The sequence below is a fragment of the Hevea brasiliensis genome, chromosome 18 (genome assembly GCF_030052815.1).
Source record: "Hevea brasiliensis isolate MT/VB/25A 57/8 chromosome 18, ASM3005281v1, whole genome shotgun sequence".
NCBI lineage: Eukaryota > Viridiplantae > Streptophyta > Magnoliopsida > Malpighiales > Euphorbiaceae > Hevea > Hevea brasiliensis.
The window spans coordinates 48,085,297-48,152,143 of NC_079510.1; the positions used below are offsets into that span (position 1 = coordinate 48,085,297).

General features: G+C 34.9%; 3 protein-coding genes, 3 non-coding genes and 1 pseudogene across 6 annotated transcripts; 3 read left to right on the plus strand and 4 right to left on the minus strand.

Annotated features, from left to right (window-relative positions):
* Positions 1 to 16,935: 16,935 nt before the first annotated feature.
* On the plus strand, positions 16,936 to 18,812 carry LOC110666094 (adenylate-forming reductase 03009-like). Its single transcript, XM_058141013.1, has one exon. The coding sequence runs from the start codon at positions 16,989 to 16,991 to the stop codon at positions 18,636 to 18,638; it is 1,650 nt and encodes a 549-aa protein (XP_057996996.1). The 5' UTR covers positions 16,936 to 16,988; the 3' UTR covers positions 18,639 to 18,812.
* A 6,257-nt stretch (positions 18,813 to 25,069) lies between these two features.
* On the plus strand, positions 25,070 to 26,714 carry LOC110666095 (adenylate-forming reductase 03009-like). Its single transcript, XM_058141014.1, has one exon. It carries the CDS (start codon positions 25,071 to 25,073, stop codon positions 26,712 to 26,714), a length of 1,644 nt encoding a protein of 547 aa, XP_057996997.1. The 5' UTR covers position 25,070.
* A 4,441-nt stretch (positions 26,715 to 31,155) lies between these two features.
* Positions 31,156 to 32,709, plus strand: LOC110666096 (adenylate-forming reductase 06235-like; annotated as a pseudogene).
* Positions 32,710 to 32,869: 160 nt separating this feature from the next.
* Positions 32,870 to 32,943, minus strand: TRNAT-AGU (transfer RNA threonine (anticodon AGU)). Its single transcript has one exon. It is a non-coding gene; the product is annotated as a tRNA-Thr (tRNA).
* Positions 32,944 to 35,678: 2,735 nt separating this feature from the next.
* Positions 35,679 to 37,576, minus strand: LOC110666101 (adenylate-forming reductase 03009). Its single transcript, XM_021826479.2, has one exon. The coding sequence runs from the start codon at positions 37,532 to 37,534 to the stop codon at positions 35,867 to 35,869; it is 1,668 nt and encodes a 555-aa protein (XP_021682171.1). The 5' UTR covers positions 37,535 to 37,576; the 3' UTR covers positions 35,679 to 35,866.
* A 4,771-nt stretch (positions 37,577 to 42,347) lies between these two features.
* Positions 42,348 to 42,455, minus strand: LOC131176190 (small nucleolar RNA R71). The gene has a single exon (XR_009146315.1). It is a non-coding gene; the product is annotated as a small nucleolar RNA R71 (small nucleolar RNA).
* An 8,076-nt stretch (positions 42,456 to 50,531) lies between these two features.
* On the minus strand, positions 50,532 to 50,638 carry LOC131176287 (small nucleolar RNA R71). The gene has a single exon (XR_009146410.1). It is a non-coding gene; the product is annotated as a small nucleolar RNA R71 (small nucleolar RNA).
* Positions 50,639 to 66,847: the final 16,209 nt, after the last annotated feature.

The following is a 66,847-nucleotide window of genomic DNA, read 5'->3' on the forward strand; positions in this document are numbered from 1 at the left end:
GATTGATTAAAGAACCTAATGGGTCTTGGTTAATTTTAACTCCACGAAAGTAGGATTAAGTTAATTAAGGCACTCTTTGTCTCACTCGAAAGAGTTTTCAAAGGATTTTAGAATTAATCTCCTTTAAACCCATAAATTTCATGGATTGGGCTAGCTAGGAAAAATCCCAAAATGACTTAAATATGAACCCTTAACTCCAGAATCGTCTTTCATCAATTATTGCTTGGAATTTTACTTTTGAGTGTTTAGTTTAATCTCATTTTATTAATTTTCATTATTATCAATTTCTTTATTTTGCGAATTATTAAATTAGTCATTGTTTGAATTTAGTTTTGCATTTTCATACCTTATGCTTCAAATTCCTAAATTTCTTTTATTAATTTGATTAAAATACAATTTTAACATATTTTATTTTACATCAAAAATTCGATCATTAACACAACTCCTCGTGGGAACGATATCTTTTTCTATACTACTTGAACGACCCGTGCACTTGCGGTTGGGACACATCAAGTTTTTGGCGCCGTTGCCGGGGAGTAAAAATTCAAAATTTTGTATCCTGAATCGGACCGGCCTAATCAAACCGGACCGGATCGGACCGGTCGAATCGGACCGGCCTTTTCTTTTTCTTCCTTCTTCCTCCGGCGCGCGTCTGACCCCTCTCCCTTCTCTCTCTCTTTTCTCTCTCCTCCCTCCTCTCCTTGCCGCGCCGCTGCCTCCCCTGCCTTCCCACCTCGCTGGCGCCCCACCTCGGTCCTCCCCCACGGCCGGCCACCGCCTGGAACGCCGGAAAATGGCCTCAGAAAGGACGCGCAGCGCGCACGCGACGCCTGGACTTTCCGGCCAAAATCCGGCCGATCCGGCTACCAATCGAACCGGGTATTGTGTCTAAACTCATCTACTCGTCGAGAGCTTTCCATAGACACCAAGAACACCGAAATCCATTGAGCGGTTTGTCCAATTTTTGCCTGGGAAGTTTTAGCCCATTTTGACTTTCGGGCTAGATTTCTCGCAAACCGTGAATCCCACGAGGAAACCGAGAGTACCAGAGCGCTCCATTCGTCGAGAGCTTCGCGGCGACATAAATTTCGAATTTTTCCGACACCGTTTTTCGGTGGGTCCTACGGAACTTCACAGTGTCTTTCCGAGCATTAAATGAGCTTAGAAAATTCTGAAAAATTTATGTACTAACCCCCGTGTTGTGGGCTTCATGTAGGTATCCTCAATTCGCGGAAATTCGACAGTTGACCGGGTCTGTGATTTTCCGGTTAGACAGACCCGTTACCGGAAACGTCTCCGAATTGGACCGAGGTTTTGGCTACCCCCCCATTGTTAAACGTCCCGAGCGCATCCCCGGAGTTGGAATCGGCAAAGGTAAACCCGAACCTTACTTTTTCATAATTTTCTAGTGCTTAAATAGGATTAAAAATTCATAAAATATTCGTGGTAGCTCAAAAAATTATGATTCTTTTTTGCAATAGACTAGTAATATTGCTAAGGACCGCGGGGCAAAGTTTTAGAATTTTTAGAGCTTGTTTGGGTAGTTTTTGCAAAAATGATCAATTATAAGGACTAAATTGAAATTTTACATATTGTGATGGATGATTGATTTGATGGGCCTAGGAGGGGCTGTGTGATGTGATTGAGTTGCGGATATATGGGTTGTGAATATAGAAGTGTGTTTTGAGCCCTTTTGCAGGTTGGGTAGGTCCTAGGTATAGGGGAGACTCTGCCGGATTTTCGGCACGACTTAGGACGTATTTGGTCTTTTCATGATTTGTATTGAGTCAATTGTATTAAATAATTGTAATGTAATTGTCAGGTGAGCCGGGACAGCCTTCTTCCTCCGCCCAGCCACCCCAGTGACCGTTGTCAAGTTTGTGAGTAAAATATTAATTTTAATTATAATTTCACTATTATTATATGTTCAAGCATGCCCATGCATCACTTATATGCATATATCTATGTAGATAAACTTTAGGCACGATTTATGTTGCATTCATAACTGTGAAAGTGCCATGTATGTTGTTGTGGTAATTTGGAGCAGTGTGCGTGCGTTGGCGTGCGTGTGATGTGGTGTGGACTATGGATAGGACGGGTAAACACGGCTTGAGATCTTCGCTGGGACCCAGTCTTTCGGGGTAGACACGGCTTGAGTTCTTCGCTGGGACCCCGATTTGGTTATTAAGTGGAAGTCCGAGCTGAGTTCTTCGCTGGCACTGTTGGAATTAAGAGAGCTGTATAGGGGATCAGCTCCCATATATATATGATTGATATTGCTGGGTGCGTGAGTGCTCCAAATTACCTTTTTGCTGTTATGATGTGAATTTATTGCTGATGCTGCATTTCACTCCACAGGGTGCATTAGTTTTAGATAGTTATAGAGATTATGGTTAAAATTGATATTTTACTCTCTGAGTCGAATGCTCACTCATGTTCAATATTTTTTCAAGCTACAGGAAGATTTTATTGTGGTTAACCTGCTTTTCTCCTTCGCAGGTTCTATCAATATTTATGTAATTTTATTTACTCCTAGAATTTCTACATGTGTTAGAAATATTTAATTGATTCGGGTCTGTAATATAAATTGTTATGTGGACCTGTAAAATTATTATATGCATGTTTGATAGACTGGATGAGGGAGCTGAGCTCCCATTTATTTTATGCTGATATGAGTATATGGAGGGTGAGCTGAGCTCCCCAATTGATGATATATTTTGTTTACAGGTCGGGTGAGTCAAGAACTCCCCGTTGAAAGGTCCACTTTATGGCCGGACTCTGTCCGGTTGATTTCTTGGAATTGGGCCCAAATGGGCCTTAGAGTTGGGTTAGTGAATAGTTAGGCTTACTACGAGCCTCGGGGGCTTTAGGTTGGCCCAGGTCCTAGTGCCGGTCCGACCCATAGGTTGGGTCGTGACAAATGTGGTATCAGAGCTTAGGTTCCAGATTCTTAGGGAATGTTCATCTAAAGTGTTGGGAAGAGTCTACTAGGAGTCACATGCGGAAAAATAGGGTCCATATTCGTCTTGCATTGTCATCTTTGCTTCTAGTTTCTGCTTCATATATTGTGTGTAAACATGAGTCTATAGAGCTATGTAATGTGCAGTTTTGAATTTTGTGGGCTAATGCTGCTGAATTTCAGGAAAATGCGTAGAAGCAGGAGAGCTGCCACTGCACCAGAACCAGATGTGCCTGACGAGGTGTCGGCACAGGATGAGGCGCCTGCCCCGAGGAGGCGGGGTAGGAGGCCTAGAGCTGCTCAAGTAGAAGAGCAGCTGCCACCAGTACAGGATCAGTCTTTTATGGCACAGGGTCCCATGGACCCAATGGCAGCTACTCTAGCTGGGTTGCAGAGAACCATCGATATGATGGCACAATATATGGTCCACCCACCACAGCAGCAGCAGTCCACCGCACCAAGAGGGGAACCTTATAAACAGATCATCAATTTCAAGAAGTTAGTGCCTGGTACTTATGATGTGTCAGACGATGCATATCGGTTTTTGGATTCTGTGACAGCAGAGCAATTACGATTGGTGATAGAAGACTAATAGAGTGTATGCAGCATGTCATGGGGCCTATGCCTAGACAGTGGATGAATGACTACATACTACCTCGGATAGAGGGTTTGTCGTGGACTCAGTTTGTGGAACTGTTCATCAATCGGTTTGTGCCAGAAAGCTTCAGAGATCAGAAGTAGTGGGCCTTTGAGGCCTTGAGACAGAATGGCAGGTCTGTAGATGAGTATGCTACAGAATTTCTAGAACTGAACAGGTATGCCCCTACAGCAGTAGCTACAAAAACTATGAAGGTGAAGAGATTCCTAAAGGGGCTGGACAGGAGGTATGCAAACCTGGCCATGATGTCTGATCAGTCTTTTGATGTGGTAGTTGATCGAGCCAGACAGATAGAGATTAGCTATGCTGTGGATGACAGCGGAAGGGCAAAGAAAAACAGAGTAGAGGGTTCTTCAGGTGTCCCACACATGGGTACTACGGATAGTGGTGGTCAAACTAATTATAGAGGAAGAAGCAGAAATAAGAGGAGTGGATTTAGACACAAATCCCGAGGGTTCGCACTGTGCGGATCAGCGGTGGTCACGATTCGAGTACAACGATTCTGGTGCAGTTCAGGATCCTCCTTGGCACCTTGTGCACAGTGTGGAAAAGGACATTCAGGACCTTGTATGATGGGTTCAGGAGTATGCTTCAGGTGTGGCCAACCAGGTCACTTTGCTAGGGAATGCCCCGTGTTCAGCGAGCCACAGATGGGGTCACAGGGTTCTGTTGGAAATGTTCCTCGTCAGCTGTATCCGGGTGCTTCTAGCATGGCAGGCAGTCAGTTCAGTGGCCAACAGGGCCGAGGACAAGGGGGACGTGTATTTGGAGGCAGATCAAGAGGTAGAAGTCAGTATCAGAGTTCTGCCACTCAGGGTAGGGGTCAAGCTCGGGTTTTCACCCTGACCCATCAGGATGCTCAAGCTTCAAATGCAGTTGTGGCAGGTATTCTTCTGGTCTGTTCCTATGAGGCTCGTGTTTTAATAGATCCGGGTGCTACGCACTCATTTGTCTCCCCTGTGTTTGCCATGAGGTTGGGTAGGAACCCTACAACTTTAGAATGCCCTTTGTCGGTAGCTACCCCACTTAGTGACAACATAGATGTAGATATGGTTTTTCCGGGTAGCCCAGTAGTAGTGGATGGAAAGATCCTCCCAGCAGACTTGGTTCCTCTACCAGTAATGGATTTTGATGTAATTTTGGGGATGGATTGGTTGGCAACTCATTATGCCACCTTAGACTGCAGGAACAAAAAGGTGTATTTCCACATACCTGGTGTGGAAGAGTTTAGCTTTGATGGTGATAGAAGCGTGGCTCCATATAACTTGGTGTCAGCAATTAGTGCTAGAAAAATGTTGAGGCGTGGATGTCAAGGGTATTTGGCATTGGTGAGAGATACCTTTGTAGAAGGTGTCAACATAGAAAATGTTCCTGTTGTCAGAGAATTCATGGATGTCTTCCCTGAAGAGCTTCCAGGGTTGCCACCAGAAAGGGGAATAGAGTTACGCATTGATCTTTGTGCAGGCACAAACCCCATATCAATGCCACCTTACAGGATGGCCCCAGCAGAATTGAAAGAGTTAAAGGAGCAACTACAGGAGCTGTTGGACAAAGGTTTCATACGTCCGAGCACTTCACCCTGGGGTGCTCCTGTTCTATTTGTGAGAAAGTAGGATGGGTCATTGAGGTTGTGCATTGACTATAGACAGCTGAACAAGGTGACTGTGAAGAACAAGTATCCACTTCCTCGGATCGACGATCTGTTTGATCAGCTTCAAGGGGCTAGATTCTTTTTCAAGATAGACCTGCGATCAGGCTACCATCAGTTGAGAATCAGGAATGAGGACATGTCCAAAACTGCATTCAGGACAAGATATGGTCATCATGAGTTCTTGGTAATGTCTTTTGGACTCACTAATGCACCAGCAGCCTTCATGGACTTGATGAACAGGGTGTTCAAGCCATTTTTGGACCGTTTTGTCATCGTATTCATAGATGACATTTTGGTATACTCTCAGACCGAGGAAGAACACGTGTGGCACTTGAGAATGGTGCTGCAGACTTTGAGGGAGCACCAGCTATATGCCAAATTTTTAAAATGTGAATTTTGGCTAGGAAGCATCTCATTCTTGGGACACGTGGTTTCTAGTGACGACATTCAAGTGGATCCCAAGAAAATTGAAGCTGTAAATGATTGGCTTAGGCCTACAACAGTCACTGAGGTGCGAAGTTTTCTAGGTCTAGCTGGCTACTATAGGCATTTTGTGCAGGACTTTTCCAGGATAGCAGCTCCCCTAACTAAGTTGACTCGGAAGAATGTTCCATTCATTTGGACAGATGACTGTGAGAAGAGCTTCCAGAAGCTTAAGGAGTGTCTTACCACTGCCCCTGTGTTGACACTACCTAAGAGTGGTGAAGGATACATCGTGTATTGTGACGCCTTCAGAGTTGGCCTAGGGTGTGTTTTGATGCAGAATGGAAAGGTAGTGGCTTATGCTTCAAGACAGCTGAAGAGGCATGAGCAGAACTACCCCACCCATGATTTGGAAATGGCGGCTGTAGTCTTTGCACTAAAAATCTGGAGACACTACCTGTATGGTGAAGTGTGCGAGATATACACCGACCACAAGAGTTTGAAGTACATCTTCCAACAGAGGAATTTAAACTTGAGACAGAGAAGATGGATGGAGCTTCTGAAAGACGATGATTGCACCATCCAGTACCACCCTGGGAAGGCCAATGTAGTAGCAGATGCTTTGAGCAGAAAATCTTCTGGCAGTTTGGCGCACATTTCAGCAGAGAAAAGACCGTTGATTCAGGAAATACATGAGTTGATGGATCAAGGTTTAATCCTAGATCTTTCAGATGAGGGGGTATTGTTGGCTCATTTTTCAGTGAGGCCAGACTTGCGAGACAGAGTTAGAGTTTCCCAGCACAGAGACCAACAATTAATGAAGATCATAGAAAGAGTACAGCAAGGTGAAGGTGGTGAGTTTGGATTTGCCAATGATAGCGCCCTTATGCAAGGTTCTAGGATATGTGTGCCCGATGTGGACAATCTCATAAATGAAATCATGCAAGAGGCACACTATACACTGTACAATGTCCACACAGGCTCCACCAAGATGTACCATGATGTGAAGGATAGCTATTGGTGGAGTGGCATGAAGAGAGACATAGCAGACTTTGTGTCCAAGTGCTTGACTTGTCAGAAGGTGAAGTTTGAACATCAGAGACCGTCAGGGAAGCTGCAAGAGCTCCCTATCCCAGAATGGAAGTGGGAAATGATTACTATTGATTTTGTGACTTGGTTGCCTCGTACCACGCGAGAATATGATTCGATATAGGTAATTGTAGACCGTCTAACCAAATCAGCTCACTTCTTGCCTGTGAAGACTACATATTCTGTGGCACAGTACGCTCGACTCTACATTCGAGAAATAGTCAGATTGCATGGAATTTCGGCTTCCATAATATCTGATAGAGGGCCCCAGTTCACTTCTCGGTTTTGGAGAAAGTTGCAGGAGGCATTGGGCACACAGTTGAACTTTAGTACTGCTTTCTACCCTCAGACAGACGGACAGTCTGAAAGGACAATCCAAACACTGGAAGACATGTTTCGCATGAGTGTTTTGGATTTTGGAGGTCAATGGGATGATCAGCTAGCTTTGGTGGAGTTTGCCTACAACAATAGTTACCATTCCAGCATAGGGATAACACCCTATGAGGCATTATATGGAAGAAAGTGTAGGTCTCCTCTGTGTTGGACGGAAATGGGAGAAGCGAAGGTGCATGATGTAGATCTAGTGCAGTACACTTCAGAAGTAGTTCCTTTAATCAGGGAATGATTGAAAACAGCTTTCAAGATGGCGTAAGAGTTATGCGGACCCAGACGGAGGATGTAGAGTTTGCGATGGCGACTATGTATTCCTGAAGGTTTCTCCAATGAAGGGAGTCATGAGATTTGGAAAGAAGGGCAAGTTGGCACCTCGGTATATCGGACCTTTTGAGGTTACGGATAGAGTTGGAGCAGTTGCCTACCAGTTGGAGCTACCACCCAACCTTTCTCACGTTCATCCCGTATTTCACATCTCCATGCTCAGGAAATACATTCCAGATCCTTCTCATGTACTACAGCCGGATGTAATAGAGCTAAAAGAGAACTTGACATTTGAGGAGCAACCTGTAGCCATAGTGGACTACCAAGTGAGACAGCTGAGATCAAAACAAATCCCTATGGTTAAGGTTTTGTGGAGGAGTCAGTCAGTGAAAGAGTGCACCTGGGAGTCAGAATGGGACATGCGTAGCAAGTACCCTTATCTGTTCAATGTGTAATCCTGTACTTTATTCTGCCTTGTGTAAAATTCGAGGACGAATTTTCTGTAAGGGGGGAAGAATGTAACACCCCAAAATTTTAAATTTTATTATTTTATGAGCATTTTTGGTATTTTTATTTTATTTAAATTTTAGAAATTTTTTTGAGATTTTTTCGATTTTAAAAATCGGGTTCGATTTTCCGAAAATATAAACTTTGATGATTTTTAAAAATTTATTTAAAGACCACGTGGCAAAACTAAAAATATATTTGGAGTCTACGTATTTTTCTGAGTTTTCTGGAATTTTTTTTTTAAATTTTTGGACCTCGTTTTCGGTCCCGAGGCAGAGTAAAAATTCAAAATTTTGTATCCTGAATGGGACCGGCCGAATCGAACCGGACCGGATCGAACCGATCGAATCGGACCGGCCATTTCTTTTTCTTCCTTCTTCCTCCCGCGCTCGTCTGACCCCTCTCCCTTCTCTCTCTCTTTTCTCTCTCCTCCCTCCTCCCCTTGCCGCGCCGCCGCCTCCCCTGCCTTCCCACCTCGCCGGTGCCCCACCTCGGTCCTCCCCCACGGCCGGTCGCCCCCTGGAACGCCGAAAAACGGCCTCAGAAAGGATGAACAGCACGTGCGCGACGCCTGGACTTCCAGGCCAAAATCCGGCCGATCCGGCCACCAATCGGACCGGGTCTTGTGTCTAAACTCATCTACTCGTCGAGAGCTTTTCATAGACACCAAGAACACCAAAATCCATCGAGCGGTTTGTCCAATTTTTGCCCGGGAAGTTTTAGCCCATTTTGACTTTCGGGCTAGATTTCTCGCAAACCGTGAATCCCACGAGGAAACCGAGAGTACCAGAGCCCTCCATTCGTCGAGAGCTTCGCGGCGACATAAATTTCGAATTTTTCCGACACCGTTTTTCGATGGGTCCTACGGAACTTCGCAGTGTCTTTCCGAGCATTAAATGAGCTTAGAAAATTCTGAAAAATTTATGTACTAACCCCCGTGTTGTGGGCTTCGTGTAGGTATCCTCAATTCGCGGAAATTCGGCGATTGGTAGTGCATGATTTTCCGGCGAATGGACCCATTCTGAAAAAGTCTCCGAATTGGACCGAGGTTTTGGCTACCCCCCCATTGTCAGACGTCCCGAGCGCGTCCTCGGAGTCGGAATCGGCAAAGGTAAACCCGAACCTTACTTTTTCATAATTTTCTAGTGCTTAAATAGGATTAAAAATTCATAAAATATTCGTGGTAGCTCAGAAAATTATGATTCTTTTTGCAATAGACTAGTAATATTGCTAAGGACCTCGGGGAAAAGTTTTAGAATTTTTAGAGCTTGTTTGGGTAGTTTTTGCAAAAATGATCAATTATAAAGACTAAATTGAAATTTTACATATTGTGATGGATGATTGATTTGATGGGCCTAGGAGGGGTTGTGTGATGTGATTGAGTTGCGGATATATGGGTTATGAATATAGAAGTGTGTTTTGAGCCCTTTTGCAGGTTGGGTAGGTCCTAGGTATAGGGGAGACTCTACCGGATTTTCGACACGACTTAGGATGTATTTGGTCTTTTCATGATTTGTATTGATTCAATTGTATTAAATAATTGTAATGTAATTGTCAGGTGAGCCGGGACAGCCTTCTTCCTCCGCCCAGCCGCCCCAGTGACCGTTGTCAAGTTTGTGAGTAAAATATTAATTTTAATTGTAATTTCACTATTATTATATGTTCAAGCATGCCCATGCATCACTTATATGCATATATCTATGTAGATAAACTTTAGGCACTATTTATGTTGCATTCATAACTATGAAAATGCCATGTATGTTGTTGTGGTAATTTGGAGCAGTGTGCGTGATTTGGCGTGCGTGTGATGTGGTGTGGACTATGGATAGGACGGGTAGACACGGCTTGAGATCTTCGCTGGGACCCGGTCCTTCGGGGTAGACACGGCTTGAGTTCTTCGCTGGGACCCCGATTTGGTTATTAAGTGGAAGTCCGAGCTGAGTTCTTCGCTGGCATTGTTGGAATTAAGAGAGCTGTATAGGGGATCAACTCCCATATATATATGATTGATATTGCTGGGTGCGTGAGTGCTCCAAATTACCTTTTTGCTGTTATGATGTGAATTTATTGCTGATGCTGCATTTCACTCCACAGGGTGCATTAGTTTTAGATAGTTATAGAGATTATGGTTAAAATTGATATTTTACTCTCTGAGTCGAACGCTCACTCCTGTTCAATATTTTTTCAGGCTACAGAAAGATTTTATTGTGGTTAACCTGCTTTTCTCCTTCGCAGGTTGTATCAATATTTATGTAATTTTATTTACTCCTAGAATTTTCGCATGTGTTAGAAATATTTAATTGATTCGGGTCTGTAATATAAATTGTTATGTAGACCTGTAAAATTATTATATGCATGTTTGATAAACTGGATGAGGGAGCTGAGCTCCCATTTATTTTATGCTGATATGAGTATGTGGAGGGTGAGCTGAGCTCCCCAATTGATGATATATTTTGTTTACAGGTCGGGTGAGTCAAGAACTCCCCGTTGAAAGGTCCACTTTATGGCCGGACTCTGTCCGGTTGATTTCTTGGAATTGGGCCCAAATGGGCCTTAGAGTTGGGTTAGTGAATAGTTAGGCTTACTACGGGTCTCGGGGACTTTAGGCTGGCCCAGGTCCTAGTGTCGGTCTGACCCATAGGTTGGGTCGTGACATCATCTCTTACGCTTGAAAAATAATAAGGATATTGTTCCTTATTTTCCAGTACATGTTCCGATATTATTTCCCTACGAAGATGTTGGTGTGGAGCTGTACATTGACACCACCAAATCACAATTCATAAAGCCTGAGAGTGTCGGAGCAGCACATGATTTGAACCTTTATCTTCATGGAGTTGCAGGTTACCAAGGAAAGGATACAGTTTTCAACGTGGTTATTACTGATCTTGATATTGCACTCTTGAATAAATATAACGATCTTTTAACGGATGATCATAAGGTGCCCCCGAAATGGTGGAGTAATGTGCTCAACAAAGGTATGATTCAAATTGACATAGGGTTCTGGAAGCTGAATGATTATATTCCAGATCCTCCGAGTGATGATGGTTGAGAACGGCACCAATTAAGTATGCCTAATCATGTGGGTTATAATAAATAGTGTGATAAAAAATAAACTCTTCCTCTGCTTTGTATGCAGTGGACCTGAACTTGCTTTCTCTGTCATTCCTTGGACTAGGTCTTTGGTGCAACCTCTATATATCTGTACCTCTATATATTGGTTTGCTAGCTTGTTGGCCTATAGTCCTATTTTCTTTTGGTATCGTGTATCTTATGTTTCGAATAAAGATGAGTTCATCTGGCTTGCCTTTAGCTTCCAATCCATCATGAAATATTTGATGAAGTTTATTTAATGTTTCAATTTATTGGATGTTTAGTGAAAAAGAAATTGAATTAGAAAATTGCAATATTGATATATCTAATTGTGACTGGAAATATGATGAGTTACATTCAATTAGCGCAGAAAAAAAAAATCTTTTCATGTGAGTAATTAAGGAAAAATTGTCAGAACATGGAGAAATTATACATTGTGGTGATTTCATGTAAGCATTTTATATCAAATAACCTGCAAATAAAAAATAAACATGTAAATAAATTGACTTAATTATGAAGAAAAAAAATTATTGTGGAATAAATAATGAGAAAAAGAGTGTGTTATTAGAAATAAAAGAAGTAATTTTAATTTCGTAGAACTTACTCTTAATTATGTATTTAGTATAATCTCTACAAGTATAATCTCTCCAAAGTAGCAACTGAAACTAAGGAAGGAGAAACAAAAGCCAATAGCGTACGCACATATTGCATATACACCTCTAATAAGGGAAAAAATAGTACTATGTGCTATTATGTTTTATACAAAAATGCTTCATAGCTTATCAATCGATCGACTATTGCAACTTTGATTAATTACTCTATCTAATTAATGCCTTACCTTTTCTTGATTAATTTATTGTTTTCTATCTTTCAGTTAATACAGTTTTTTTTTTTTCTCTCAATTAATGTCTCGTTTATTCTTTTAATACTTATAGGATCATACTATTTTTGGTTAATTTTTATGTATCCAGATTAAGTTTCCTTCTTGACCATATTAAGGGTTACATCCCTACATCAGCTCAATGCATGTAGAATAAATAATTTTAAAGTGCTTCTCAAGAAAATTAAACTCTGATTAATAAAAAAGGTAACTTTTATATTTACCAACTAAAAAAGAAAAGCTTTTATCCTTATCAACTATATTAACCTTTAGATATACCTGGTCTTACTAATAATTAATATATTATCTTCTCTCAAAAATAAAATTTGAATAAAGAATAAAGAAAGTTTCGATTAGGGAGAGGGGAATATATACATATATATATTTTTTCTATTTCCTTTTTTGTTTCTCTATCTAGAAATGAGAGAAGGGTAGAGGCAAACCTTTTTTACTCTCTCTTTAGAAATGATGATAATGTGTTAATTTCTATTTAGTTTTTTAATCAAATTATGTAGTTTCAAAACATTTTAAATTCTAATTAATTAAATATTTTATTTTTGATATTAGTAATAAAGACAATATAAAAACAAAATACTGAAATAATCAAATTAAAATTATTGTAAAGGTAAAAATAAATATGCATTATAAAATATAAAAGAGGTAACTAAAAATAATAGTACAAATTTCAATTTAGATAATAAAGTTTTCTAAATAATTAAATGAATTTTAAGGATAAAATATACACAAGTAAAACCTAAAATATGGAGAGAATATAGTCTAATTTAATAAAAAAATTATAAACAAAGTTATTTATAAAAGAAAGCAAAGATTCTTAAATAAAATGAATAAAATAAATTGTAATATTTACAAAATTTTAAATAATTAGACAGAGTTAGAAATTTATCACTTTATCAGAGAAATATTTATTAGAGAGATGAAGAGAAATTTATTAAAAAGAGATATATTTATCATGGAAAGAAGATATGTATCAAGAAGAGAAAAAAAAGATATTTAAGAAATAGAGAGATTCATAGAGTGTAAGAGAGACTTGTTGGGGGGAGATTTAAAAAGAGATTTATCCGAGAGAAATTTACGAGAAAGAGATTTTTTTTTTTTTTTTTCTCAAGGGCGTTTTCTACTGGGCTTAATTTGTAAAACAATTTAGGCCATCCTTCTTGTGTTTGTCAACAAAGGAAGTCTTTGCCCATCAATTTGGGCCCCACCCCTTGTGTCTATCAACAGAGAACCCTCCAAATTAAGCTAGCATTCCCACTTGGAGTCCCACCAGCCACCAGGACTTTATAGGTTTTTATTACATAATCAAAATAATCTGACACTAAATCAATATCGCTAGCGTATCAAATATTATGAATATTTTAAATTTTATTAATAAACAATTATCACATACTGTAATTATTTACAGTCATTCATATTTAATATTTATTTATTTATTAATTAATTTAATATATTTTTAACATATATAGAAAAGATTAATTAGTCGAATCTAAGTTCTCAAATTTAATATATATGTAATTCTTATTGGACTATATTAACCCTATTTAATATAATATTCACAAATTAAGTAATATTGTTTTGAATATTTAAAAGAATAGAAGGGGCTCTCGCCTGGGAGTTATAGCCTTGTGATTTTCAAATTGTCAAGTTGTTTTGGAATGTGTAATTTCCATTTTTATCATAAATATGAGATTTCCCTTGAAAGAATGAAAGTTTTGTTAATAACATTCGGAATCAAAATTCAGTCAATGATATATATATATATATATATGTAGTTCACCTCATTATTTATATTTTTGTATATATTCATATAATTAAATATATATTGATCAGTAATAAATTTCAAATTCAAAATCCAACTGAATATGGATTGAGAAGAGTTATAAAAAAGCAATGGCTTTTATTATATTTGCCTGTTGTTTGTGTCCTTAGTTATGGAAAGGAAACGGGGAGAAATTAAAAAGGAAAAATAAAAAAAAATAATAAATTAAAAAATTTTTATTATTTAAATATTTTATTAAAACAAAGAAGAAATATAATTTCTTTCTTAATAAAATTAATGGATTTGTGATTTTATTGTTATATGATGTTAATGGTATATAAATAATTTTAATATAAATAATATTTAATTCTTTCTATTTCGCTTTATTTCACTTCAAACTAAATAGAAATGTTTTAGGTTAACGAGAAAAAATTAGCATAAAAAAATATTTTTTTTTTCATTTTTTTTTCTTTTCATTTCTCTATTTGCTATCTAAATAATAAAAAAAATTTAAGAAAATATATTTTCTTAAATATTTTTTATTATTTAAATATTTTATTAAAATAGAGAAGAAATATTATTTCTTTTCTAATAAAATTACTTATTTTCATAAATTTGTGATTTTATTATTATATAATGTCAAGGGTATATAAGTAAGTTTAATATAAATAGTATTTAATTCTTTTTATTTCACTCCAACTAAATAGAAATAGAAATTTTTTGGGTTAATGAGAAAAAATTGGCATGAAAAATATAATTTTCCTTTTATTTTTCTTCTTTTCACTTCTCTGTTTGCTATCTAAATAAAGAAAATTTAAGAAAATACATTTTCTTTTTCCCTTTCTCCATTTTCCTCTATCCAAATAAATGATTAGTCTGTATTTCTTTTATGGCAGCTAAGTGCTTTGTAATTTAAAAGTTTAAAAAGAAAAACTGCACTAAATTAAATTTTCTTTCATGAGTTCATCATTACCGTGGTCTAGTTGAAATTAAGTGGAAGTGGACAGAGTCAACAAATCTAGCTAGGTCTGTACAATATGAAATGAAGCTAAGTTTTTGCAGGCTTCTGGTGAAGAACACGAATTAATTGGCCAAAATTGGCGATTTGAGATTATGCATGTGAGTTGATTCTGTTTCAAGTGCTTCAATTATATGGGTGGCTGCAACTTCGGCAACTAATTCTATCAACTTGCAGTCCCCTAGCTAGGGGAGAGCAGTTTTCGGTTTAAACCGAAAAATCGAACCTAATCGATTGAATTCAGTTCAATCGATTCGGTTTTAAAATTCAATCGGTTTGGTTCGATTTATAATTTTGATAATTTTGGTTAATCAGTTCGATTCAGTTATTTTTATAAAAAAATAAAAAAACCGAACCAAACCGAAATTATTAATATATACAGGAAATAAAAAAAATCGAATTGAATTGAATCGAACTGAATCGAATCGAACCAAAATCAAAGAAAACTGAACCGAACCTTAAGATTTTTGAGTTTTGATTTCTAATTTTTTTTTGTTTTTATGTTTTTATTATTTAGATTTAATATTAAAAATATGAAATTTTATAAATTTTGGTTTGATCGGTTTAAAACTAAACCGAACCGATATTTATCGGTTCGGTTCGATTCGATTCGATTTTCTCTTATCAATCGGTTTGGTTCGATTTTTAAAATTTTTTATTTTTGATTTTCGGTTTTATTGATTCAGTTTGGTTCGGAACTGAACCGACCGTTTGCACACCCCTACCCCTAGCTCATTGTTGTTCAATAACTGCATTTGCTTCCCAATTTATAAATAACATTGCCAAGTTTTTGTTCAATGCTTGAACAAGTCTCCACTTTCCATTTTTAAGAGTCTCCGATGCCGAAATATACAATTACTTTATTCCAATCATTTAGGGTGGTTGTTAATAAAATAGTATATCTTGTTCCAATCATTTAGGGTGGTTATTAATAAAATAGTATATCTTGTAAGCACAATATCTTTTATTTTTTTTTATAAGACAGATTATTTTATTTATAATAAAGATATCTTTGTATTTTATTCACTTTGTTTATATTTTATTAATTTTTATCATTATATGAACCATTACTAATCCATTTAATAGTGTTTATCTACAGGGCAATGAGAATTCCGAACAAGGGCTTGGTCTCTTTTTTCTTTTATAATAATTTGTTTTAGATAAATTTATTAGGCTTTAATATAATATGAACTCCTGATGTGAAAGAATAATATTTTTCAAACCCCACCTTCTTGACTCTGAACTATATATCATTGAAGCGTAACGCCACTGAATGCTGGCGCGATGCTTTTGTAAGTTGATAGAGGAAGACTACGAATGAAAGTCAATAGAAGAATACACTACAAAGAATAATTATATAGTGCTTCCGGTTAGCTTAGACATGGACACGCTCTAATTCTGCTTTGGAGAAAGGAGGGATCAGATCGGCCAGGTTGGTTTCTCATAATTCCAGTCAGTTGATCTGGTTTCGATTATAAATTTCAAGTGATTCCTATTTCGATTATTTTGAATAGTTTTTACTAAATAATTAAAATAGAAATTAATATAGTTTAAAAATTGAAAATGTAAAATCAATTGTCTTAAATTAAATTGAAAGTGAATTCTTTTAGGATGAAAATAAAAATTAATTTAATTGTGTGCAATTTTAAATTATATTCTTGCTCTGAGAATTCAATTCTAAATCATGATTAGCTCTAGCGCGAGTCATTTTATAACCGAAGACTCGTGTGCGCATGAATTAATTGTCCAAATCACTTCGCTTAATTGAATTAATTTCCTAGGCAAAAATAAATTAATTTGTTAAAAATTTTGAGGTGTGGAAATTAAGCATATGTTCTGTATTAGGTGGTCTTCCCCATCCAGCACTAACAAGGCCTCAGGTTGAACAATGTCTTCTTGAGGTTTATTCTTTCGCGTGAGCCCACGCCAACCACATGGTAAGGTCCTGATGATAATGGCTTTATCATTGTATTATTAGAAAAACCAATATTTCATATGGATTTTCTAGTTGTCTCAACTCTCTTGACTTGACATTCCAAAAAAAAAAAGAACTCTAATAAAAAAAAAGTTAAAAATAGTTATATGAATATATGACTTTTCTTTGCACCGCAAAGGAAGAACTGGAATTATATTTCCTTTTTTTTTTTTTTTTAATAAAAGAATTGCTTTAAAACGCCCATAAATAGCCGTTAAGAACTCAAATTAACGCAGAAGCATCTCTGAATATCTAAATCCTCTTTCCATACAAATCATTCTTGTTTATTCTACTTAGAGAAAATATGCAAAGCCCAGTGAGGTTTTCAAGCTGCCGAGGAGTGGCGTTTGAAATCAAACCTCATGCTGATCCATTTGCTCTTCCACCACTCACCCAAAATGAGTCAACAGGCAATAGCCCATTTTGGCATTCTTGGTTTCAAAGGAGCTCCTCCAAAGTGTTCTCTTCTTCTGTACAAAGGTCTGCGAGTCGGGCCAGTAGCCATTTCTGTGATCTTGACATCGATGAAGAAGAGGAACAAGAGGATGACATCAATTTGGAAAAATTAGAAGCAGGAAAAAAGGCGGAGAAAGAGCTTACAGCAAACCCACTTCCATCTGCTAGTAAGCGTGAGCAACCACCAAAGCCTGCTAGAAAGCAAGAATCAAGATTGTCAATTATACTGCTCGATCAAGGCCTGTTTACAGTGTACAAGCTGCTTTTTGTGGTTTGCTTGACCTTGAACATGATCGGTTTGGTTCTTGCAGCCACTCGGAATTTCCCATATGCAAGAAATAGAGCTGCCCTCTTTGCCATAGCCAACATTCTTGCTTTGACACTTTGCAGGAGCGAGGCCTTCCTGCGAGTTGTTTTCTGGCTTGCAGTCAAGGTCCTGGGTAGGTCTTGGGTTCCTCTCCTAATCAAGACAGCTTCCACCTCTCTTCTTCAAAGTCTTGGCGGAATACATAGCGGCTGTGGGGTTTCTTCCATTGCCTGGCTCATATATGCTTTAGTTCTCACTCTTAAGGACAGAAAAAACACTTCATCAGAGATCATAGGAGTGGCTTCCACCATTCTTTCACTTCTCTGCTTATCTGCCTTAGCAGCATTCCCACTCTTCCGCCATCTCCATCATAATGTATTCGAAAGGACTCACCGATTTGCTGGATGGGCAGCTCTAGCTCTCCTGTGGGCATTTGTAATGCTTACTATCTCTTATGACCCCAAAACCAAATCCTATAGCAACGAACTAGGCTCAAAGTTGATCAAACAGCAAGATTTCTGGTTCACTGTAGCCATCACGGTTCTAATTATCATCCCGTGGGTGACAGTGAGACGTGTACCTGTCAAAGTATACTCTCCTTCTGGTCATGCCTCCATAATAAAATTCCAGGGAGGAGTAAAAGCGGGTATATTGGGAAGGATTAGTCCATCCCCATTATCTGAATGGCATGCTTTTGGCATTATTTCTGATGGAAAAACAGAACACATGATGCTAGCTGGTGCAGTTGGTGACTTCACGAAGTCTTTAGTCTCAAACCCACCAAGTCACTTGTGGGTTAGGCAAGTGCACTTTGCAGGCTTGCCTTATCTAGTGAACATGTATGACAGGGTTCTGTTGGTGGCCACAGGTTCAGGTATTTGCGTGTTCTTGTCATTCCTTTTGCAGCCAAGTAGAGCTAGTGTGTGCTTGTTGTGGGTGGCCAAAGGGATAGAGCAAAACTTCGGTAAAGAAATAAAGGAGATGATGAGTGGTAATCCTAAAGACAAGGTAATTGTGCATGATACGGCTGTCTTAGGTCGGCCCAATGTGTCTGAAATGAGTGTTGATGCTGCTAGAAATTGGGACGCTGAAGTGGTCATCGTTACCAGCAATCCTGAAGGCAGCAGAGATGTTGTCAATGCCTGCAAAGCTTCAGGCTTTTCAGCCTTCGGACCTATCTGGGATTCCTGAACTCATATCGTTACAGATCAATTGTATGATATTTGTGTCCCAAGTTAATGTTCCATATTTCTTTTGTTTTCTTTTTTTCTCAAACTCAATTAGTCAACAAGAGCAAAAAAAATAAAAAAATAAAATAAAAAAATAAATTCTAACAGATATTTTGCAAGAAAAAATACAATTAAATTCTCACACAATTACACTTAATTTCTATTTATTTTAAAAATAAAATTTTTAAAGTTAAAAAAATAAAATTTTTTATTATAATTATAAAAATTAATAAAAATAAATGTATTGAATTAAAATCTTATAAAATTTTAGCTTTTAAGCACATGTACTTCATTATTCATTAAGTTTGAATTTTTCATGACGCTGCAAAATTAATAAAATGTTATCGATTGAATTGACATTGACGTTCACTTCATCACAGATTATATTAAATTGATAATGTTGATGTTTTACTGATTTTTTCCATTCCTATTTTCACTTTTTTTTTATTTAAATCAATTTGCAAAATATTAACAACAAAAACTTGATCATGTATTAAAAAAAAAAAAATCGTGCATGGAAAATTTGGTTTTCCTTGTTTTGTATATTCACATAGGGCTAGGAATGCCAAGTGCGGCGTTAATGGGCTGGGAGAGTACATATATATATATATATATATATATTAAAACGGAAAGAAATTATATAGTGAATAAGTTTTTGCAATTAGAATTTTTAATTGAAATGGCAAATCAGTAAAACATCAACATTAGAGAAATTAAAAAAAAAAAATGATAGTGGTAATGCTTTCTACGTGGGATGAATTATTTATTATTTTTATTATAAGCAAGATTTTAATAAATAATATGATATGAGAAGATTGGGAAAAAAAATCAACAAGATTTTAGCCTAAGATCAATGGGTCCAGTCCCATATACATTTATTGATGAAAAAACCATTTTTAGTGTACTACACATTCGCAAATTTATAATTACTCTAAATTTTTGAAAAATTTTTGAGATTATGAATCCCATCTCATTATAAAAGAGGAAGTATATACTTGGAGAGCATCTAATAATACCTCTTTATTTTCAATCTCTATATAATTTCTCCTCTCTTAATTTTCATGTATTGTTGTTTTACTGATTTATTATTTTAATTAAAAATCTTAATTAAAATAATCTATTCACCCTATAAGAAGCCCGTAAGTCATTGTCCCCATCCCGGCCACGAGTTTAAAGGGACAATTGAGCCTTGAAAATTTGATTTGGTCAACAAAAATATGCCTCTCTCCATATTCTATCTCAATTAGCATTTGTTAACTTTCATGATTTGGCCATGGGTTTTTATGATTTTTTTTTTTTTTTTGCTAACTCTACATTTTTTATGTTCATCTCGTCTTCTGTGTTCTGCCATTGCTTTTTGTTTTATTGCCCTACAAAATTATTGTAAATTTGGAATTAAAGGTGTTGTAGTGATAATTTTACAATTTATGGTTCATGCAATTTCTTTGGTTTTGATGTTTGTGCAAAATGATTTTCGAGGATTTGTGAAAATTTTTGTAATTTGTTGGATTTGAGGAGTTTGGTTTCTAGAGATACAAAGGAGAGAGGAAGAAAAGAAATTATATAAATTTCATTTTCAAAATTATAAAGTCTTAATTCATATTTAAATTTTAATTAAAATTAATTATATTAAAAAATTAAATTTTTATTAAGGATGATTTATGTCTAATTTAAAGGAAAAATGGTTTTATTGACATAATAAAATAAAATGACATAAAGATTATATTATTTTAATTTAAAAGTAAACGGTTTTTTTTTTAAATAAATAAATTTAGAGGGGCCAGTAATATTCATTAAATAATAATGCATTTCATTCTAGAAGTCTTCTTTTCCAAATTTACCACTACAGTAGTATAGAAATAAAACTGATTGCTGCGCGCGATGCAATCAAAATTAAGTAGACTTGGACAAAGTTTCTGAGACTTTTATGCCAATATAACGGCCATATTAAAATTTGATTATATCTTTCCTTTATATATTAATTATTGTTTTGGAAAAAATACAAAAAAAAAATAATCTTGTAGCTCTGTGTTTTAACACATAAGGGATCGTAGTTTAATTTTTATCAATTTGATGTCTTATATTTTCGTTTGTTAACAAATATTATCCAAATCATTAGTTATCGTTAAATGGTACTAATATGATAGCAATACATGTACGATGAGTCAGTGTCATGTATTCGTCACATAAGTATCATTGAGCACAAAGTAAGCATTATATCTATTATGTGTCGTCATATTAGTGCTGTATGATTGCCACTTCAGAGTTATTTAACCGTAACTAATGATTTAAACTAAATTTATTAATGGAGGAAAACACATGATATTGAATGGATAAAAATTAAATTTCAATCCCTTATATGTCAAAGCGTAAAACTATATGGTATTTTTTTTTTGTATTTTTTCCTATTATTTTTGTTTGGATCAGATGATTTTAAATTATAAGTTGATTTAAATTATTTATTAAATCATTATATAAAAAATTTGTAATTAATTTGTGGATTGTAAATTTGTAAGTCATTTCAAATTAAAAGTTCTTTTAAAATAAAATTTTATTTAATTTTCAAATTGCCCGAATTAAAATTCGAGTTATTGATTGATTAATTTAAACAGATAATAATATAGATAGTTAGATTAATTTTATGAATTATTTAAATTACTTTAAATTTTATATGAATTGAAGTGAATTGTAAATAATTCAATTAAGTGAGACTAGTCAACCAAAGTTGGCGTTTTGGCCATTTGGGATAGAAATTAATGTCAGCTGATTCTCTTTCAACTTCAACTGTAATGCAAATGGATGACAAGTTAATTAATTAAAGCTAATTGGTTTTCAATTCAATGTCATAATAAGACCTAAACTTATTACTGGCTTGAAGCAGAATCAGTCAAATTCAATGTGACAACACGTAATCAAGCTTTTGAACGATTCGGTGTATATATATAAATTAAAAACTGGAAAAGATACAAAGTCTAGAATCTCTTTTGTTTCAGACTCATTAATTTATTAAATCTTTTGCCAGCCTAGTTTGGCATATTATAGGATAAAATTTAATTCATTTGGAGTTACCTATAAAGATTTTATGTAGGCAAAGAAACAAAAAAAAAAAAACAAAACTTTTGCCTAACGTTACCCCTAGCCTGCAAAAAGGTAGGGCTTGAAATTTTCTCTAAAGAATTTGAATGATTGACGTATTTGGAAGAAGGGAAAGATAACCATTACGCAACTCATTTAATTAACATTTCAATCCCTTTTTGCTTCTATCTGTAAATGTTTATATGAATTCCAGATATGGAATGAATAATATTTTAGAAGCCTAAACTCTTATTGACTAGGAGAAATCATTGACGGATCAGGAAGCCTGGAATTGTTTCGCTGAAGATGCTTTAATTTGGCAAGTTGTTGAAGGAAGACTTAGGAATGAAATTCAATAGAATAAAGGAGGGAGTAGACTTTAGACTTATACGTACCTTTGTGTCCTCTTGGTTGTCTAGCTGGTATAAGCCCTTCGCTAAGTCACTTCAGATGAAGTATTTTTTCAGAGGGATTGTGGAATCTTTTACTGATCCATATTTCTTTTTTAGGCACGTCTTGAAGCCCAGAAGGCATCTTCCATGCAAGTTTATATGTTTTTAAATGATTTTCCATAACAATTTGTACTTGGATGGCTGCCAACTTAGCATTACCATTTAATCTTTTTAATATTAAGGGAGTATTTGAGCATCTTAATCAATATTTTTTACTTTATTGGGAGGAAGGGTTTTGGGAAGCTAGGGGGAATGTCCTCTTGAAGTTCAAGAATTTTATTAAGGACTTTAAATATTACATATTGGATTTGAGGTTTACTTATCATTCTAGTCTAATTAAAAGCATATTGGAAAAATAAAAATTCAAGTTAAAAAAAAAAAGGGGAAATTTGTGCTCCAACCTCAAAGAAATTTAAGAATATAAAAAATTTATTGTTTACTATCTCCTCGCTAATTAAATTAACTTGATTATAATTAATAATACTTTTATTAATTTAATCTCAATAATTAATTTTTTCATTGTTCCATCTATTCTATGCACTTGAAAAAATTGTAATATTTTGACATATTGCTATCTTAAAAAAAAAATTAAATTTACAAAATATATTTGCAATTAGTTATTAATGTACATAAAAGACTTGAACAAAATTTCTCTTCTTAAATTAGTTTTTATGGTGAATTTAGACACGATTCATTTTATTTATATAATATTGAAGCCTATCCTCTTTAATGTTGCATTACTTGTAGATATATTTGCCTGTAAATTTCACGCTCTAAATTGTCATGCTTGGGCGTGAGGGAATATGTGAGGAAATGTATTATCCTACATTAATCTAAGATAAGGTGTTTATTCTATATATAAACTTTGAGCAACCTCCTCTTAAACTAACCTTTAAGATATGATTAAACTCGATTCATTTCTCAATATATATCTCCTTCTAATTAAATTAACTAGATTATCCTTAATTAAGGTTTTATTTGATCTCCACAATAAATTAATTTTTCTCATTTTTCTGTCCATTCTGTACACCTGAAAAATATAAGATTTGGACGTATTTCTATGTTAAAAAATAAATTTACAAAATTTATCTTTTAATTTTTAGCAATCCAGAGTTTGAGTTGATAATTGAATAATAAAAATGATCAATTTTAGAACAGGAAATTAACACATATATTTCTTATAAAAGAAAGGTCTAGAGTTTAGACTATTCAAAAGTCCTACTTTAATTTTCTTGTCTCCGATTCTTTGACACTATTTTTCAGACCAGTGACCTGAAAAAGCTTTCAATTCTTGGTACAAAATTCTTCTTTTCGATCATCATATTAACTTCAATCTGCCTTGTATTTTTCTGAAATTTTCAAAACTAAAAGGGTCCCTTTCCTCGTCTAGCATCCAAACAAGTAACAAGGCCACTTGAACAAATCACCATTAGTTTTTGTATTGGTTAGGTGAAGCAATCCGTTTGTATGGCGCTACTACACATCCCAGTTGCTAGTGATTAACTGATACGTAAACCAACCAGTCTCAAATGCTTGCGTGCCAACTTCACTTAATTTAGAAACTTGAAGGCTGAGCTGCCAATGATTTACCATTTATTATCCATAACAATTCAACTCTATTACAGTCTCCCCTCCAAAAATGCAATTTCTTCTTGTGGATATGACCTTGTTTGTATTGTATGATTATTATTAATTAGTTAGAATTCCTTGAAATTTAGATATTCCACAAGTATCCCAACCCAATGAATAAGATTAATCTTGTACAGTTGGTCTACTAGGGGATAAAGTACTCCCAATATATATCCTTATAATTGATGAAATATAATAATGAAATTGTTGTTTAACTACGGTTATTTATCTTTCCTTTTTTTCTAGGGATGGCATGCAAGGACTGATTCCAAACCAAATTTATAAATAAGAATTATATTTTTCGGTTCATAGAAAAATAATAAAATCATTAATTTGAAGAAAAATCATCCGATTTTTCATATTATTATTAGAACTTAATTTTAAAAAAAATTGTTTTGAAAGCATGAAAATTACCGTATTGAAAACAATATAATCAATTTTACATGAATTTAATTTATTTAATAAGGAAGTAAAAAAAATGCATTTATTTTACTTTGGATGATTTCAAATTGTGAAATCAAAAAAAAAATCTGTTATTTTAAAATTTATTTCATAAACATAATTTTTATCATAAATCATTCAATTTGTATTGAATATTATTAATTAAATTGAATTTAAGAGAAAATTTTATTTCAAATAGAGTGGTATAAAATTGTTTTTATTTTATTTTATTTTTTCTTTTTTTTAATGAATTTTGTATTAAAATTTTATGAGAAATTATTAAATGTACTCGATACATATGCACTATTTTTTTTAAAATATGAATCTCACATTTTTATAATTAAGTAAATACTGTTTTATTGTATTTAAGAAAATAATATTTTTTAGGACTCTAAATATATTCAATAATTAGTCAATTTTTGTTAATTTATTTTATTAGTGATTATTTTACTTCTAATTAAGAAGTTCATTTTCGACCGTCACAAAGTCATGGAATTCTTCCGATACAAGTCTTGTTAGTTTGTATTTTCTACAATTATTATGATTATTATTATTATTATTGCAATAGTCTTGCAAGTAAGGTCTTTGCAAATTTGCAATTTTTAGCTGAAATAGGTTTGACTTTTCTTTGCGCTGCAAAGAAAAGGAGGAGTAGTAATTCAAAAGGACAAAAAAAAAAAATGTATCATTTACAAGCCTCTATTAATAGCCAACGTTGCATCCATTAACAACACAACTACAAGCCACTTTGAATATACATCTTTATCATCTTGTCCTCTCCTCTTTCGGAGAAAAACATGCAGAGCCCAGTGAGGTTTTCAAGCTGCCGAGGAGTGTCCTTCGAAATCAAACCCCATGCTGATCCATTTGCTCTTTCACCAATCACCCAAGGTCAGCCAACAGGCGGTAGCCGATTTTGGCTTTCTTGGTTTCAAGGCAGCTCCTCCAAAGTGTTTCCTTCTACTGTACAAAGGTCTGCGAGTCGAGCCAGTAGCCATTTCTGTGATCTTGACATCGATGAAGAAGAAGAGGATGATATCAGTTTGGAAATATTAGAAGCAGGAAAACAAGCGGAGAAAGAGCTTACAGCAAACCCACTTCCATCTGCTAGTAAGCGTGAGCAACCGCCAAAGCCTGCAAAAAAGCAAGAATCAAGATTGTCAATTATACTGCTCGATCAAGGCCTGTTTACAGTGTACAAGCGGCTTTTTGTGGTATGCTTGACCTTGAACATGATCGGATTGGTTCTTGCAGCCACTGGGAATTTCCCATATGCAAGAAATAGAGCTGCCCTTTATGCCATAGCCAATATTCTTGCTTTGACACTGTGTAGGAGCGAGGCCTTCCTGCGAGTTGTTTTCTGGCTCGCAGTCAAGGTCCTGGGGAGGTCTTGGGTTCCTCTCCCAATCAAGACTGCCACCACTTCTCTTCTTCAAAGTCTTGGTGGAATACATAGCAGCTGTGGGGTTTCTTCCATTGCCTGGCTCATATATGCTTTAGTTCTCACTCTTAAGGACAGAGAAGACACTTCATCAGAGATCATAGGCGTGGCTTCCACCATTCTTTCACTTCTCTGCTTATCTGCCTTAGCAGCATTCCCACTCATCCGTCATCTCCATCATAATGTATTTGAAAGGACTCACCGATTTGCTGGATGGACAGCTCTAGCTCTCCTGTGGGCATTTGTGATGCTCACTATCTCTTATGATCCAAAAACCAAATTCTATAGCAACAGACTAGGCTCAAGGTTGATCAAACAGCAAGAGTTCTGGTTCACAGTAGCCATCACGGTTCTAATTATCATCCCATGGGTGACACTGAGACGCGTACCTGTCAAAGTATCCTCTCCTTCTGGCCATGCCTCCATAATAAAGTTCCAGGGAGGAGTAAAGGCTGGTATATTAGGAAGGATTAGCCCATCCCCATTATCTGAATGGCATGCCTTTGGCATTATTTCTGATGGAAAAACAGAACACATGATGCTAGCTGGTGCAGTTGGTGACTTCACAAAGTCTTTAGTCTCAAACCCACCAAGCCACTTGTGGGTTAGGCAAGTGCATTTTGCAGGTTTGCCTTACCTAGTGAACATGTATGACAGGGTTCTTTTGGTGGCCACAGGTTCAGGTATTTGCGTGTTCTTGTCATTCCTTTTGCAGCGAAGTAGAGCTAGTGTGTGCTTGCTATGGGTGGCCAAAGGGATAGAGCAAAACTTCGGTAAAGAAATAAAGGAGATGATGAGTGGGCATCCTAAAGACAAGGTAATAGTGCATGATACGGCTGTCTTAGGTCGGCCCAATGTGTCTGAAATGAGTGTTGAAGCTGCTAGAAATTGGGGCGCTGAAGTGGTCATCGTTACCAGCAATCCTGAAGGTAGCAGAGATGTAGTCAATGCCTGCAAAGCTTCAGGCTTTTCAGCCTTCGGTCCTATCTGGGATTCTTGAACCCATATCCTTGCTGATCAATTTAATATAACAAAATTGTTATCGATGGACTTGAGCTCACATTATTTTTCCTTTAATGCTGTTTTCATTTTTAATATGTACATTAATGGATATGGTTTGTGGTTGAATGATCAAATCCACGCACAAATAAGAAAATTTCTATTTGTGCTATTTAGTTTAAACAGCTACTAATACTCTAGTCTCAACATTTTTCTATAATAGAGTTGCAATTTCTAAATTTATCATATTGTTATTGGAAGCTCGTCCCTTTGTAACAAAAATAAATGAATAAATAGGATGTAATATTTTTTTATGGAATTTATAATATATTGTTCAATCCGTGCTGTTATTAAATAATTACACGCTTTTAGTATGATTTCGAATGGCAGACACAAAGATTATGTTTTCTAGGCTGTAATAAAAATTTTAATTATATTATTATGGCCTTTTGAATATAGCAAAACAAAAAAAAAAAAATCTTATTACCTATGAAAAATTCTGTCCATAATTATATGAATTCATCCGTGATTTTCATTAAAATTTATAATCTTGATTTCACCAATAAATCTTGATTTCACCAATAAAAGTTTTTCATAAATATAAAAGATAATGTATTATGTATAAATATAAAATTTTTATTTTTTTGTCGAGTATTTTTATATTATAAGAGTAAAAATATATGGAAGTTAAAAAAAGAAATTTTATAGTTTAGTTCACAAATTTTATTATTAATTATTATTTTATCTCTATAATTTAAAAATTAAATTATTTAGTTCGTTAATTTTATATCCTGCAAATATTCTCTCCCTACTATTTGCCTTATTTCGCCCTCTCAATCTCTCCTCTCTCTCATTTTTGCCCAATACAATGCCAAACCAGGAGGAAAAAAAAAAAAAAAACTTATAATCCTAGCAAATGAAATTCCAGTTAATTAGCAACAAGTACCAACAAATGAAATCCCATTTATTTTCATTTTGATGTATAAGACCCAACAAATTAAGAATAGGGAAAATATGCTATCACAATTCATATCAGAAAGTAAAAGTGTAAACAGGCAGCCCATAGCCTGGCATCAAAAGCTTTAAGGGACCCTTCTTTCTTATGTAACCCTTTAGCTCAACTTCTTTTTGTATCTTCAGCTTTACCCCCTTAGGGGCTTTAATATCATTTGCCTTTGATAAAAAATACAAACACACACGCCATAATATTGCTAAGCTAAGCAAAAGGGCATACTTAATATCACAAAATTGAAGTAAAATCCTAGAAAATCATGGGTAGAGCTAGAGGCGATATGCAGTAGTAGGGACTTGCAGGGGTTGTAGCAAGGCTGAGGGAGAGGAGCCAGAGGCAATACCTATGAGTTGTGTGTCACTGTTTGCGATAAGTTCCTCTTTCCTTCTGTTATTCCAAAACTCTTATGCGTCAATCTTCGAAATCCCTTTTGCGATTTCTTCTTCTAAAGGATTGTTATTAATCACAAAATCATCACGTGTTTTGGGTCTCAAAAAGGGACATGCAGGGGGTCGTCTCTTCAGTCCTTACAATCGACACAAAGCTTGCGATGGGGTTTTGGTCTCTGGGAAGACTGGGATGGATGGCGACAAGAAGGAGGAGGAGGAGGAGGAGGAGGAGGAGGAGGGATAGAGTAGGAAGATTGGGAGTAGGAAATGATGGCCTTGATGATGTGATTGGAAGAGGTTGATCAAAAGGAAGGATTTAGAGGGAAATGAGAAGGCCTAGACTTTGAAGCGGAGAAGAAAAGGAGAAAGAGGTTGAGAATTGGAAGTGATTTAGGTTCTGTTTGGATGGGGTGAGGGAAGGGTAATTAATGGAAAGATAATGGAGGGTAGGGAAGGGTAAGGGTAAAGAGGGTTACAATAAAAAAAAATCTCATATTTGGAAAGAGGTGAATTAATGGAAAGATAAGGAAATGTAATGTATATTTTTCATGTTTGGAAATAGGTGAAAGAAGGATAAATAATTATTAGAAGTACAAAAATACTCTTTTTTATTAGATAATTTATTAAATAGTAAACTCATTATGATAAATCTTAAATTTATAAATAATAATGGTCCACTATAAGTAAATCATAAAATTAATAAATCAAAACAATAATGCACAAATATAATAAAGATTGAATAAAAAATGGATTATTTAGAAAAAAATGATAATTGAAGCATAATAATTGAAGCAAACTATTGAAAGAATAAATAAAAAAATGATAATTGAAATATAATAATTATAGCAAATTATTTAAAAACAAATGATTGAAAGCAGAGAACTATGTATGGCTACTTGAGAGAGAAAACATTTATTTATAGTTGTACAGTAGGTTTATTTTTAATGGGTATAATTGGATTTTTAATAAAAAATTAAAGATACAATAGAAAAATAAAAAATAAAGTAATTTTCAGCCCTCACCTCCCCCTGCTTACACTCCAATTTGGGGTTAAAGAAAAATTGGGATTTGAGAGGTAAGGGGGTTAGAAAGTTTAAGTAGTAATATGTAAATTTCAGGGACTAAAGGGGATATTTTGTAATTATTTTCTATTCATGTAATTTTGGGGTGTGATGGCTCAAGCATAGTAATGTTTCCTCCTATCACATCTCATTGTGTTCCCAATGCTCTTTAGGGGAGAGTGACTAGTTGACTACCATGAAGCGATCGATATAGCTAGCCACTGGCATGGTGAGTACTTGTCCCGTTACTCCTTGTAAGTTCCCCCCTGCCTACAAGTGATGTATGGACAACCAACTTAATTGTATCGATTGTGACTAATGAATGAAAGAAGTAACCTGTTTTTGATATACTGGTGTCTTGTTCTTTATTATGCTTAAGATGCTTATTCAAATGTGATGCTTGTGACATTTTTCCCGATTGGCTTGCCAAGCCATGCTAATATATTTATCGTATTGAACAGATTCTCTTGGTTGACTTATCTTGAAAGAGTTCAAGCCAAGTGCCGCACGGTCCCAAGTAAGGGCTAAAACCTGGGCCCGTGACAGCTTACACCCCAATTTGGGATGCAAGAAAAATTGGGATTTGAGAGGTAAGGGAGGGTAAGCCTTACCCTTACTTACCCTTCTCCTTTACTAACACACATCTTCCCAAATAGGGGTATAATAGTTACTTACCTCTCCTTACCCTTATTTACCTTTCCCTCACCCCCACCAAAACAGAACGTTAAGGGAGGGAATAAAGCACCGTCCCAAGCACCCAAGTGGTGCTGGGCTTGGGCTAGGGCTAGGACATTACAGATACAAAACCAAAAGTCATCCATAAAATAAAGGCAAATTAAATTAAATTACTCATTTTCCCTATAAAAAAAAGATTTTAAATTAAATTAAAGTTAATTTATAAAATGTCATTTTTATATCAAAATATTAATTAAAAAAATTATTTATTTAATTTTTATGTCAAAATTCAATTTAATTAAAATAGCTCAGATGAATAAATTATAGATTAAGTTATATAAATTATCGTGTTGATTTGTTATTGAATTTTTAATTTAACAAATCATTTGAATTTTTTACTTTAAATTTTATGCAAATTAAAATAAATTATAAATTAACATAAACCTAAAATTTCAAATAAAATCAATAGATGAAATCAAAACTTATTACCATACCATCTACATTAATACATTAAAAGTGGAAATAAATTGCAAAATGCTCAAAATTGCAATGATGCCTCAACCTCAATTATGTTATATATGTGTCCTACATTGATTTGAGATAAGATATTTAAGTTATATATAAAATTTAAATAAATATTTTTCTTTTAAATTAACTTTTGAAATGGAGTTAGACCGGTCTATTTTCTCTACATAAACTTTATGTCCTAAATATTTATATATGAACAAGAAGAGGTGTATTGTCTCACATTGATTTGAAATTAGGTGTTTGAACTCTCTCTCTCTCTCTATATAAATATATAAAACTTGGATAAACCTCCTGCTTGAAGTTAGACCTTTTGGTGCATTCCTAATTAATCAATATATTCAGTTTAAACAAAGTAGCAAATTAGACACCTTATTGTGAAGATAGAGAGCAACCAAAGCCAACAAGTAGCAGAAATTCCATGGTTTTGAAAATGAATTGCAAAGGCTGAGCTTATTTTAAATTTAAATAATAGTATTTATTTACATATTAGTTGAATTCATTAAATATAAATAGTAAAGTGTTCATTAAAGATAAAATAATTTTCAAAATTATTAATTTTTTGCTTTGGAATTCCATAATTACACGTAATTAACTAATCACTTATCCTATTCATCAACCAGGACTGCAGCTGCTGATTCAGTGATGTAATTCAAATAATTCTTTTTATTTCCTTTCCTTTTTTAGATTTCTTCTCAAAAATTCAAAATATTAAGAAAGGAGGAATTTTATTTTCATTCCAACAAAATGTAAAACTGCACGTAGTATCGTGGACCAAGGATGACCAACAAGGAAGCAAGAGATTTTGGCTTTCCTCTAAATCCACGAAACTCTTCTTTGTTAGAAAGGTCTCTGTCTCTGAGTACTGGAGCCAGCAGCCATTACCGTGATCTTGATCTTGATCTCGAAGAAGATGAAGATGACATCGTTCTAAATATATTAGAAGAAGGCAAGGACTTAAATCAGAAAGAAGAGAAACCAGCTGTTGCACTTCTGTCGGAAACTAAGCTCGAGCAATCATCAAAAGCTGCTAAAAAGAGAAGATCAAGGATATATATTATGTTGCTTGATCAAGGGTTGTTTACCATGTACAAGCTGCTCTTCGTCATTTGCTTGGCTGTGAATATCACTGGGCCGGTTCTTGCGGCAACTGGGCATTTCCCACATTCAAGAAGGAACGCTGCCCTTTTCTCCATAGCAAACTTTTTCGCTTCCACCCTCAGCAGAAATGAGATCTTCTGGTGGGTTGTATTTTGGCTTGCGGTTAATGTCTTTGGGAGGTCCTGGAAACCTCTTCGATTTAAGACTTGTATCACATCTCTTCTTCAAAGTCCTGGTGGAATGCATAGTAACTGTGGGATTTCTTCAATTGTATGGCTCGTCTAGGCACTAGTTCTGACTCTTAAGAAGAGAGAGAACACTTCCCCTCAAATATTAGGCGTGGCCTTTGCTATTCTTTTTCTTATGTGTCTCACTTCTCTGGCAGCATTCCCTCTCGTCCGCCAACCCCATCACGACGGATTTGAAAGGACTCACAGGTTCGCTGGATGGACAGCTCTAGGTCTTATCTGGGCCTTTCTCATTCTCACGTTCTCTTATGACCCAGAAACAAAATCGTACAAAAGCAATCTTCTCCACAGGTTGATCAGGCAGCAAGAGTTTTGGTTCACAATTGCCATCACAATTCTGATTATTCTTCCATGGTTAACAGTGAGACGAGTAACCTGTTAAGGTCTCAGCTCCATCTAGCCATGCTTCCTTTATAAAATTTCAGGAAGGAGTGAAAGCTGGTGTTCTGGGAAGAATCAGTCCATCACCATTATCGGAATTGCATGGTTTTGGAATAATTTCTGATGGTAAAACGGAGCATATGATGCTTGTAGGTGCAGTTGGCGACTACACAAAGCACCTAATCACAAACCCACCGAACCACCTGTGGGTTAGACTAGTCCACTTCGTTGGCATGCCATATCTAGTGAATATGCATGAAAGGATTCTCTTGGTGGCAACTGGTTCTGGTATTGGAGTATATTTGTCGTATCTTTTGTAGCCTTGCAGAGCTAATTGGTGCTTCATCTGGGTAGCCAAGGGAATTGAGCAAAGTTTTGGTATAGAGATCAAGGAGATGGTGAGCAGCCATCCAAAAGACAAGGTGATTGTGCATGACAGTGCCCTGCTTGGTCGACCTGATGTGTCTCAAATGAGATTTGAAGCTGCTAAGGTATGGGAAGCTCAAGTAGTGTTTGTCTCTAGCAAACCTAAGGAAGCCGAGATGCCATCAGTGCATGCAAGGCCGTTGGAATTCCAGCCTTCGCTCCCATTTGGGATTCTTGATTGTCTATAGTTTTATTAATTTCCTTAGTTTGCTTACAAATTTACAGGTTATATGTGCCTATATCTAGAATAGATTCCAGATTTGTCAAATTGTACGATGCACTCTAGATCTGTGAATTTAAAGAAATGAATAAAATGTGGAAAAAAAAAAAGAGATGTTTGCTTTCGTTGAGAGTCGAACTCAAGACCTCCCGCTTACTAAACGGGTGCTCTAACCAACTGAGCTACGAAAGCACTCATTGCAAATTTCGAAACTCTATTTCATCAACGCAAATCCATGTCCAACGGTCATCCACGGATGCATTCATATTTTCTTAATGGTTTCTATGTTCTTAATAATTCAAAGGATATATTGACAAATTAAATTTTGCTGAGATTCTTTTATGAAAATTAAAATATAATATGGTTTGCATATCTATATAATAAATATTATAAAACTGAATTTTAAAGCAGGTTCACAAAATATTACTAAATGTTAATCCTAATTTCTTGTCAAGTGGCGTATGGAAAAAATAAGTTCACTTGTTATGCTCTCTTTTCCTTATTCCCTCACTGTTTTTAAAACAATAAATTCAGTTACAATAACTTTTTTTTTTTAACAGAAAGTTACAAATAGCTTTTACTTTTGGCTTCCATCCCATTCATATTCCATCTTATGTTACAATAATAAAATGTCACTTTATTGCATTTTATCCCGTCAATGGTGTAAAGTTTCCATTGTTGGAGCTGCAATCACTTAGCATGAACTCTATGGTATCCATTAAATTAGGAAGGCATAAAAGGCATTGCTCTTGAAGTAAATTTACCATAGCTTGTCAGATACAGTTTGGAAATTTTATTCTTATTTCTTTATGATTGTGATGTGATTCGTGCATGTAGTTGTATCAGCCTGCAGGCAATACTTAATTCCGCAAATGCAAGTTTGCTTGATTATGTCTTCATGATGACATTAAGTTTTAGGATATAGGTTTCCTTTTCAGGAAGCTGATTTTTGTGTCACTAATTGGGAAATATTGCCAGTGCTCTCCTCTCCTCTCTTTCACTTTATTAGTTGCTTTTTGTTGGTTGCAAGAATGGACTAATAGGGTTAACTAATTAACTAATCCTCATAATCAAAGGCCTCTTACTAAATAATTCATGAGTAGAGTCAAAGAGTGTGAACTGTACATGTTAACAATAGCATTGATTAAATGATTAAATGAAGGAGGGGGCTCGGGTGTATAGAGAATACCTCACCGTTTAAGAAGTAACCATAGGAACGATGGAATCCACAATTTATTTATCATTTTTATCTATTTCTATTTACTACTTATTTTTATTTATAATATTTTTATTCAATACCCAATATCAATATAGTTTCTTATTTCGAGGTGAAATGCCTCAAATAAAAAAATCGTGGTTGGGAAGGTTATAGTAGTAAAAGCAGTTGGAATTATTATTTTATACATTAAAAGAATCCATTTTGTTATTATAGAAAATGGTGCAACATGAGATAATAATTGAGATTGTATGATATTAGAAGTCCATTTGCACAATCACAGTAAACTTTTGATTGTTGGAAAAAAAAAAAAATCCTTCGTAAGACCAAAAACGCAGGGAATAACATGTATGACTTCAAACTAAATCTCTGGGCATTTTTTAGAAGTCACAATCGTGCATCAACTAAGAGATTGAAACACAACGACACTGACAGTCGATCATTGAGCTCAATTGGTAAATTTGGATTGCCCTCTGATATGGAAGAGAGTGCAAAGACTCAGCTATTTTATGGTATAGTGATTGCTTCAGTTTTTCTTTCTCTTTTTTTTTTTTTTTTATTTTTTGGAATTTTTTTATACGGGTATTTTTCTAGACATAACTAATGATCATAATAGTTCCACTAAATGCAACTCTTGAGATCATATTGAAGTTAGTTTTTGAAAGACAGTAATTGACGCTACCAAGGATATGAAAATTCCAAAAAAGACCCTAAAAGAAAGGATATGATCAACCAACAAATGATGGAACAGTTGTTCAAGGTAATAAAATTCGAATATTTTGTTTTCGAGTTAATTTAATACATTTTACCTTGGCGTGCCTATGGAGCCCAATGGTTTACAATCGTCTTTTTTCTGTTAGTTAAACTAATTGGGAAGCTCCATATTGAGACTTTTTTTTTTTTTTTTGAAGAAGGTCAAAGATGAGAATCCACCATTAGAATTCAAAATATAGATGAAGCTATTTATATTTTGGTCATCATTTGGATGCTTCTCATTCTTGTGTTTGTGTTTATTCATTATATTGGTGGATTTTCAACTTCTCATATACTGTATTCTGATTATATATTTTATTAACAATTAACACTATATAATTTTAAATATAGTTAAAGAATTTATGTGACGCTACTCTATCAACGAATTTCTTTGACACTATTCTACCACCGAATATCTTGATTTTATATTTATACATATATAGATTTACAGTAATTAAAAATTCTAAATGTAAATACATTTTTAAATTTGAAATTGATAAATGTAAATAATTAAAAATAAAGTGATATTTTTATAATTTTATATGATAATAATACTAATTTTAAAATAATGGCAAATGTCTAGTATATATATATTCTTCATATACAGTGGGCTAGCCTTGAATTAACATGCTTTGTATTCAACAAAATTGCATTCTTAGTCTTGGAGAGTTGAGAAAAGTTATGGCAGCTAATTTTTTTGATATGATCTGTTTACTTGTAAAGAAATAGCTTTTCATGTTTCCAGCATAAAATTTGGGAAGTTTGTCTCGTACTGGTAGTTTTTCTCCTTATAAAAGGGAGGCTGTTGTAACAAGAAAATTGAGAGAGAAAAGAGAGCTGGAGAGGAGAGCTTTGTAAAGAAACCAGTATTGAAAATGGAAAGGAAGAAGAAATTTTTTGTTTTGTGCTTCATATTTTAAGCATTTTATTCTTTCTTTAAAAAAAAAAAAAAAAAATCTCTCCCCAACTCCAGCACCCCCATTTATGCCTTAACTTTCTCTTTATTCGAGTTACATCATACCAAATATAAAGTTATGGTAAACTATTACTTTTTACTGATTATTTATAAAGGAGGGTACTGAGAGATGGACTTGTGTTCAAACTAAGGGTGCAGCTGCACTGGAATTATGCTATTTAATTCAATCTTTAAGAATCCCATATGGGGCCAAAAGCTGGAATTCCAGAAGCCTTGCATGCATTGACAACATCCCTGCTTCCTTCTGGATTGCTAGTAACAATGACTACTTCAGCTCCCCAATTTTTAGCAGCTTCCACACTCATCTTCGCCACATTTGGACGACCCAGTATAGCTGTGTCATGGACAATAACTTTATCCTTGGAATACCCACCTACCATATCCATAATTTCCTTTCCAAAGTTCTCCTTTATTCCCTTGGCCACCCACACTAAACACACTTCAGCTGCAGCTGGTTGCAATAGAAAGGATAGGAAGACGCAAATGCCTGACCCTGTTGCGACCACCACGACCTTTTTGTATAAATTTATGAGATAGGGTAGGCCTGCAAAGTGTAATTTTCGAACCCAAAGGTAGTTTGGAGGATTTGAGACCAAAGACTTTGTGAAGTCACCAACTGCACCGGCCAGCATCATATGCTCTTTTTCTCCATTTGATATAATCCCAAAGGCATGCCACTCTGATAGAGGCGAAGGGCTAATTCTACCTAACAAGCCTGCTTGAACGCCACCTTCAAATTTGATAATGGAAGCATGATTTGAAGTAGATGAAACCTTGACAGGAACCCGACTCACCGTTAGCCAAGGCAGAAGTATTACTGTGGTAATGATCAGAGTGAACCAGAATCCTTGCTTTTTATAAAAATTTGAACCCCAAAAGTTTCCATATGTTTTTGAATTGGGATTATAGCTAGTTGTAAGAACCACAAAGATCCAGAGGAGGCCTAGAGCAGCCCAGCCAGTGAAACGATGAGTTCTTTCAAAAACATTGTGATGCAAATGGCGGACGAGAGGGAAAGCTGCTAACGAAGAGATGCAGAGCAAGGACAGAATAGTGGAGGCAACCGCAATGATCTCTGGTGGATTGTTTTCCCTGTCTTTAAGCGACAACACAAGTGCATAAACTAGCCAAGCTATGGAAGAGACACCACAGCTACTGTGAATTCCTCCAACGCTCTGGAGAAAGGATGTGATCGCAGTTTTGAGAAAGAGAGGAACCCATGGCCTGCCAAATAGTTTCACTGCCAGCCCAAAGACCACCCGTAAAAAGGCTTCACTTCTACACAGGCTCAAAGCAAGAATGTTGCCAATGGCAAAGAGAGCTGCGTTGCGCTTGCCATATGGGAAATGTCCCGTGGATGAAAGGATCAAGGCAACTATATTTAATGTCAAGCAGACCATGAAAAGACGCTTGTAGACTGTGAAGAGACCTTGGTCTAATAGTATAATAGACAATCTTGATGCTTTTCTTGGCTTTGCTGGTTTAGGTGCTTGATCCTGCTTTTCAGTATCAGCAACTTTGTTCTGCTTCTCCAGGTGACAGGGCTCTCCTTTCTCTTCCAAGTCTTGCAATTGGTTCTCCTCGCCGGCACCTTCAGTTAAATCCAAGTCGCAGAAGTGACTGCTTGATCGACTCATTGTCCTCTCGAGATAATGGTTTAAAGGAGGAATGTTGAATAAATCTTTATTCTGGCTCCTCGGAATCCAGACCCATCTCCCACTTTGCCCGCTCTGAGACAGGGCTGGTGGGGCTGTTAGCCTGAGTTTGTCGCAGTTGCTCTCGAATGCCACCCCGCGACAGCTCGTGCTCTTGCCCACCGCACTCACTGGCAGCTCCATTTTTAGAAATTTCAATTGTTCTAACTTGAAGACACTCAATCTTGGTTTGCTTTGGGCTTCACAAACGAAGTCTTAAATAAAGAAGCAATTTCAAAGGGGGACAGTAATTTTGTGGAAATCTAATTACGCTTGTCAAAGTAAATTATTACCATTAGTACATACATGGATCAAGTTGCTAGATTGGAATGCTTACTTTTATTAATAAATTAATTCAGTGATATTTAGATTGTTTTTAAAATTATAGGATTTTAAGTTAGAACTCTAATTTAAATGTATTAAAAAATTTTATTTAATAATATTAAAAATATTGTAAATTTTAATTAGAAATATATACCTTACATAAAATATTCGCTGATCTTATTTAAAATAATATGACTTCCATAATTTCTTTTGGAAAATGTAAATTGACGAAATTTAATCATAATGTCGATCAATTTACATAATATAAGGCTCTCTCTCTCTATGTATATATCTTTTAATGTCAAGTTCTATTCTTATCGCTACAGGATGATAGCACTGTAGCCCAAAATTTAGTTTTCTTTCTCAATTTTCTTTCAAAGCTATGTCTTTAGTAGGGGTGGCAATTTTTGACACGACTCGCGAACACAACACGAACACAATACGAAAATATAGGGTTTGGGTTAGACTTTTTCGTGTTCGTGCCGAATTCATATCGACCCATTTATGACGTGGTTATAATCGTGTTGTGTCACTGGTTAACCTGCTAACCCGACTTGACACGTTTATGATACAATTTAATATTCGTATCACGTGTTGACCCGTGACCCATTTGACACATTATGATCCATGAACACACTTATGTAGTGTGTTAAATGGGTTAAGTCGTGTCAAACCGTGTTAAATGAGTTATTTTGTATTGAATGGGAATGTAATGACCCGGTCCACTAGTGATATTGTCCACTCTGGGCCGAAGCTCTCACGGTTTTAAAACGCGTCATTAGGGGTTACAAACCGTCAACTTATAAACCCAGCATCTCTCCCGTGTTTTGCCGATGTGGGTCCGTGTTTTGCCAATGTGGGATTTGCCTAGGGTGTTACAATCCACCCCCTTATGGGACTCAGCGTCTGATGCATACATTTTGCATAGTCATTTAGGTCTAATTTCATAGCCATTTTATTTTATTATTAGTTATTTTTAGCTAATTTCATTAGTTATTTAGTTAGTTTTTCATAATTGTCAATTTTGGATTAATTTGTAATTTTTACTTTGTTTTGTAGGAAAAATGGTGTTTGTGAAGGACTAAAAAGAAATTTTTCCATTAAGGAGTGACTTCCACAGCCAAAGATGTCAAAAACAAGTTTTCAAGTGGAAATATGCATTGACAAAATTGCGCATAACTTGTCGCATAAGCTATGCAGATCCGCATAAGGAGAAAAATCACTGTTCCAATACCTGCCGAAATGTGCATAAGGAGACTGCATAGCTTATGCACATTCACGCCTCCCTTATGCACTTTCACGGAATTGTGCATAACCTATGCACCAAGTCATGCAGTTTCGCATAAGTGAACCAGAAGCCAGCCGAAAAATGCATAAGGGACTGCATGACTTATGCAGTCCACTTATGCAGTCCCATAAAGAGTTCATTAATGAGCTGGCAGAAGATTCACTCAGAAAATCCCTCTTCAAACACACCATTTTAGGGCTCCATGTCAGAAAATGCTATAAATAGTCCCATTTCCCATTTTAGAAGGAGAAAAAGAAGGAGGAGAGCAGAAAAAGGAAGACGTGTAGGCAGCAGCTAAAGAGTCACTTTCACCTTCCACACTATTTTCAATCAAGATTTGTAGATTTCTTTCCTTTCTTACATTCTTCCTACATTTCTAGTGTTTAGTTTATTGTTTCCTAGCTTAGATTAAAGCTTTATTTCCATACAAACTAAGAATTTCTTGTAAACATTATAGGTAGTGAGTAGTTTTATTTTGATTCTGGAGTAAGGGTTGTAATATTTGAGATATTTTGTGGATTTTGATTGGGTAATCCATATTTTGTGGTCTTAATGAGTTTTATTCATTTCTTGTGTGCTTAATGACATGCTTAGTGTAGGATCCCATTAAGTGATGTTCTTAATCCATGGTCGAGGCACCGAAAGGAAAAGGCCTTGTGATAGATAATCAAGAAATTGGACTTAATTAACTTAGATCTAGAAATAGACTAAGGATTAAGAGGATTCACAGATTAATTAAAGAACCTAATGGGTCTTAATTAACTCTAACTCCACGAAAGTAGGATTAGATTGATTAAGGCACTCTTTGTCTCACTCGAGAGGGTATTCAAAGGATTTAAGAATTAATCTCCTTAAAACCCGTAAGTTCCACAAGATTGGATAACCAATTTAAAAATCCCAAAATAGCTCGAATATGAAATCCCGAACTCCGGAATCGCCTTTTTATAATTGTTAATTTATAATCAAATTTAATTGCTTGCCATTTTAAATACTTGATGCATACATTTTGCATAGTCATTTAGGTCTAATTTTATAACCATTTTTATTTGATTATTAGCCATTTTTAGCTAATTTCATTAGTTAATTAGTTAGTTTTTCATAGTTGTCAATTTTGCATTAATTTGTAATTTTTACTTTGTTTTGTAGGAAAAATGGTGTTTTTGAAGGACTGAAGAGAATTTTGCCATTGAGGAGTGTCTTTTACAGCCAAAGATGTCAAAAATAGGTTTTCAAGCTGAATTATGCATTGACCAAACTGTGCATAACTTGCCGCATAAGCTATGCAGATCTGCATAAGGAGAAAGACCACTGTTCCAGAACCAGCCGAAATGTGCATAAGGAGACTGCATAGCCTATGCACATTCTCGCCTCCCTTATGCACATTCACGAAATTGTGCATAACCTATGCACCAAGTCATGCAGCTTCGCATAAGTGACCCAGAACCAGAAAGCGCATAAGGGACGCATAACTTATGCGATCCACTTATGCGATCCATAAAGAGTTCATTAATGAGTGGCGTAAGATTCCCTCAATCAATTCCTCCTAGAACATACTATTTTAGGGCTCCATGTCAGAAAAATGCTATAAATAGTCACATTTTCTCATTTTAGAAGGGAGAGACAAGGAGCAGAAAAGGAAAGGAGAAGAGAGGCAGAATTTGAGGAGTCACTTTCACCTTCCACACCGTTCTCAACCAAGATTTGCAGATTTCTTTCTTCCCTTACATTTTTCTACATTTCTAGTGTTTAATTTCTTACTTCTTAGCTTAGATTAAAGCTTTATTTCCATTTAAACTCATCATATCTTGTAAGCATTATGGATAGTGAGTAGTTTACTTTTGATTCTGGAGTAAGGGATGTAATATTTTAGTTATTTTTGTGGATTTGAAGGTTAGTCCCAATTTAATGAATTTATGAGGTCTAATCCATTTCTTGTGTGCTTATTCACATGCTTAATGAAGGGCCCCATTAAGTTATGTTCTTAATCCTTGGTTGAAGCACCGAAAGGAGAAAACCAAGTGATAGTTAATCAAGAAATTGGACTTAATTAACTTAGATCTAGAAATAGACTAAGGGTTAAGAGGGTTTTAATAGATTGATTAAAGAACCTAATGGGTCTTGGTTAATTTTAACTCCACGAAAGTAGGATTAAGTTAATTAAGGCACTCTTTGTCTCACTCGAAAGAGTTTTCAAAGGATTTTAGAATTAATCTCCTTTAAACCCATAAATTTCATGGATTGGGCTAGCTAGGGAAAATCCCAAAATAGCTTGAATATGAAATCTCGAACTCCGGAATCGCCTTTTTATCATTGTTAATTTCTAATCGAATTTAATTACTTGCCATTTTAAATATTGCCATATTTGAATTTGCTTTATTTTAATTTGATGCAAATTTAGTTAAATCATTACATAGTTGAATAGATTATTAATTTTGCATATATAGATTTCATACTCCAATACCCATCAATTTATTACTTTAATTTCAAAAATAGTCCAAATTAGTTAGCATTTTTTTATATCAAAAATTCAATCATTAACACAACTCCTCGTGGGATCGATATCTTTTCTATACTACTTGTACGACCCGTGCACTTGCGGTTGGGACGCATCAAGTTTTTGGCGCCGTTGCCGGGGAGTTGTTTGTTTAAGATTGAATTCTTGATTATTTTAGTGTTTATAGTTTTATCTTTGTTATCTTTTCATTTTGTGTTTGTTTGTTCTTTTTTTAGGTACTCTTAATCTTTTATGAGAAGAGCTAGAAGCACAAGTGACACATCCTTATTATTTAATCCTGAAATTGAGAAGTTTTGTAGAGCCAACAAGAAAGAAACCAGAAGAAGAAAAGAAGCATTGAGAGCAGCTGAAATTTAACGAGAAATGGCTGAAGAAAGAGTTGGAATCGGTGGTGATAATGCTGAAAATGATCGAAACAATGAAAATGTAGCTCATGGTGAAGAAGTTGTAAATGCTAATGTGCCTAAGGGAAGTATGATGGATCACGCATTTCCACATTTTGATGATTTAAGAGAGAGTATAGCAAGACCAAGAATTGATGCAAATAGTTACAAGATGGATTTTGGAGTCCTTCAAATGATTCAGAATTCTCAATTTGGGGGTCATCCTTCTGAAAATCCACACACACATCTGAAGAAGTTTGCTATGATTTGTGACATGCAAAAACAACCTGGAGTATCTGATGATGCAGCAAGGCTAAAATTGTTTCCATTCTCTTTGAAAGATAGAGCATTGGATTGGCTTGATTCTTTACCTCACAACTCAATTACAAATTGGGAGCAGCTCACTGATGCATTTCTTGCCCAATACTTTCCACCTGGAAAAACTCAAGAGTTGAGGAATCAAATGATTGCTTTTAGACCAAGAGAAGATGAGACTCTTTATGAGTCATGGATGAGATGGAAGGAGTTGGAGAGACAATGTCCACATCATGCCATTCCTAAATGGATGATAAACCAGAATTTTTACACAAATGTCACTCCTGCTATCAGAGGAATCATTGATGCTCAAAGCGGAGGAATTCATCATTAAGCATGAAGATGAAGCTTATGAGTTATTAGAGAAAATAGCAAAGAAAGTCATCTATGGAGTAGTCCAAGAGGGTCAACTCCAACTCAAAAAGGCAAGTTCTTTGGAATGTATGAGCTTGATCCATTCAACATGATCAATGCCAAATTTGATGCACTCACTAATGTCCTTGCTAAGAAAATGGAGGATTTAAGTATGCTAGTCAGTTCATCATCATGCTCTGGAAGTTCTCAACAAGTTACTTATGCAGAAGGAACAATGAGCTGTGGAGTAGATTATCCTTCATATGCTTGGAGGAATCATCCCAATTTTTCATGGGAGAATCAGCAAAATCAAGCTTCAACTCAGAACTTTCCATCACAACAACAAGAGCATCAATACCAACAACCTAGGCAACCACCACCTAGTTTTCAGCAAAAGAATGCAAAATCGCACCTTTACCAAGACAGCAAGAACAAAGTTCCACCACAGAGGCTTTATTACATCAAATTCTTGCTAATCAACTTAATCGTGATTAAGAGTTGAGAGATATGAAAGCAAGGCTGGAACAAATGCAAACACACAATAGGATCTTTGGAAAATCAGATTGCACAACAAGCATGCTCATCAAGTACCAATTCTATGGGGAAACTTCCTAGTCAAACAGAAAATCCAAGGGAGCAATGTCATGCCATCACACTGAGGAGTGGTAAAATAGTGCATAATGAGAAGAGTGAAAAAGTTGAAAAGAGAGAAAATGAGGAAGATTTTGAGGGAGATGAAAAACAAAGAGTGAAAAAGGGAGTGCAAGAAAAGGTAAAGAGGAGGTTGGAGAGAAAGAAGAGAAATATATACCTCCAGAGCCTTACAAGCCACAGCTTCCCTTTCCACAGAGATTTCAAAAAGCCAAGCTTGATAAGCAATTTGGGAAGTTCTTAGAGGTTTTGAAGAAGCTATATATAAATGTGCCCTTTATCGATGCTATTTCCCAAATGCCTTCTTATGCTAAGTTTTTGAAAGAAATTCTCTCAAACAAAAGAAGACTTGAAGATTATGAGACTGTAGCCTTAACTGAGGAATGCAGTGCTATCCTCCAAAGGAAACTTCCTCCAAAGCTCAAGGATCCAGGGAGTTTTTCAATTCCATGCCACATTGGGGAATCATGTTCTATAAAAGCTTTATGTGATTTAGGGGCTAGTGTAAGCCTTATGCCTCTCTCCATCTATGAGAAGCTCAACATGGGAGATCTTAAGCCAACCCACATTTCTCTTCAGTTAGCTGATAGATCAATTAAGTATCCTGAAGGGATTTTAGAGAATGTGCCTCTGAAGGTTGGGAAATTCTACATACCTGTTGACTTTGTCATCTTGGACATGGAAGAGGATTCTAATATCCCAATCATTTTGGGGAGGCCTTTCCTAGCTACAGCTGGTGCTTTGATTGACGTGAAAGGTGAGAAGCTTACTCTCAGAGTCGGAGAGGATCATTTAGTCTTCAACATTGGCAATGATAAGAAGAAGCAACATGAAGATGTAAACTCTTGTTTGAGAATTGATATAGTTGATGAGTTAGTAAAAGAGCACTTTAGAAAGAGCTATCCAAAGGCTTCTCTTGAAAGTTGTCTTATCCATGAAGGGAGTATCAATGATGAAAATCCAAAAGAGGTTGCATTTGCACAACATTTAAAGGGTAATCCTCCTTGTCATATGGCATCAATCTTTCAACTTGAGCAAGTGGAGAAAAGTGAGGTCAAGCAACCATCTCTCAAAGAAAAAGATGCACCAAAGGTTGTCAAGAAAGAAATGGTTGGATTTTTAGACAAAGCAACAAGGATCTTCTCATTTGATGGAAAGAAAATGAAGTATAGATTCATTGAAGCACCTATTGGCAATAGAGGCAATAAATTCCAATTCCAGCCACCATGAAGCATGAAAAGGGTCAAGCTAAGGACCATAAATTAGCCCTCTTGGGAGGCAACCCAAGTTCTTTTATCTTGCTTTTATTGATTTACTTTTATCTACATTGCTTTTGTTTTTATTTTAAATTTCTCCAAATTCAATTTTTGACATTGTTGAATTTTGTCCCTTGTAGATGTATTTTAATGGAGGAAGGTTGGTGAACTGCTGGGGAGTAACCCTTAACTGATATTTTATCCTTCAACTCTCCCAAAATTGATTGGTTTTTGCTGCATAACCTGTGCAGGTCTGCTACCTGGTTTATGCAGAGAGGAAAAAGCAATTCTGCAGCAAGGAAGGATCTGCAGCACCTGTCTTATGTTCTTGGTGAGGTTGGATGTGTAAATTTTAAGTATTTGTGCTTATAATGTTAATATGGTGGTAAGTGGGTCATCTTTGTAGTTTTGAGCTTATTTGGGTTGTGGATTCAAGGTGGACATTTTGCATTTTCTTGGCATGACTTGGGGAGTTCATCATTTGTGAATAGATGCAACTTTATGCAGATTTTATTGAGTTTTAATGTGCTAAATGTTGATTTGCAGAATTTGAGTCAAAATGGCATGGGTCACAAATGCTTTTTATGCAGGATCCATCTTCTACAAGCTTGTGTGATGCATTTTTGATGAACTTTGTATATATTGATGTGTTTTTGGTGAAAATTTCTCATGGTTTATGCTTCATAGAATTATATTTCTTCATTTTAGGGTATTTTTCACTCTTGCAAATCATATTCTATTGCAATCCTAATCTTGTTGAATTGTGCATAAGCAACTGCATAGCTTATGCAATCCTGCATAACCACAATTCTTGCCATTTTTCACCTTCATTGCAAGTGCATAAGGAGAGTGCATAGCCTATGCAGTTCTGCATAACCTCATTTTGTCAAATTTCATATCTGTAAAAACTGCATAAGGTGAGTGCATGACTTATGCACAACTGCATGACTTCAAATCCTGCATTTTCTCTCTCTGCCGAAGTCTGCATAAGCAGAGTGCATAACTTATGCACTTCCGCATAACCAAAAACTCTGATTTTCTCTCTCTGCCGAAGTCTGCATAAGGAGGGTGCATAACTTATGCACTTCCGCATGACCAAAAACTCTGAATCTCCAAACCTGCCGAGGGGTGCATAAGCAGAGTGCATGACTTATGCACTTCTGCATAACCAGAAACCCAAAAATTCCAAACCTGCCGAGGGGTGCATAAGGAGAGTGCATAGCTTATGCACTTCCGCATGACCACCAACCCAAAATCCCAAAACCCACCGAGAGTTGCATAAGCAGGGTGCATAACTTATGCACTTCCGCATAACCACCAACTCTGAATTCCAAAACCTGCTGAGACTTGCATAAGGAGAGTGCATAACTTATGCACTTCCGCATGACCAAAAAAAAAAAAAAAAAAAAAAATTTTGCAAATATTCTACATAGCCTATGCAACCCTTATTGCTACTCATGCAGAACCGCACGGCTTATGCACCCTACTTATGCACAAGTTCTGGAAAAGTTAAAACCTGCTGAGACTTGCATAAGGAGAGTGCATAACTTATGCACTTCCGCATGACCAAAAAAAAAAAATCCAAAAAAAAAAAAAAAAAATTTTGGGAAATATTTTACATAGCCTATGCAACCCTTATTGCCACTCATGCAGAACCGCACGGCTTATGCACCCTACTTATGCACATGTTTTGGACAGCACTTTACTCTGCATAACCTGTACAGCCTCTTATGCATCACCATTATTCCTTGAATTCTCATCTGCTCTATACCAGGTAACTCTTTCCTTTTGCTCTTAAATTTCACAATTCCTGGTAATTTCTCTTTACTTTGAATTTTGATAATGCACTACTTGAGACATTGAGGACAATGTCTAATTTTGAGTTTGGGGGTGCACATTCATTTTGATTTTTGCTTCATTTTTTTTACATTTTGAGTATAGGAACATCTCATCCCATTTCATTTACATATATTGTAAATATTTTACATATACATCCATACATACATATACATAACACATTTACACACACATTATACATCACTTAGAAATTATACACTTTGCACACAAATAGACTTCTTCCATTTAGTTAATGCATTGCTCATTTTTAGGAATCATGCATCATGCATTAAAATCTTTTGCCAAATCCCTTGAGTATTGAAAAGTTGCCTATGAGAGTGATTTGACTTACCTTTAGTTGGGTTTGTGGATTGAAAGTTTCCTAAGAGGTGCAAAGTTTTGAAGTGTCTATCCCTTGCCTATATCTTCTTAGCCAAAAAGCCACCCAACTAGTCCTTTAGAGATTGGAGTGTTTAGAGGGAGTTATTGGATATAAGGTAGTCAAATGATGTCTCACCAATCCTAGAACAAATTTTCTAAACCTTTCAAGGCGAAATATCAGCTTATACTTGAAAAGAGAGATGATTAGGCATTCTTTGATTTAAACCTTCTCATTTTAAACCTTTGGCCCTTTTTCCTAATTAAAATTGACCTTTGAAAACCCCTTTGAGCCTTTTTATCCCTAATTTTTCTTGAAATCCTTATTGCTACCTAGCCAATGAACCAAACACTCCAACCCTTTTCATGAGAATAATATTGAATATTAGGTACACTCTATAAAAAAAAGAAAAAAATATACAATAAAAGGGAGAAGAAGTGCTTGTCATCTTTTAAAAGTGCTAGTATATGTGCTTTTCACTATTGTCATTCAAATTGAAAGAAATCCACCCAAAGTATTAAAAGAAATGAGTTTGGGGGTGGCAATTTTAGGGACAATCATCAAAAGAAAATGCAAAATACAAGTTAAAGTATCAAAATGTCCCTCCATTTTTATGTGTTTTGTAAACTATGCTAGCACTTGACAATCCTCATTGTGTATTTCTCTCTCCCATATAAAAAAAAAAGAGAAAAACAAAAAAATATATAATAAGAAGTGTACCTTATGTTTAAAAATTGAAAATATTCTCATGCTTTGAATACTTTTTACCCATCTTTCTTCTTAGCCTCATTTTGAACCCCATGGCCCCATTACATCCCTAAAAAGACCTTTGATCTCTTGATAGTACTTGCTACATTAGTGGAGATAGGAGTAGGGAATTTGCCTATGGGATTGGAAAATCATCCATTCATTCATTTAATTCCATCATTCTATATAGAGACACTTTGACTATTGATTGTTCTAGAATTCCTTTTGAGCATAACTCTCTCTTTTGATTGGTTGGTTTGGGGATTTTGAATGATAATTGACTTGATGGCTAAGCGGTGAAAGCTTGGATAAGCATTAGATTCTTTGCATTTTGAAGGATGGGTATATGGATTGTTGGTATGGCTAAAGGTGTGTTTAGTTACTTTAATAGGTAATTTTCATAGCTCTTTGGATAAGGCACCCCTAAAAACTTTGCATCACATTCTAAAGTTTGCTTGAGGACAAGCAAAAGCTTGAGTTTGGGGGTATTTGATGCATACATTTTGCATAGTCATTTAGGTCTAATTTTATAACCATTTTTATTTGATTATTAGCCATTTTTAGCTAATTTCATTAGTTAATTAGTTAGTTTTTCATAGTTGTCAATTTTGCATTAATTTGTAATTTTTACTTTGTTTTGTAGGAAAAATGGTGTTTTTGAAGGACTGAAGAGAATTTTGCCATTGAGGAGTGTCTTTTACAGCCAAAGATGTCAAAAATAGGTTTTCAAGCTGAATTATGCATTGACCAAACTGTGCATAACTTGCCGCATAAGCTATGCAGATCTGCATAAGGAGAAAGACCACTGTTCCAGAACCAGCCGAAATGTGCATAAGGAGACTGCATAGCCTATGCACATTCTCGCCTCCCTTATGCACATTCACGAAATTGTGCATAACCTATGCACCAAGTCATGCAAACGCATAAGTGACCTAATCGCATAAGGGACTGCATAACTTATGCAGTCCACTTATGCAGTCCCATAAAGAGTTCATTAATGAGCTGGCAGAAGATTCCCTCAATCAATTCCTCCTAGAACATACTATTTTAGGGCTCCATGTCAGAAAAATGCTATAAATAGTCCCATTTTCTCATTTTAGAAGGGAGAGACAAGGAGCAGAAAAGGAAAGGAGAAGAGAGGCAGAATTTGAGGAGTCACTTTCACCTTCCACACCATTCTCAACCAAGATTTGCAGATTTCTTTCTTCCCTTACATTTTTCTACATTTCTAGTGTTTAATTTCTTACTTCTTAGCTTAGATTAAAGCTTTATTTCCATTTAAACTCATCATATCTTGTAAGCATTATGGATAGTGAGTAGTTTACTTTTGATTCTGGAGTAAGGGATGTAATATTTTAGTTATTTTTGTGGATTTGAACTGGGTTAGTCCCAATTTAATGAATTTATGAGGTCTAATCCATTTCTTGTGTGCTTATTCACATGCTTAATGAAGGGCCCCATTAAGTTATGTTCTTAATCCTTGGTTGAAGCACCGAAAGGAGAAAACCAAGTGATAGTTAATCAAGAAATTGGACTTAATTAACTTAGATCTAGAAATAGACTAAGGGTTAAGAGGGTTTTAATAGATTGATTAAAGAACCTAATGGGTCTTGGTTAATTTTAACTCCACGAAAGTAGGATTAAGTTAATTAAGGCACTCTTTGTCTCACTCGAAAGAGTTTTCAAAGGATTTTAGAATTAATCTCCTTTAAACCCATAAATTTCATGGATTGGGCTAGCTAGGGAAAATCCCAAAATAGCTTGAATATGAAATCTCGAACTCCGGAATCGCCTTTTTATCATTGTTAATTTCTAATCGAATTTAATTACTTGCCATTTTAAATATTGCCATATTTGAATTTGCTTTATTTTAATTTGATGCAAATTTAGTTAAATCATTACATAGTTGAATAGATTATTAATTTTGCATATATAGATTTCATACTCCAATACCCATCAATTTATTACTTTAATTTCAAAAATAGTCCAAATTAGTTAGCATTTTTTTATATCAAAAATTCAATCATTAACACAACTCCTCGTGGGATCAATATCTTTTCTATACTACTTGTACGACCCGTGCACTTGCGGTTGGGACGCATCAATACTGCTATATTTGAGCTTGCTTATTTCAATTTGATGCAATTTTAGTTTAATTAATACATTGTTGGATAGATTATTAATTTTGCACATATAGATTTCATACTCAAATTCCCATCAATTTGTTACTTTAATTTCAAAGATAGTTCAATTTAGTCAACTTTTTATATCAAAAATTCAATCATTAACACAACTCATCGTGGGAACGATATTTTTTCTATACTACTTGTACGACCCGTGCACTTACGGTAGGGACACATCAAGTTTTTGGCGCTGTTGCCGGGGAATTGTTTGTTTAAGATTGAATTCTTGATTATTTTAGTTATTTTTAGTTTTATTTTTGTTATCTTTTCATTTTGTGTTTGTTAGTTCTTTTTCAGGTACCCTTAATCTTTTATGAGAAGAGCTAGAAGCACAAGTGACACATCCTTACTATTTAATCCTGAAATTGAGAAATTTTGTAAAGCCAACAAGAAAGAAACTAGAAGAAGAAAAGAAGCATTGAGAGAAACTGAATTAGAAGAAGTCATGGCTGATGAAAGAATTAGAATTGGTGGTAATGCTGGAAATGATCGAAACAATGAAAATGTAGCCCAAGGAGAAGAGGTTGTAAATGCTAATGTGCCTAGGGGAAGTATGATGGATCATGCTTTTCCTCGTTTTGATGACTTGAGAGAGAGCATAGCAAGACCAAGAATTGATGCAAATAGTTACAAGATGGATTTTGGAGTTCTTCAAATGATTCAAAATTCCTAATTCGGGGGACATCCTTCTGAAAATCTACACACACATCTAAAAAAGTTTGCTATGATTTGTGATATGCAAAAACAACCTGGAGTATCTGATGATGCAGCAAGATTGAAGCTATTCCCATTCTCTTTGAAAGATAGAGCATTGGATTGGCTTGATTCTTTACCTCACAACTCCATTACAAATTGGGAGCAGCTCACTGATGCATTTCTTGCACAATATTTTCCACCTGGAAAAACTCAAGAATTGAGGAATCAAATGACAGCTTTTAGACCAAGAGAAGATGAAACTCTCTATGAGTCATGGATGAGATGGAAGGAATTAGAGAGACAATGCCCACATCATGCCATTTCGAAATGGATGATAAATCAGAATTTTTACACAAATGTTACTCCTGTGATCAGAGGGATTATTGATGCTCAAACAGGAGGAGAATTTATTATGAAGCATGAAGACGAAGCTTATGAGCTATTGGAGAAAATTGCAAAGAATACTCATCTTTGGAGTAGTCCAAGAGGACCAGCTCCAACTCAAAAAAGGCAAGCTGCTAGAATGTATGATCTTGATCCATTCAACATGATTAATGCAAAGTTTGATGCACTTACAAATGTCTTGGCTAAGAAGATGGAAGATTTAAGTATGTTGGTTAGTTCATCATCATCATCTGGAAGTTCACAACAAGTTGCTTATGCAGAGGGAACTACCAGCTGTGGAGTAGATTATGGAGAGCAAGCAGCATATGTTGGTAATTATGGAAACAAGCAAATGGGGAATTCTTACTCTCAAACTTATAATCCAACTTGGAGGAATCATCCCAACTTTTCATGGGGAAATCAGCAAAATCAAGTCCAAAATCAGAATTTTCAACCACAACAGCAACAAGGAATTCCATATCAGCAAAATAGGCAACCATTGCCTAATTTTCAGCAGAAAAATATGAATCCTCCACCAAAACAGCAAGAACAAATTTCCACCACAGAAGCTTTATTACAACAGATTCTTGCTAACCAAAATAAGCATGATGAGGAGATGAGAGAGATGAAAGCAAGGCTAGAACAGATGCAAACACATAACAGAATGCTGGAAAATCAGATTGCACAACAAGCATCTTCCTCAAGTACCAAGTCTTTTGGAAAGCTTCCAAGTCAACCAGAAAACTCAAGAGAGCAGTGTCAAGCTATTACTTTAAGAAGTGGGAAAGTTGTAAATAATGAGAAGAGTGAAAAAAATGAGAAAAGTGTAAATAGTGAGAGGAGAGAAAATGAGAAAGAAATTGATGAGAATGAAAAACAAGAGAGTGCAGAAAAATGTAAAGAGAAAATTGAAGAGAAGGAAGAGAAGTATATACCTCCAGAGCCTTACAAGCCACAACTTCCCTTTCCACAAAGATTCCAAAAAGCCAAGCTTGATAAGCAATTTGGGAAGTTTTTAGAGGTTTTGAAGAAGCTATACATAAATGTGCCTTTTATTGATGCTCTTTCACAAATGCCCTCTTATGCAAAATTCTTAAAAGAAATTCTCTCAAACAAGAGAAGAATTGAAGACCATGAAACTGTAGCTTTGACAGAAGAATGTAGTGCTATCCTCCAAAGGAAACTTCCTCCAAAGCTCAAGGATCCAGGGAGTTTTTCAATTCCGTGCCACATTGGAGAATCATGTTCTACAAAAGCTTTATGTGATTTAGGGGCTAGTGTTAGCCTTATGCCCCTCTCCATTTATGAGAAGCTCAATATGGGAGATCTTAAACCAACCCACATTTCTCTTCAGTTAGCTGACAGATCAATTAAGTATCCTGAAGGGATTTTGGAGAACGTGCCTCTGAAGGTTGGGAAGTTTTATATACCTGTTGACTTTGTCATCTTGGACATGGAGGAGGATTCTAATATTCCAATTATCTTGGGAAGACCCTTTCTAGCTACAGCAGGAGCATTGATTGATATTAAAAGAGAAAAATTGACTCTTAGAGTTGGTGAAGATCAATTAGTTTTCAATATTAATAACACTATGAAGAAGCATCATTTTGAAGCTGATACTTGCTTGAGAGTTGATATCATTGATGAGCTGGTTGAAGAGCACTTCAGAAAGAAATATCCAGAAGATCCACTTGAAAATTGCTTGGTTCATGGAGGAGGCATAGACTATGACAACCCTCATGTGGCTGCATATGCTCAACATTTAGAGGGTAGTCCACCATTCATTTCTGCTCCAGTTTTTCAACTCACACAAAAGAAAAAAGTAGAATCTAAGCAACCATCATTCAAGGAAGAAGATGCACCTAAGGTAGAACTTAAGCAACTTCCTTCTCAGCTCAGGTATGAATTTCTTGGCACTAATAACACTTATCCAGTAATTGTAAATGCAAACATGAGTACTTTAGAGGCTGATAAGTTGTTAAGAGTGTTGAGACAATTTAGGAAAGTTTTAGGATATACCATAGATGACATTAAGGGAATAAGCCCACACTTTTGCATGCACAGAATTATTTTGGAAGAAAACTGTAAGCCATCTATTGAACATCAGAGGAGGTTGAACCCAAATATGAAAGAAGTTGTTAAAAAGGAAATTTTGAAGTTGCTTGATGCAGGGATCATATATCCCATCTCGACGATGCCAGGTGAGCCCAGTACATGTTGTCCCAAAAAAGGGTGGAATGACAGTTGTCAAAAATGAAAATAATGAATTAATTCCCACCAGAACAGTGACTAGTTGGCGAATGTGCATAGATTACAGAAAATTAAATGTTGCCACTAGAAAAGATCATTTTCCACTTCCCTTCATTGATCAAATGTTAGAAAGACTGGCTAGGCATTCTTATTTTTGCTATTTAGATGGATATTCAGGTTTTTTTCAAATCCCTATCCATCCAAATGATCAAGAGAAAACCACTTTTACTTGTCCATATGGAACCTTTGCTTATAGGAGGATGCCATTTGGGTTGTGTAATGCACCAGCCACTTTTCAAAGGTGCATGATGGCAATCTTCTCAGATTTCATTGAAGACATAATGGAGGTTTTTATGGATGATTTTTCTGTTTATGGATCTTCATTTGACATATGCTTGGCTAACTTTTCTAAAGTTTTGCAGCGATGTGCAGATACTGATCTTGTGTTAAACTAGGAAAAGTGTCATTTCATGGTTCAGGAAGGGATAGTGCTTGGATATTTGGTGTCTAACAGAGGAATAGAGGTTGATAAAGCCAAGGTTGAAGTGATAGAGAATATGGCTCCTCCTACCAATGTCAAGGGAATTCGAAGTTTTCTAGGACATGCCGGGTTCTACAGACGCTTTATCAAGGATTTTTCTAAAATAGCCAAACCTTTGTCTAATTTGTTAAGTAATGACATACCATTTGTATTTGACCAAGAGTGTTTGGATGCCTTTTGCAGGTTGAAGCAAGCTCTTATCACTGCACCAATCATGCAACCTCCCGATTGGAGTCTACCTTTTGAAATTATGTGTGATGCTAGCAACTATGCAATTGGAGCTGTTCTTGGTCAAAGAAAGGACAAAAAGGCTTATGCTATTTATTATGCTAGTAGAACACTGGATGAGGCCCAAACAAATTATGCAACAACTGAAAAGGAATTTTTAGCAATTGTTTTTGCATTGGAAAAGTTCAGACCTTACATTATTGACTCAAAGGTGGTTATATTTTCAGATCATGCAGCCATCAGGTATTTGCTCCTTAAAAAGGAGGCTAAACCTAGGCTCATTAGGTGGATTCTGATGCTACAAGAGTTTGATTTGGAGATTAGAGATAAAAAGGGAGCTAAAAATGTAGTTGCAGATAATCTTAATAGGCTGAAATTTGATGATGAAGAGATGGATGAAGTCCCTATTGATGAGTTTTTCTTGGATGAACAACTTTTCTCTCTTGTTGCTAAACTACCTTGGTATGCAGACTTTGTGAATTATCTATCTTTTGGAGTTTTACCTCTAGGAATGACATGGCAACAAAAGAAAAAGTTTTTACATGAGGCAAAATTTTATAGATGGGATGATCCTTTACTCTTTAGGAGATGTTGTGATGGTCTAATTAGAAGATGTATTCCTGATGAGGAGACACAGAGTATTATGCATCATTGCCATGCTTCTGATTATGGAGGACATTTTGGAATCTCTAAAACAGCTAGTAAAATTTTGCAAGCTGGTTTCTTTTGGCCAAATCTTTTTAAGGATGTGAGGAAATTTGTGTTGGAATGTGATAAATGTCAAAGGAGTGGAAATTTGTCAAAAAGAGATCAAATGCCCCTAAATGATATTCTTGAAGTGAAATTATTTGATGTCTGGGGAATAGATTTTATGGGGCCATTTCCTCCTTCATTTGGTAATAGATACATCCTAGTTGGAGTTGACTATGTGTCAAAGTGGGTGGAAGCTATTGCAACTCCATGATGCTAGAGTGGTAGTGAAATTCTTAAAGAAATTTGTCTTGAACAGATTCGGAGCTCCTAGGGCTGTAATTAGTGATGGGGGTTCACATTTTTGTAATAAACAATTTGAGAGCTTAATGAGGAAGTATGGTGTAGTGCACAAGATAGATACCCCATGCCACCCTCAAACTTTAGGACAAGTTGAAGCTTCTAACAGAGAGCTCAAACATATCTTGGAGAAAACAGTGAACAATTCTCGGAAAGATTGGTCTATCAAACTAGATGATGCTTTATGGGCATATAGGACTGCTTACAAAACCCCTATAGGAACTACTCCATTTAGGTTGGTGTACGGTAAGTCTTGTCATTTACCTGTGGAGCTAGAACATAGAGCATATTGGGCCATTCAGACCTTGAATTTTGACCTTAAGCAAGCTGGTGAAAAGAGACTATTGCAACTTAATGAGCTTGAAGAATTGAGGATGGATGCTTATGAAAGTGCCCGTATTTACAAAGAAATAACCAAAGTTTGGCATGATAAGCATCTTAGGAAAAAGGAATTCAAAGAGGGTGATTCAGTTTTATTGTTCAACTCAAGATTGAAATTGTTCCCTGGAAAACTTAAATCAAGGTGGACTGGTCCATATAGAGTTTCTAAGGTTTTCCCTTATGGAGCAATTGAAATTTGGAGTGAAAAATCTGGAAATTTTAAGGTCAATGGGCATAGATTGAAACATTAAATAACTGGAGACCCGATAAAGGGAGCAAGCTGTTACAACCTCTCCAATCCCTCACCTCTTTTTAGTGAAATTCATGAAAAGTCCAGCTAAGGACTATAAATTAGCCCTCTTGGGAGGCATCCCAAGTCCTTTTATTTTGCTTTTGCTGATTTACTTTTACTTTCATTACTGTTGTTTTTATCTTGAATCTCCCCAAATTCAATTTTTGACATTGTTGAATTTTGTCCCTTGTAGATGTATTTCAATGAAGAAAGGTTGGTGAACTGCTGGGGAGTGATTCTTAACTTGAAAATTTTGTCCTTTAAACTCTCCCAAAAATTGATTGGTTTTTGCTGCATAACCTGTGCAGGAGCTGCTACCTGGTTTATGCAGAGAGGAAAAAGAAATTCTGCAGCAAAGAAGTGTCTGCAGCAGATTACTTATGTTCTTGGTGAGGTTGGGTGTGTAACTTTTAAGTATATGTGCTTTTAATGTTAATATGGTGGTAAGTGGGTCATCTTTGTAGTTTTGAGTTTATTTGGGGTGTGAGATTTAAGATGGACATGCTGCATTTCCTTGGCATGACTTGGGGAGTTCATCATTTGTAGATAAATGCAACTTTATGCAGGTTTTATTGAGTTTTTATTGTGCTAAATGTTGATTTGCAGAATTTGAGTCAAAATGGCATGGGTCACAAATGGCTTTTATGCAGGATTCACTTTTACAAGCATGTGTGATGAAATTTTGATGAACTTTGTATATTGATGTGTTTTTGGTGAAGATTTCTCATGGTTTATGCTTCATGGAATTATCTTTCTTCATTCTAGGGTATTTTTCACACTTGCAAATCATTTTCCATTGCAATCTCAATCTTGTTGAATTGTGCATAAGCAACTGCATAGCTTGTGCAATCCTGCATAACCACAATTCTTGTCATTTTTCACCTTTATTGCAAGTGCATAAGGAGAGTGCATAGCCTATGCAATTCTGCATAACCTCATTTTGTCAAATTTCATATCTATCAAACCTTGCATAAGGAGAGTGCATGACTTATGCACAACTACATGACTTCAAATCCTGCATTTTCTCTCTCTGCCGAGACCTGCATAAGGAGGGTGCATGACTTATGCACTTCCGCATGACCACACTCCCCAAAAACCCAAAACCTGCCGAGAGGTGCATAAGCAGAGTGTATAACTTATGCACTTCTGCATGACTGAAAACTCTGAAATCCAGAATCTGCCTAGAGGTGCATAAGGAGAGTGCATGACTTATGCACTTCTGCATAACCACAAACCCTGAAAACCAAAACCCACCGAAAAGCGCATAAGCAGAATGCATAGCTTATGCACAACTGCATGACCACTCTCCCTGAAAGTCAAAACTTGCCGAACAGTGCATAACTTATGCACTTTTGCATGAGCTATTTCTCTGAAGTCCAAAACAAGTCGAAACATGCATAAGTAGGGTGCATAAGTTATGCACACCCATTAATCCCCTTATGCAGTCTTACACATCCAAATCCAAAAATTTTCTTCGACTCCCATTTTTCCCACCTCCCGACTTTTCTGTTCACTACCGTCCGTTCACTCCCATTTATTCCGGCATTACCTCTTTCCCTTCTTCTCCACGCTTATTTCTGCCGCCTTAACCCTAATCTCTTCTTGCATTTTTCTTTTCTTCCTCACCTTCTCCATCTTCACCATCGGGAACTATGGAGTCGCCTCCTCACTCTCCTCCAGCTTCTCCTCTCGAGGTCTCGCCATTGTCAATGCGACCTCCTAACCCTAATTCCCCTCCACAAGAAACACCCCCACCACTCTCCACAGCCACGTATAAACGAAAAATCAGGTCGAAATCCACCCGACCCATGGCCTCTGCACCTCCTCTCTCAAAACGCAAAGAACCACCCACCACCCCAAGGTCAGAGCCTCCACCCAAAAAGCCAAAAACTTCAACCTCCACACCCTCTTCCAGCAAAAAGCAATTGTTAGCAACCTCACAGGTCTCAAAACTACCTTGGTCCCTTCCTGATGCAACTCACAAAGCAACATTTAAACGACTTAAGGAAAGGAAGGTGCAACCCACTAGGTATATTTCTGTGGACTCTCTCCAGTCACTTGGTTTATTTGACAATGTAGTTGCCTATCTTGATGGTATGGGTTGGATGGAATTTGTGCACAAGCAAGAAATTGTTTACCCAGCTTTAGTTTTGGAATTTATTTCCTCATTCTCTGCCACCCTGAAATTGCATGATGTAGATTTTAAGCCAACTATGAAATTTAGATGTTTGGGGCAAAATAGAGAGTTATCATTGGATCAATTTCATAGCATTCTTGGTTTTGCAATTGATGGGCTATTTAGAGTGCCATATACAGGGGTAGAGGTAACAAACAAGGGTATTTGGAATGCTGCTCAATTTTGGAGAATTATCACAAACCAACCTCAGACTTTTTCTGCTGGCAGATCAAAAACCTCTCAAATACTTGACCCTGCACTTAGGTTTATTCATAGACTGATTGCTAGCACTATTTTGGGTAGAGGGACTAGTTCTGGTGCTGTGGGGAAATCTGAATTATTCATGTTATGGTGTGCATTTCACAAGGTCAAGGTTTCTCCTGGTTATTTCTTTTGTGAGCATGTGCCACCAAATCCATAGGTGACATTGTTTTGGGTGGGCTCATAACTGTTATAGCCAAGCATTTTGGTTTTAATCCTAAAGAGCACCCAATACCAGCACTTGTAGACACCTTATATTTTGATGCTACACACCTATCCAAAACAGGATTCAACCTGCCACATTCTGACATTGCACAACCAGCAACAGAAACTGAACCCATTGCACAACCAGAAGGCCAACCTGTCCCATCAGTTCCACAGCACTCTACTGAACCTGCCCCACCCTCTCAGCCTGCACAGGACACCCCAGCAGCTTCTACACAGCCCACACCTCCTACAGCTGAACCCTCCTCATCCACAGCCCCTCCTGCATTCAACACTAAAGCCTTATTCACCTATCTTGAAAGGCTTAGTGATGATATATACTTTGTGGATAGGAAGCTTGACACTGGTCTTGATACCCTCAAGGATCGTCATGATCACCTATTTGACCTTGTCATGGAAACCAGGGACAAGCAGAAAGAATTGAAAGAGATGATGAAGAAACTCATGATTTTTCTGGGAATGCCACCTCCACCTCCTCCAGCACCATCATTTCGACAGCAGCCAGATGCAACCAGCCCCTTAGCAACATCTATGGACAAGGGCAAAACAATAGAACTAGACTAGTTTTTGTTTTACTTTTGTTCAAACTTGTCAGACTTTTTCTTTGTACATATGTTCAAACAATTATAGTTTGTTTTGAATTCTGTTAGTTTGTTTTGAATTAGTTTGTTTCTTAAAGTTCTATTGGATGGCCATTATATTAGTTTTCCATTGATTTTCACTGCCTTTACTGCCCTTTTGTGCATAATTGTCCATATATTCTGTTTTGTATATTGTGGTTGCACATTTTTCCTTGCTAATCATCATGCAGCAGCTTTTGAATATACTGCACAGGCTGTGAATTCCCTTATGCAATTATTTTGCATAGCCTGTGCAGCCCTTTATGCCACTTATGCAGAACTGCACAGGCTGTGAATCCCCTTATGCAAATGTCCTGCATAGCCTGTGCAGCCCTTATTGCTACTTATGCAGAACCGCACGGCTTATGCACCCTACTTATGCACCTGTTGCAATGACACTTTATTCTCGCATAACACAATGCAACTACGTATGCATTCCCATTATCTCTTGAATTCTCATCTGCTCTATACCAGGTAACCTTTTCTTTTTGCTCTTAACATTTCACAATTCCTAGTAATTACTATTTGCTTTGAGTTTTGATAATACATTGCTTGAGACATTGAGGACAATGTCTAATTTTGAGTTTGGGGGTGAGCATTTTGATTTTTGCTTCAGTTTTCACATTTTGAGTATAAGAGCATCTCATCCCATTCCATTTACATATACTGTAAATATTTTACATATACATCCATACATACATATACATTACACATTTACACACATTATACATCACTTAGAAATTGTACATATTGCACACAAATAGATTCCCTCCATTTAGTTAATGCATTACTCATTTTTAGGAATCATGCATCATGCATTAAAATCTTTTGCCAAATCCCTTGAGTATTGAAAAGCTACCTATGAGAGTGATTTGACTTACCTTTAGTTGGGTTTGTGGATTGAAAGTTTCCTAAGAGGTGCAAGGTTTTGAAGTGTCTATCCCTTGCCTATATCTTCTTAGCCAAAAAGCCACCCAACTAGTCATTTGGAGATGGAAGTGTTTAGAGGGAATTATTGGATATAAGGTAGTCAAATGATGTCTCACCAATCCTAGAACAAATTTTCTAAACCTTTCAAGGCGAAATACCAGCTTGTACTTGAAGAGAGAGATGATTAAGCATTCTTTGATTTAAAACCTTCTCATTTTAAACCTTTGGCCATTTTTCCCAATTAAAATTTACCCTTGCAAACCCCTTTGAGCCTTTTTATCCCTATTTTTTTTTCTTGAAATCCTTATTACTACCTAGCCAATGAACCAAACACTCCAACCCTTTTCATGAGAATAACTATTCATAATATTAGGTACATAAAAAAAAAAAGAGAAAAGAAAAAAATACAATAAAAGGGAGAAGAAATGCTTGTCATCTTGTAAAAAAGGTGCTAGTATATGTGCTTTTTTTTTTTACCATTGTCATTCAAAATGAAAGAAATCCACCCAAAGTATTAAAAGAAATGAGTTTGGGGGTGGCAAATTTTAGGGACAATCAAAAAAAGAAAATGCAAGATACAAGTTTAAAGTATCAAAATGTCCCTCCATTTTATGTGTTTTGTAAAATATGCTAGCACTTGACAATCCTCATTGTGTATTTCTCTCTCTCCCATATAAAAAAATTAATAAAAAAAGAGAAAAAAAAATATATATAATAAAATAAGAAGTGTACCTTATGTTTCAAAATTGAAAATATTCTCATGCTTTGAATCCTTTTTACCCATTTTTCTTCTTAGCCTCATTTTGAACCCCATGGCCCCATTACATCCCCAAAAAAGACCTTTGATCTCTTGATAGTACTAGCTACATTAGTGGAGATAGGAGTAGGGAATTTGCCTATGGGATTGGAAAATTATCCATTCATTCATTTAATTCCATCACTCTATATAGAGACACTTTGGTTATTGATTGCCCTAGAATTCCTTTTAAGCATGACTCTTTTGATTGGTTGGTTTGGGGATTTTGAACGATAATTGACTTGATGGCTAAGCGGTGAAAGCTTGGATAAGCATTAGATTCTTTGCATTTTGAAGGATGGGTATATGGATTGCTGGTATGGCTGAAGGTGTGTTAAGTTACTTTAATAGGTAATTTTCATAGCTCTTTGGATAAGACACCCCTAAAAACTTTGCATCAGATTTTAAGTTTGCTTGAGGACAAGCAAAAGCTTGAGTTTGGGGGTATTTGATGCATACATTTTGCATAGTCATTTAGGTCTAATTTCATAGCCATTTTATTTTATTATTAGTTATTTTTAGCTAATTTCATTAGTTATTTAGTTAGTTTTTCATAATTGTCAATTTTGGATTAATTTGTAATTTTTACTTTGTTTTGTAGGAAAAATGGTGTTTGTGAAGGACTGAAAAGAAATTTTGCCATTGAGGAGTGACTTCCACAGCCAAAGATGTCAAAAACAAGTTTTCAAGTGGAAATATGCATTGACAAAATTGCGCATAACTTGCCGCATAAGCTATGTAGATCCGCATAAGGAGAAAAATCACTGTTCCAATACCTGCCGAAATGTGCATAAGGAGACTGCATAGCTTATGCACATTCACGCCTCCCTTATGCACTTTCACGGAATTGTGCATAACCTATGCACCAAGTCATGCAGTTTCGCATAAGTGAACCAGAAGCCAGCCGAAAACTGCATAAGGGACTGCATGACTTATGCAGTCCCATAAAGAGTTCATTAATGAGCTGGCAGAAGATTCCCTCAGAAAATCCCTCCTCAAACACACAATTTTAGGGCTCCATGTCAGAAAATACTATAAATAGTCCCATTTCCCATTTTAGAAGGAGAAAAAGAAGGGGGAGAGCAGAAAAAGGAAGAGGTGTAGGCAGCAGCTAAAGAGTCACTTTTACCTTCCACACCATTTTCAACCAAGATTTACAGATTTCTTTCCTTTCTTACATTCTTCCTACATTTCTAGTGTTTAGTTTATTGTTTCCTAGCTTAGATTAAAGCTTTATTTCCATACAAACTAAGAATTTCTTGTAAACATTATGGGTAGTGAGTAGTTTTATTTTGATTCTGGAGTAAGGGTTGTAATATTTGAGATATTTTGTGGATTTTGATTGGGTAATCCATATTTTGTGGTCTTAATGAGTTTTATTCATTTCTTGTGTGCTTAATGAAATGCTTAGTGTAGGATCCCATTAAGTGATGTTCTTAATCCATGGTCGAGGCACCGAAAGGAGAAGGCCTTGTGATAGATAATCAAGAAATTAGACTTAATTAACTTAGATCTAGAAATAGACTAAGGATTAAGAGGATTCACAGATTAATTAAAGAACCTAATGGGTCTTAATTAACTCTAACTCCACGAAAGTAGGATTAGATTGATTAAGGCACTCTTTGTCTCACTCGAAAGGGTATTCAAAGGATTTAAGAATTAATCTCCTTAAAACCCGTAAGTTCCACAAGATTGGATAACCAATTTAAAAATCCCAAAATAGCTCGAATATGAAATCCCGAACTCCGGAATCGCCTTTTTATAATTGTTAATTTCTAATCAAATTTAATTGCTTGCCATTTTAAATACTGCTATATTTGAGCTTGCTTATTTCAATTTGATGCAATTTTAGTTTAATTAATACATTGTTGGATAGATTATTAATTTTGCACATATAGATTTCATACTCAAATTCCCATCAATTTGTTACTTTAATTTCAAAGATAGTTCAATTTAGTCAACTTTTTATATCAAAAATTCAATCATTAACACAACTCCTCGTGGGAACGATATTTTTTTTATACTACTTGTACGACCCGTGCACTTGCGGTAGGGACACATCAGCGTCCTCGCTGAGGTTTGCCCCACCATCGCCCAAGGTTGCACGTGGAGCTGCTCTGATACCACAAATGTAATGGCTCGGCCTACTAATGATATTATCCGCTCTGGGCCGAAGCCCTCACGGTTTTAAAATGCGTCATTATGGGTTACGAACCGCCAACTTATAAACCCAACATCTCTCCCGTGTCTTGCCGATGTAGGATTTGCCTAGAGTGTTCGTATTGAATACACCTAATACAATTTAATATTAATCGTGTCGTGTCGTGTAACCTGTATAATAGAAGGGTTGTATTCATATTTAAATTTTTGACATGATTTGTTAATCGTGTCGTGTTTGTGTCGATGTTAATTGTATTCGTGTCGCGTTTTGATACGACACGAACACGACCCATCAACCTGAATTGTCACCCCTAGTCTTTAGTTTTCCCCATAGCATTATGCAAAGTAGAACTCTAAAACTATTTTAGTTTTATTGTTAGATTGAGTAGAATTCTTAATTAAATTAAAATAGAAGAGATTAACATTATAAATAGAATTATAGTGAAAAAATTATTTTAATTCATAAAATAAGATTATCATCCATTAAAAAAAATACTTTATAAATTACTGAAGATTTAATAAGCGCTATTATCCATCGCAGTCAATGAATTGAGACTAAAACTTTGGCCATTAAGGCAGTTAAAAGTGGCCTGATACTGTGAGTAATGGTAATTGTGGAATTGAGACTTTCACCATCATTACATAAAAGACTAATGCCACATTGAACATATGGTCAATTTCTAGAACCTTTTTAAAGTAGAAAAAGTTGTATTCCTACAATGATTTTACCAATAATTTTTATTTGGTCTTGATTTATTATAAATTAAAAATATAAATATCTAAAATCAATAAATTTTGTAATATATTTTATATTTTAATTTATAATAAATTAAATTTAAGTAAAAAAATTATTTATTTTACTCCATATATATATAATTTATTGTGTTTATTATATATTTTTTCAAATCATTTTAAAAATATTAGGATCATGGCTAAGTGATTAAAAAAATTCAAGCCTTTTATTAATTTAATTTTTTAATTTTTATGTTAAATTTAATTTTTTACAATTATTCTTAAAATGATAAAAATATCATTTTATTAAATAAAATAAAATATTATTTTAATATACACACATATTTTTTAAATACATATCATTTTAAAAGTTATAATTAAATTTCCTTCAATTATATCATTTACACTTATTTTACATTAAAATTGTTGAACTTTTTTATTTATTATGTCTTAACTACGAAATAAAATAGCAAGAAAAATGTGATTTAGATGTACAAATATAAGTAGAGAGGGAGAAATTTTAAATATTTAGATAATAATATTAGATTTATTGTTTAGTTATTAAATATTTTTCTACCAATACAAAGTTTTCTAAAATTAATGAAAATATCAAAATTATTGAATAAATTAATAAATATAAAAGGATTGACTAAAATTAATAATAAATGAAAATATTTAAATTATTTTTATTAATTGATGAATTTAATTGTTTTAATTAAATATATTATTAAAATTAAAAATAATATAAAAAAAACTCAACATTAAATTAATAAAACTAAAAGAAGTTATCTAAAACTAAAAAAACCTTACAAAGATTTTGATTTCTATTTGTCATTTAACCTCATTTTATTTTCAATACTTATCTTATCATTTATAGTGCCAAATAGAGTTACTGCCATTGCCTACCATCTTGGAACACTATTCATTCGTTGACACTACAACAAATTAACATGCTTCATGATTATGTTGTCCCCAAATAAGCTAGTTGATAAATTGTTATTTTATTAATTTTTTAATAATACATAGTTGGCTTTTATGATTACTTTCAAAATAAAATAAAATTATGGGTCTGTTTAGTATTATTGTTGAAACTACTATTGAGAAAATTACTTTTAAAATATATTAATTAGAGAGTATTAAATAATAATTTAAAATTAAATTTGATAAGTTTTAGTTATAAAAATACTAAAATAATAAAATAATTTTTTTACACTATTTTTTTTAATAATATTTAAAATGATACTTTTATTAAAAAAATAATTTTAAATCTCCAAACGCAATACCGCACTAACTCATTCTATCTATGAAAAAATATTGAATTTAATAATATATATATATATATATATATATATATATATCAAGTGATATTTATTTTTTAAAGTAATTATTTTCAAAAATATTAAACTAACAAAGAAAAGAGATTTCATTAAAAAAATAAACATAAATGCTTTTAAATTAAATATAATTATTTTATTTGACGAAGAATATAAATAGCCCTATTCATTATTGTTAATTTGAAATAATATTTTATTATATGATGTTGTAAAAAATATTATTATATATTTTTAATTTTTTATGAAATGACATTTTTTTATTAATATAATATATTTTATGAAATATTATACAATAATTAATTATGGGGTTGAGATGAAGTAGAAATTCGGTCGTTTTGCACTTGTCTCTCTATCCAAGACTTGTCTTTCTTTTTTTTTTTTTTTTTTTTTTCATTTTATAATGAAAACAGAGTTTAAATTATAATTAAGTTGAAGAGAGAAATGAACATCTCTAAGTCTAAAGGGGGGAGAATAGAAATAAGAATATTTTCCATAAAAACAGACTCCTCTTTAATATTAGTAGCTCATTTTGTAAAAATGTTGAGTGCAGTGATAAAACCTATTATACTAGAACTCAGGTTTAATTTCTAAAGAATACATTATTGGGAGAGATAATAACAAATCTCGAAAGGATTAATCTTTTATTAACTATAAAACAGACAAAAAAAATACTTAATTAAAAAAAAATAAACTTCTATCCGACCATCCTTTTCTATTATTCGGTCAAAGCATTTTATGGCATATGGGTTACACAGAAGAAAGTTAAAGAAATAGGATTTATATAAAGTGGATGTGAATGATGTGATAATGAAACTTCAATATCATGAGATATTAGTAGCTAGTCTAGTGCCCTCAATATTCAATCAAAGCTTCAAGTTGAATGTTAGAGGTGATCGCATTTCCCTCTTCTTCTGTGTGTGTTGTATTTTTTTCATTCAAGCCTTCCAGTAGTGGTAATTAAATAATTAATTAACATTTTTTCAAAGCTAAATAATCCAAAGTTGAATTCAAATTTGCTTGACTTGGACCTCATAATTGTTGGCTTAAATCTCTCATTGATTATCTCCGCTCACAATTTGGAAATTTTATTTAAATATAAAGTGTAAAACATTAGTAATTTTACAAATAATTCGATGTTACTAAAACATTAGTAATTAATCCCAAGATTAACGAAAATAAAACTCTAATATCTTTTAATTCTCAACACCTCGGAATCATATTAATAACCTTGAATTATTTGGAAAAAGTATAATGCATCTGTGATTTTTTATTTTAACCTATTACACTTTTATTTTTTTTTTAATTTTTTTGTCTATTATATAGTTTAATTTTTTGTTTTTAAAATAAATTAATAAGTATAATTTATTCAACTCAATGATAAATAATTAAATTAATTAATTATAAAGTGAAAAAATTATCAAGTGATATATTTAATCATTTTTATCAATAAATTTCAAAAATTGTCTAATATTTAATGATATGAAGTGATATTATGGTAAAAAAAAAAATTAATTAGATTCAGAGTGGATCGAATTAGATTTGAAAATAATTATCATCTCTAATATTCATGGATACAAAATTCAGGAATAAATTAGTTGAACATAACAGTAAATCGTTAAGGAAGACTCGGTTGCCATTCTTACATATGCTCATGACTCTATAATTGATGTGTCATCTCTCTCTCGAAAGTGCATGACCTATCACAAGTCTTAGTCACCCACATATACACATGACCAATCCTTAAATCCTTGGCATGCCTATTAAAGTGAACAAATTTTCTACCCAAAATATGTTATAATCATTATCAAATTTGAAATTATTTCTAAAAAGTAGGTGAACTGCACTAAATTTTAACTTAGACTTTTGAGTTTATCTTGAATTCACTCAATTTAAAATGATTCATAAACTATTTCAATTTGCATGAATTCAAATGATCCATAAAATCAAGAGTTGGTTTAATTCCAATAATTTAATTTAAAATTGATTTAATTAGATTGATTCCATAAACTTAAAATTTAATTTAAAAATAAAATTAATAAAAAATTATTTTTGAAAAAACAATATTTTAATCTAAAAAATTTGTAATCTGTAAATTAATTTAAATTTAACTTAAAAACCTTTTTATTTAATAATTTAATGAATAATCTAAATCAAACTTACAAATTAAAAT

Excerpts from the sequence above, each read along its gene's own strand:
- LOC110666094 (XM_058141013.1), top strand. The coding sequence starts at position 16,989 with ATGCAAAGCCCAGTGAGGTTTTCAAGCTGCCGAGGAGTGGCGTTTGAA.
- LOC110666095 (XM_058141014.1), top strand. The coding sequence starts at position 25,071 with ATGCAGAGCCCAGTGAGGTTTTCAAGCTGCCGAGGAGTGTCCTTCGAA.
- LOC110666101 (XM_021826479.2), bottom strand. The coding sequence starts at position 37,534 with ATGGAGCTGCCAGTGAGTGCGGTGGGCAAGAGCACGAGCTGTCGCGGG.